At 35.9% G+C, this 72,089-nt stretch overlaps 1 protein-coding gene across 1 annotated transcript; it reads right to left on the bottom strand.

Moving 5' to 3' along the window:
* Positions 1-53,785: 53,785 nt before the first annotated feature.
* On the bottom strand, positions 53,786-59,402 carry LOC129265734 (uncharacterized). Its single transcript, XM_064102681.1, has one exon. It carries the CDS (start codon positions 59,263-59,265, stop codon positions 57,703-57,705), a length of 1,563 nt encoding a protein of 520 aa, XP_063958751.1. The 5' UTR covers positions 59,266-59,402; the 3' UTR covers positions 53,786-57,702.
* Positions 59,403-72,089: the final 12,687 nt, after the last annotated feature.

Raw genomic sequence — 72,089 nt, 5'->3', positions numbered from 1 at the left:
TGGTTAGTGTACAAATGAGGGAACTGATGACCAGATGATGTCATCTACTCAATATTTCTTTTGTATTTTATGATATGAAAAATGATATATTTTCATCTTCTCATAATTGTATATATGACAAACAAAGTTTAATTCCTCCTTGAACATGAGTAATAGCAATTTTTGTAATCTATTGTGATTTTTTGAAAAATGTCAAAAAAAATGAAATATTGCATAATTTAAACAATAAAATAAAATAAAAAATAGCGAGTGAGCGACATCATCATATCTCTCAGTTGAATATAACTGTGATGTGCATATAACTGTTTTGGGTAAAATGAGCAGAATTTTAAAATGTCATAACTTTCTTATTTTTCATCTGATTTTTATGAAAATTTCAGTGTTATGCGAGTTTGATTTTTCTCTTTTCATTCAAATCAACTTTTTGTTGGGGTGGACTCAAACTTTAATATGGGGCATTGTCTACATTGATAATACAACATAATTTAGGCAGCTGATTGCTGAGCACTGCATGATTTATAAAACATAAGTATGTATCTGGTAAAGTCTTGATTGATTGCGATAAAATAAAAGGCGGAAGAAAACCAATCCAATAATATGACACTAATAATGATAAGCTGAACACAATATATTTGAATGAACGTGTAAAAGAATGCAAAAAAAAATCTAAATCAGATATTATGCAATGCTGATACACATAGGTTTGAAATCCTCGTTAGCCACAACCAGAGGGGAATTCAGAAAAATATATCCTTTAGTTTGGTCTTTGATCAGAGCTGTGAGAGTCAGTGTCGGAGAGGGGTGACATCCCAAGCCTACTGATGAAGCCAATACACTTTCCCTTGGCTTATTACTCTCACACAGACAATGCCAAATAAATGTTATCTTCTACATCTCACAGACTGATTATTACTGACTGAATAATGGACAGTTTGTCACTTTTTTAAAACAAGATATACCGGTATAAAAATAGATGTTCTAAAAATAAGCAATGTAATCATGTCTAAAACAATTCAGTAGAGCAATTTTTTGAGGTGAGATAGGAAATACATGTTTCTGTACATGTAGCATCATGAGATTTAGGCTCAGAATTATTTTTTCACTACATGTAAAATTAACATTTGGAATTGTTTCAATAATTTTATATCAATTCATCTCAATACAAATATATGTAGGCTCATTGAAGTTATCATGAAACTCAGAAGTCAGTTAACCAATAAATGACAAAAAATATAGCTGCATTTGAATTGAAAATAGAAATATACAGGACAACTCTAACAACAACAAAGTCCTAGGGTATAAAGTTTCACCCTTTAATTTACAAAAAGATATTATTTGTTGTTTTTTTTTCGAGCTGATTTTAATTTTATTACAAATAAAGTGCATGTACTTCTATGCATAATTGAAGAAAGGGCGGGGGTACATGTAGATATTCCAACATTGAATGACACTGTCATCACTCATCATACATGTACACTTAATCTACATCACTCTCAATACTGCTCATGGTATACCGCATATCTATTATACATGTAAATAGCACAATTCACTGTAAACGTTTTGCCTCGGCAACTGTTGCTATGCATACCATCCACATTCTCTAACACACCTTGATGACCTCAGTGAGCTGATAACCACACTTCTGGGAGGTTTAATGAAACCACTGATGAGCATCACCAGGGAGAAAACAATCATTATGCTCCACTGGGCTTAGCGGCATGTTTATGCTTCCACTTTTCAGGCCAGAATCAGCGTTTTCATACGTGATTAGTCCAAAAATACAGTTAAGTCCATGCTTACTTGCATTTAAACAATGTTTCAGAACACTGTCCGATCGTAAACTTACAAAAAGGTGCGTTTCTACACGTCGTTTGACCAGACTCAGGGTTTTTGAGGAAGTATAAACAGAACCATGATAAAACACATTTCAAATACACATCTGGTGAGATAAAGATACGTAGGCAAAATGCAGTCCCATGGTAAAACAGGGACTTGGACACCATTCTCACTACCTTCCTATACCTAGTTTAGTGGAAACTAGTTGAACGTGAAATGAGAACGGTCGAAGCGATCTCCCGAACCGGTTAATAAAACCATCTCGCGATGTAGTTTTCAAGATCGCTTGCCTCGTTAAACTGGTTTTAGCGTGAGGACTGAACTGTTCTTTGGGAAGCTATCTTCGCACATTTTGAGCGCGCTACTCCACACACCGTGTGTAGAATGCCTACGCTGCGGTTTCAAATTTCACGCAAAACATATCACCCCACTGTGAGTGTTCCCGTAGCAACAAGACTGCTTTATTTGAAGTGATTTTGAAAACCACTTTCGAGTGATCATATGGGAACGCTAGCAGAGCGATCTTCCAAACTGGTTTCCTAAACCGGTTTCCAGTAAACTAGTTTTAGAAAGTGTAATGAGAATGGGGTCTATGATGGGATCAACTCTAATCTCCCAGGTTCTAACAATGACCAATGTACATTTGCATGTGTGATTATTAAAGGGATGGTCCAGGCTGGATATATTTATATCTCAATAAATAGAGTAAAATTCACAAAGCAAATGCTGAAAATTTGATCAAAATCGGATAACAAATAACAAAGTTATTAAAATTTTAAAGAATTGCATTATTGTGGTGAAACAATTCTAGGCATGTCTTTATGAATATTCATTAGGTTGGCTGATGATGTCATATCCCCACTTGTTCTTTTGTATTTTATTATATGAAATTAGGTAAATTCATTTATTTTCTACCAAGAACTAGAACAATTGGATTGACAACTGATTATTAAAGTGCATTATTATTGAAGTAAAATACACTCTAGACAGCCTAGCACAATCGCAAGATTATATGGCGTGATCCACTGTTGGACTGTAGGTCTAAACGGTCGTGGCGTAAATACAGCATAGAAAATGGAAGTCCTTTATCTGAGTGCATGGTCTTGATCGATGTGCAGCTCGCACTTTTTCCATTGACTGACATTGACAAAAGATGAATCAAGACATAATTATAAACAAATAAATACATAAGAAAATTGATTAAGAAGAGGAAAGAAGAAATGAAACAAAGAAATACATGAGAAATTATAAAAAAATAAAACGGAAGGAGAAAACAAAGAAAAACATAAGATTTTGTAGAAAAAAGGATTAAAACAGAATACAAAATAATTGATAGAACAAAGAAAAAAGAAAAATCGGAACTAAGAAATACATAAGAATTAATAGATCAGAAGATAAAGATATGTGGAGCGTTGTGACCCAGTGGATTAGTCTCCGGACTTTGAAACAGAGGGTCGTGGGTTCAAATCCCAGCCTTGACGTTTCAGCAAGAAATTCATCCACTGTGTGCTGCACTCAACCCAGGTGATGTAAATGGGTACCGGCAGGAAATAATTCCTCAAAAAGCTGTGTGCGCCTTAATCGGTTGACTAGCTTAGCCAGGGTAATAATAACGCAGTGCCTTTTTAAAGCACCTAGAGCACAAAAACGTGGACCTGTGCGCTATAATAGTAGCCACCATTATTATTATAAAAGAAGAACTAAAACAAGAAAATACATAACAATTGATAAAAGAAAATATGATGAAAGAAAAAATAAAACAAAGAAATACATAAGAATTGATAGAAGAAAAGATGAAAAAAAAAAATACATAATTGATAGAAGAATAAATGAAAGTAAATGAAAGAATTGATAGACAAAGATGCAAGAAAATTTAAACATAGAAATACATAAGAATTGGTCGAGGAAAATATGACAGAAAAATTAAAACAAAGAAACACAAAATAATTTATAGAATATGATAGAAAACACAAAACAATAAAATACATAATTGATTGAAATAAAGAGAAGAGAAGAATTGAAAAATAGAAATACATAAGATTTGATAGAAAAGAGAGTGAAAGAAGAATTAAAACATATTATAGAAATACATAAGAAATCATAAAGAAAACGGAAGGAGTGAACAAAATATACATAAGAATTAATAGAAGATGAAAATATTAAAACAAGGAGATACATAAAAATTCATTAAAAAAAAAAAGAAGATAAAAATAGGACCAGGAAAATACATAAGAGTTGTTTGCGCGCGTTTTTCCCCTCAGTGGAATAGGTACGATCACATCGCATCTCGCGATTACCGCAGATGTTTGTTCTAATCTAAATGGCCCTCGCACGTGTACCTCGTGTTTTGATAAGGAATTTCATGCAGTGTTCTTTCCGGACGATTGTTTAGTATGACACCAGAGAGAGACAGATCTAAACGAGGAATAAGTCGCCTTTAAATTATACAATCATTATACAATCACTAATCTAGCTTTTTGGATGTACAAGCAGGTTGGTGATTATTGTACAGAAAAAAGTAGATTTTATGCCTAGCATGCAATATTATCTTATTCACAAAACTGTGTATTCCACTCCCTTTCTTCTTCTACTTCTTCTTCTCCTTTCCCTCATTCTTCTTTTTCATCTTCTCCTCCTTCTTCTTCTTCTACTACTTATTCTTCCTCCTCCTCTTTTTCTTCTTATCCTCCTCCTCTTCCTCCTCCTTCTTTTTTCTTCTTTTTCTTCTTCCTCTTCTTCTTTTCTTCTTCCTCTTCTTCTCCTCCTGCTTCTTCTTCCGCTTCCTCTTTTTTTCATCTCACTCGTCATACTTTTCCTTCCTCCTTCATCTGGAAATTTATGCGATTTGACGTAATTCGCACCAGCTGGCGAATGGACCGAGAAGGGTTCGAGGTAATGTAGGTTTGCGTAATCTGCGAATCGGTGGACTGGGGCCGGCCCTGGGTTTCATCGAGAAAATCGGTGGCCGATTTTCTAGAGGTCTATTATTACTCCTCACCGTGAACGCTGGATGACAAAAGCTATTGATATGGGTCTTCCTCTATTAAAGTAAGGGTACAATTTATGACATAAAAGCATTTATATTTTGTAATTTTTATTTAGGAATAAATAAAGTATGCATAGAAAATCTGAGGTAATCAGCTACTTGACTTAACAAATAAATGTGCATAATTATATCAAATTTTGGTCAACCAAACTGCTATAATTTTACTATTAGGCATAGAATTTAATATGTGTGATGAACTGAGAACTGGCTTCAAATCACTGATTTTTAGACGTTTACAAGAAAGGGCAAGGAGTGAGTCTGTGTCCGATGGAAAGTTCACTGTAGAGTAAGCTTAATGTATTTTTTTTGTCATATGTTGCCTTTTTTACCATAAAGTGACAGTTTCTCACTGGTCACTGGTTTTTGAGAGATAATTTTTGTCCCCGATGTACATCTACATCTACCATCCAAATTCGGTTGAAAAGTGACTTACGTGATTAATGTTTGACAGATGGACAGACGACATTTGGATCCCTTAGTCTCGCCTTCACCTCTGGTGGGCGAGACAAATTGAAAAAGTAATGTCGCATGCACACAATTAAAGGATATCTGTCGCTGGCAAGTTAACTTAATTTCAAAAGTTAAGTTAATTAAGTTTGAATAACCTGTGTGGGTCACCCATGGGCTCATATCATCTCGCATGCGAAGGAATATTATTCATAATAACGCGACACACACGACACATCCATATACTACTGGGCTTTCGCCCACATAAAACATCACACATAATTAGGGATTTCACATTCTGCTATGACACTTACCCAATCATTTAGATCCTTCCGTGACTTCTCCTTGAAGTTTCTTCTAAAAGATATGTATATTTTCTTGATCTTTAGTGAAGATTTCACGGAGATAAAATTTGGTCAGCGCCGATATCAATTTTCGTCTAAAGAGGGCGCGCGATTTATATTCATATCAAAGACACGACAAGGGAAAGACTAGGCACCTACACTATTTTACACGCAAATTGACGCAGGTAATTACGCAAAGTCCGTGAAGTGTCCAATCTTTTCATTGTAAAGACTTTGGTATACCGTATTATTGATGTTCGTTAAAGCCTGTACTGCTGGTTTCGTTCCAGGCACGTATATTTTTTTCAATTTTTCTTTATTAGTCATCGTTTTAAATTAATTGCAGAAAAGTGTTATCATCGCCAATAATAATCTTGAATTATGTTTTTGACATGTTTGAAGGTATTTCATTTATTGGTGCCCATAATTAGTAAATTAATCATAAGAATTGCGCATTCAAAGAATTTAGACACAGTTATAAAATTACCGAGGAGCTGAATCAAGGTTGTGAAATTTATTAGCGCCACCAACGGGCCTCCTTGTATTTCCGTAGAAGAGACAAACGAAGTTACTTTCCAGGCCGAGGTAAGCAAAATTTGCTCTTTTTGACCGATTATTATATTCAAATTACATTTTTAATTTTTTAATGTATTGCTACTTACCGGAAAGAGCCCCGGTGAGTAGCGAGAAGGAGTTTCGGCAAATATTAGTATTACTTCAGCAATGAAGCGATGTTTGCCGACTACTTCGAAATCAAGGGTCAAACACGGTTCGGTGTACGAGGTTAGTATATACTAACCTCGTACTAGTGTGAGTGTGTGCAACGTTCTCGCTACCACGCGTCACGGTTGGCGGGCGCCGCCAAGCCTGAAAATTTTCAGGGCAAATCCGCCGACCCTGAACTTCACCGACAACCGTGGCCGACAACTGTAAAGCAGGCCTAGATCTACACAAAAACTGAATAATATATAAAAATAAATAATCTGCTTTTCAGATCCTAAAATAAACTTGTCGATTATTTCGTCCACGATTTCTTCCCGGGATTTCTTTGACTCACTCACTACTAGTGCGCTATATACGATACGACCTCGACTCGAGGCCCAATCTCTTTTGTGGGAAGCGCGAAGATGTTTACCTCGCATTTGCGTATCGCATTGCTCACATTATTTACGTCTTTAAAATGGTAGTAAATACGCTCAAAAACAAGTGAGGGGAGAGGGGTATCGTGGGTTACTGGCTTGGGCAATGTAATTTAGATTAATACGAATTTCAGTTGATATTGTCACTTATTATGTCAAAAATAAAGTGTGTTAAAATTACTATCAAAATTCGATCGAAATATAGTTTCATCTCGTCCCAGGCCCCAGCCTTTATAGCTACATCTACTTGAATTCATTGAATGCATTTCTGATGACACTGCCGTAGAGCGAATTGAGAAAAACTATTCAAAGATCACGTTAATAATGACAAAGCCAATGGAATGGATTGATATAATGTCCAACTCATTTACTTACATCAAAATGATTTATTCACATTTAAATTCCGATTTTATTCCATTATTTCCAAAGTCTTGATCTCTACGTCGATCTTTTGAAACTGTTGATTAATTTCGCGACGGCGTGTCTACCAAGTTCTGTGCCACTGCACTCGCGCTCGCAACGGTCACATTCATAATACAAATCGCACATGGCATCAAAATCCTTGATCCGGGGATCCGATAGTCTTCCAAGATTAGATGGGATCCAAAACTAATTTAATTTGATTTTTTTCATATATTCATTGAATCTGTTATAATTTTCATAATTAATAATCTTTATTAATATTATTCACATTTTTTATCATTACGACTCATTTTTTTTATGTGAGTTATACGTACAGTGTATTTTCATTTGTATTGTTCTTTATTACTCTTTGCCTGCCAATTAAATAATGAGCGCACCTGTCGCGGGCCTGATAAATGTTTTTAGTCATCACAGTGAATGCTTTATGAATTTGTTGTACAATTGCTTAACTACGATTTAAAACAAAATATCATTTGAAATTAATTTGTGTAAAGGAAAAAAAGAGAATGGGGGGTGGCCGTGGGCAATGTAGATGAAAATGATGGGATGTTTGTGACTTTGTGGGGAGGGGATTAAGTTCGTAGCGAATGAAATTAATATTCATTTATGGATGTGTCTACTGTGATTGTGGCTGCATAATCTTTATGGCGATTGGAAAATCCACCTTGGGTCGGGAGAGGTACGTGATTCAATAGATTTCGATAGAAGTACACATTCAACAAAGTGGAATTGGCAATTCATTCACAGATATTCGTTTCAAGTACGAATTATTGAAGTTGATATGTGTGAACGTTTTAGAGGATATCGGATATGTATATCGTTTTTTCACGCCCACAATGAGTTGCTAGTATAATTTTAATATCGTTGGATGAATTTTTCAAGTTCACTTATGTCTTTATGTTTTATATCGGAATTGTGCTTTTAATATATGAGTTATATCTTGGCAACGTCGTTAGCCTAATTATACTGCGAGTGGATGATATTTATGAAATGAGTTGGAATGTGAACGAGACGCCCCAAAGCCGATGGCACGTGATCTAATTAGTATTCACTTTCTGGGTTGAGCCAATCATTGTGCTTGAAAACGGGTTTCCCCGAATTCCCGCCCTTGGAATGTGTCCCACGTGTGTGACCTGTTAACCTGTTGTTTGAGTGCGAATCAGCTGATTTCGTGACCTCAAAAACTCTTCATGGTGTTTACGCTGGATGGGGGCTATAAAATTAAGAAGATCTTTCTCTTTTATTCATTTTTAATAAACTGTTCGTGATTTTCAAACTACACCTATGGTGATATTGTGATGCAATTTATTGAATCACGTACCTCGATCATCCCACTCATGGTGCAAGAAAATATTTTTTAAATTCACCAAAATATACATGTAAGAAAGATTATTCGGCCGTCATCATCGGTAGAAGTATAGACACGTCTATAAAAATGTATTCGCTTCGAATATTGACTTATTCACCAATCCCACACACACAATCTCAACATCCCCTTGTCATTGTCCACGCCACGACCCCTCCCCTATCGCTCTCTCCCTTCGACCATCCTACAACCCCACCCCTCTTCCTCTCTTTCACACACGCTGTATTTGTAGGCCTACATAATGTATTATGTAAAAATAGAAATCTTATTTCCTGTCAATTAACCTATACTTTCAAAACATTTTAAATCGCAGTTAAGAAAAACAAATTCGTAATATTAGAGTATAATGAATGACTAAAAATATTTCTCACGCTCGTGATGAGCACAGCACATTCATTATTTTATAGGTGAGTAACGAACAATACAAAGGAACACAGCAATAATTGACTGTGATAAAAGAATCTCGATTAGAAATTATTAGTATAAACATCATCAACAGAAGTCTTATGAGAGTTATAGTTTCAGTGAGTATCGAATAAACCAAACAAAAAACCATGAAAATTATATAAGTTGGGGACCCCGTCTCATGAATACCGATGCCCATTATTTGGAAGCCTCGGATTTCCAAATAATACCTCGGTCACATTTGCTCTACGGCGAGTCGAAAACAGCCGTTTTATTCATTTTCATTCAAACCACGGTAACCACCTATATTCAGCTGGTACAAAAAATGTTAAAACGGCTGTTTTCGACTCGCCGTACGGCCGCCGTAGAACAAATGTGACCGAGGTATAAAGTCGGAACAATCTTTGGATTTAGTAAGGGCGTGACGCAGCGCAAGCTCAAAGGGCTACGCATGCGGTCCGTAGATGCAGTCGGTCATTGACATAAGAAACAACACGCATTCACAAAATTAATTGCACTTTCTAAGGATGTAGCGATATCGATCTGAACATTGGAAAGTATGGAGTTAATTCATAGATGTAAATAGTCTATAAACTGTAAGTATAAAATGAGATTGACTTCAATTTTTAAGTTATCAGTAATTGCCTTTCTGCTTTAATCGCAATTCGCGCAACCGTTACGGCTGTGTGGCCGGAGAAGCATTAAATAGACATAAAATGTGGTGCATTTAGCAGCAATCTAAGCTCGTCGATATTGATATTTTCGATAGCTACCGCGCTTTGCGCGGGAGGGGGGACACCCCCCTCCCGAACCCTCCCCCCGTGCGTGCTTCGCACACGCACCGAGGCCGCTGCGCGGCTTGCGTCGCTTCGCGCCGCCAAGCCTCAGAGTGAACCTGGCGAGAACGTTGAGTGTGTGTGGGTAACTTTACAATACAATATGTCATAATCGATTATGAGAGCATGGATACTAACTGTAGTGTTAGAACGAGGCATCACACACACGATACATTATATCACATGGCATTGGATTCCAAAGCAAAGGTAAACCCCTGTGTGGTTGTGCCGTTGGAACACACGCTAGCACGTAAACATGATAACGTCCATCTACTTACGTACACAAAATATCGCACATAGCCATAGGTACCGGTACCGTACCGCCGAGAAGAGGTATCGAAGTCTGTGGCGCTGGCAATCACAACAATCAACATTCATTGATTCAACACTCAGCAACATAACATCACCGTATCGAGTATTGTTACATTTATTTCAACATACCTCGGTAATTCTCTCTTCCACACATAAAGACTTCCCACATAAGCAACAGCCAACAAAAGACAGCTTAGAACAGCTTTTACTTGAGTTAGACAGGGAAAGCCGATCATCATGCTCCGATACGGAGCCATGTTTCCAAACGATATGAGGGCTGAGCTGAGCTAGCTAGGCGATCGAGGGGCTGGGCATGCAACGCGGGGTTACCGGTTGAGGCCAAAAGTTTACATACATACCGGTACGGTATGTGATTAAGTGAAATTTGTTCCCTTGCTTGCCAAACATTGTAAAATTTTAAAATTTACTTCAAAATTTAATCTTCAGAAATATAAATACAACCATGACGAATTTAGTATCAAATGAAAAAGCGCATGATCGGAATGCCGTTGGAATTAAAGTATATTTCAGGTGGAATTTTCTTTGAAGAAAAAAGTAATATTCGTGCCAAATATTGTTTGTTATCATCGTTTCATAGAAATATATCAATGTCAAATCTATGATTTATATCACATTTTCTATCATGATATGTCACCACTGAACACAAAAGTGTAATCTGAAATGTTTGTGTTCAGAAGTAACTCGCACAATTATCAATGTTTTAGCCTAAGCTTTTATTTTTAATTTGTCTAGAATATGAAGATTTTTGGGGAAAAAATGACACCTAAATATTCAGTTTTTCGGCTCCTGATGACAAAGCAATGTGATGAAGGGGCATGACATACCCATTTGTTTGATATCAAATTCGTCATGATAGCACAAATATTTTTTAAGATACATTACATTTTATGATGTTTGGCAATTAAGTGTCAACTTTTCTTTGAATTTCCTGGGTGTAGGCCTACGTCCCTACTAAATTTTATTATTCACGTATGATCAATAAAAATCTATTTTTCATCCTGATTATTTGCAAAAAAAAATACTACGTTTGGGGTATTTCATATTTTAATTTCAGGGTTTTTTATTCACCTGCGTACAAAGTCCTGTTCAAAAGGGGTACGAAAAAAAAAACGCTTTGGAAAGGGCGCAATTTTAACACTAATATATCACACAGTTTTACTACAAAGATTGGTGAAACGAATATCACATAAATACATGTATATGTGAACTCATATATCATGTCTGTCGTTTGATGGCGACATTTCATGAAAGACGACAATACATTATTCGTGAGTATGATGGTGTGTGGCGGGTCTTTTGGGGCGGTTATAAGATATGGCGCCTATACTGTTAAAAGGGCATCCTTGCGAGATGTTGCGAGCGCGAATCGCAATCTCAAACTTTTTGACATTTCAATAAGAAATTAAAATTAAGCGTTCCGAGCAGTTTTTACAATCATGAAAAAAGATTTGCATCTAATCGCCGAATTAACGCGCGAAGCGCGAGCTGAATTTTTTAATATACTGACCAGAAAAGGAACCTGTTATAAGGACTGCATTTAGAGACTCATGAATAGGATGTTTATTTCACCAATGGAATAAAATTGTGATATTCCAACCTGAAAACTTGACATTCTAAGCATTTTTACAATGAGAAACAGGGTGAGTACCTTACTGTAAAAAAATTGATTTTTTTTTCTAACCTAAAATGTATTATGTTGTAGGCCTACTTCAAAAAGGGTATTTCATTTCGAAAAAGGCATATTTTTGAAAAAAAGAAGACATTTTCCATTTTGAAGAAAGGCATTTTTTTCCTACGGGAATTTTTTGGGGGAGGGGCAAGTGCCCCCTGCCCCCCGGTTCCGCCGCCCCTGTTGGAAGGGGGTGGTCTTTACCAGCGTTACCAGGGGCGTGTACGTACGCAGAATTTTATCAGGGTGGCGATCATATACTAGACTTATGAGGCTAGTTCTTATCTCTCATTGCCTGACCTGTCAATTTAGCTAGTCTTGATGCACTTTGACATTGTTTTGTCCAAGATCAAAATTTCTACTAAAAGATCCATTCTTGATTAAATGTTTACCACTTACAAACCTAAACAAAAAATGTTCTGCGAGGAGCAGTAGGGGGTGGGGATGTTTAGACCGGGATATATAGGAGCGATTAAGACTTTAAACAAGGGCATCGATCAACCTTTGTTGGCTGGGGGGGGGGCCGGGGGGGGGGGCGAAACAGCCACAAGATTTGCTCAACTTAATTACTACAAGACACACAATGACATAACGCAGATGATAATCTCATGGTTAAAATATTTATTTGCACCAAAATGCCAATTTTTACATATGAGTGCCCTTTTTGTCTTTGCGGCCCCCGAACCTAAATTTCGGTCAGTTCTCTGCGAGAAAAAACGGAACTGCATTGTGGATAATAATGATTAAAATGAAATACAAAAAAATCATTCTCGCCTCCCCAAACGCCCTTATTATGAAAGAGTATGAACATGACATTATTTATATCATTTATATTTTGATATACAAACATTTGTTTATTTCTAATGAATTATTTTAATCAATAAAGTCATGTGATCTTTATTCGCCCCTGTCCGGCATGCTTTGCGCGCGGATGAATTACTCTCATGTGCCCTTTGAGGCTTGCCATCGTTTTTTATGCAACTCACAAGCACTATTTATTTAAATGAATATTTTCCTATTGAGCCTCTTTCATTGCAATCGAATATAATTAAAATAGAGAGCTTGGCCCGGCTAAGTATATTTTCAAGTAAAATCGCAAAATACATCCACTCAAACATTTTTTTGAAAGATATTTTTATTGACCCCCCAATAATTGTCATTAAACTGTCAACAAAACCAATTCCATTTACATGTTTGTACAAAAAGCTGCATACAATGTAATTACAACATATCAACACAAATAACATTAATAATAATCAACATCAACGAAAAGGATTACACAGAAATCGAACAGAGCGGTAATAGTATATTCAAAACTTAGATTATAAACAGGATACACAATACATGTAGCAAACTAAATGAGAAGGATTTGGGAAATGAAACACAAGTTTACTAAACGATCAATATTCTCTCAAAATTTAGCCACTTTTATCAAATTTATCAGTTTTATTGGCAAGTACACTGACTTGCCTTTCATCTATGTAATTTTTCCTTATATGTTATTCAATCAGCTTAAAAGAAGGAATGGATTTCTTCATCCGAAATAGATATAATTGTTGTTTAGTCTGAATAATCTGCAACGAGTTACTATAACAAATCAGTTATAGACGTTACGTGGTCACGTTACATGTATGAAAGAAATGCACAATATTCTTATCTTCTATTCCAAAAAATGAATAATTTGTATTCAGAATTATACCAGATCCTTATTCATATAAATTATTATATTGAGAAGCCTGTACTAAATGTAACGAACTGTCGTATTCAGCTGAACACCGGAACATAACTCTGAAATAATTCTACTTGTCACCAAATGATAGGATAGACCATCAGCTAGCGCGCCATCTACGAGAAAGAGTGTATAATTGACCATTCTTGTCTTTAACATGACTTGATAATATACAGTCGTTATTATTATCATCGTCAAAATATCTATCCGAATGATTCCTATGTTGATTGTGTACATTTGTATATGCATTTATATATGTATATTGTGTATATATATATGTGTGTGTATGTATGTATGTATGTGTGTATGTATGTATAATTATGTGTAAGTATGTATGTATGTTTATATGTCACCTGCATGCTTATCAATCCCTTCTATTATTCATGTCATGAGGCATTTACTATTTATAAGTAGACATAAGTAGTTTCTCTTTTTGACGAAATACTATATGTTTGTTTATCTGCTTATATTCCTTGAATTGTATAATTATATTTGTTTTGTATTATTTTGTACTTCTTGTTTTGAACAAAATATTGAAGAATTGAATTGAATTGGCGAATGCCAGTGACGTTCTAATAAATTCAATTCAATTCGTGTATGTCTGCAATCCTTTTTATCTTTCAATAAGCTTAAAGCAAATCCAGGGCACAATGGTCCATCTAACTTTGTATTACAATTTTCTAGTTGTGATTTACATTTGCATTTAATAATTTGACAAAGTGCATAATAATGCAAAAATTGAATATGTATTGAATATCTTCTTTTTTTTTTAGTGTGTGATTTACATTTGCATTTATTGATTTGACAAAGTGCAGAAGTGCAGAAATTGAATATGTATTGAATATCTTTTTTTCACATTCTTCTCTACTCAAACATGGCTTTATTTCATATTCGCATCATAAGAGTTTTTAGGACCTGCAGATTCATTCAACATTTTCAAAATGTAGAAATGAACTGAGCAGGATTTAACCGAAGAGGGACGTTGACCTTGTCCAAGCTTCGAAACAAGGGCATGGCCTTTGAAATAGTGGCTCCTGCATAGGCCTTTTTTTTAATAAGAACACCCTGAGAAATTTATGGACTAATCTGATCAATCTGAGGTGTTGAATTATTGTTATAGTGGCCCAAACATGGAATAGAAGTGTCAGTTTGTATGCAGCGCTTTGTAACCAAAAAGGACAAGGCGCTAATAATATCAAATACTGGATCCAATGGTTATTGGATTGGATCGTGTCGTTGTTATCATGGAGAGAAAGAGGGGGGCGGGAGGGAGGCGGGGGGGGGGGAGATAAAATGCACACAGAAAGAATAACAAATCGAATTCGTGCAGATACTTTGATGAAATTATAATTTTGTTAAAGTAATAAGCAATGCCTTTAACTTTGTGTCACCCTACCACTGCATGTAAGATGGAACTATTCGACAGCGTCAACTCTCATCAAAAGTCATTAAGACTAATAATCACGGATATTCTATGCCATGCAAAATGGCAGCCACTTACGTCGGAATCTCAGCTATCTCTTATTTCAGACATATCGTGTGGTGCCGAGCTTGCATGGGGAATTACTCCGGCTATGAAAAGACATATTAAAATCTATAGCAATTGGTTAATGCAGTTAAGGGGATACGATACATCATTGAAAGAGAAGAGACTAGCAAATGAATTATCATGACTGATAACTATTGTCGGTCTACATATCGACAAATGGGCGAAAGAAGCCCATAAAAGTCCTCCCAATGGCTATTTTAAGACCCTTCTTAAAAAAAATTATGAAATTGATATTTGCCGTGGATTTCTTCGATCCAGGGAGGGGGGCACAACATTAAATTAGAATTGACCTTGCACTGGGAATAAGAGCTGCATGTACAGCGGCGGTTTTCTACCAATGGAAAGTAAATTACCAAAGATTAACTTGTTGTTTGCAAGCTCAATTAAGCACAGTCAAAGAAAAAAAAAGGAGGGTCTACAAATTTTATCATAACCAGTTTTACTTCTATTTTTTTTCTGTTTCATCTATTTTTAAATTGTATTTATTGATTGATTTATTTTCATTAATTTTTAATGCGCCAAATAACGCACCATATCACGCGCTGCATCACGCACTTTATCACGCGCCGTATACTAGTAACGCGCCGCGCTTTTTACACGAAGCCTATTTTTATGGGGGACCCGTCTACTTGCCACAGTGCCGAAACCATGGAAACGTTGATTGTCAAAGGTTTGGAGGGACTAACTCCCGGGGGGGGGGGGCACCACTTCCATTGACGAGTGGATACCATGCGTGACCATGGGGTTTCGAATAGCATCCGAAACAAGTATTTTCCATGTTCCGAAAATGCACCCCTTAAGTATTGGCGTGTGAAACCGATACAAGTATTGGAAACAAAACGGTACCCTTGACAAGTATTCTTCCCTGAATTGACCAACTAAACAAGTTTACAACGATATCTTAATTGTTATGTCACGGACGTGATCAGGGACGTCGGCTTTACCTTTACTTTCATTGGGTTCAATACCACCCCACAAATTATACCCTCGCAAAATGGACCGTAAACATGTAGTTTTCCTAGCGAAATATATATATATTTTTTAATTATTTAAGTGTTTTTGTCACCCTTATTACGTTACGTATATGTAACGTGCCCTATCTTGAAAAAGAGATCCGTTTTGACGTGTTTTTTTGGTCACGCATGGTATCCACTCGTCAATGGAAGTGCCTCCCCCGGGACAAACTACTCTATCTTTATTATCTATCTATCTATCTACCTACCTACCTATCTATTTATCTATCTATCTTTTTATCTATCTATCTGTCTATAATTTATCTATCTATCTATATATCTATCTTTCTATCTATCTATCTATCTATCTATCCGTCTATCTATCTCCATCTATCTATCTCTTCATATCTACGAATATTATTGATCAACCAATCGATCTATTAATCTATAGTGATCTTCCTTCCTCTATCCATCCATCTACCTCTTGATATGATAGGCATTCATGGGAGATTGTGATCAGGTGATGCCTATTGTTTGTTGCAGCTCATCTCATCACGGAGCACAACAGCCCACCGAGTATCCAGAACTAGAAGCTTGATGAGAAACTCAATATAATTTGATAACATCTAAACACGAGTGTTAAATTGGATCGCTCATTAAGTCATTCGATAAATGCAAGGAATGCTGAGGCCCACGAAAACAAGTTGAAACGAATCTACCAGCTTACACATCTGTATAGGTCACTTAATCCACTGCGTCGGCTGATGAATGCGACAGTATTTCTACCAAGACTAAAAGAACCATGGCGGCTAGAAATAAGAAGGGGGAAGGGGGGATTAATGACGGTGGCGAAGATGAAGAGACGCAGAAACCCCATGAGCATGATGAGTTGTTAGATGATAACCGAAAAGAGAAATAGGAATGAGGATAATGAAAGGTAGAAAGGATGCCAACAAAGGGATGATTCAAGTTTTTACCAGAATGGTACTGCACGCCTTTTTAATATATGTAATATCCAAAAAAGGGACATGGCAAATGAAAATAAAAATGCTGGATTTATACGGTATGTTGCACAGTGAGACTTTTAAGACAGATAAATTCTGCTCTTGATCATGAGATGACTATTGCCCGCAGGGTGGGTTGGTATATAGGGGCATGAGGCGGGGGGGGGGGGGGTGAGTTATCCCCCTGCTCATCCACACCACATTGGTACTGAGTGAAGAGGATGAGATGGAAATGAAGACGACACTGATGGTCGGTATGACCACGGTATACTGAAGGTCATGATCAGAATACCTTTAGAGGGTGGGCGATGAAGCATCGGGTAATGATGGATGACAAACTAAGGTCATTCATTTATCATGCATTACCATAAGAGATAGGGGCGAGACCATGCCCTCTCCCCAAACTCTCAACCTTTGGAACAAGTGGGCTTGTGTCGAAACAGAAAAATCAAAGAATAAGATCAAATAAAGTTTTATAAAAATCGGACAAATAATGAGAAAGTTATGAGCATTTGAATATTGCGATCGCTAATGCCATGGAGATCCTCTCATTGGCAATGCGACAAATATGTGTGATGTCACATGTGAACAACTTTCCCTTTGATGGACTATAAAATACCCCCAAAATGTCTCCTTTTTGCTCTTTCTTATGGTGATATAAACTCTTTATCCATAATATATTCTTTGAAAATCTGTATTACAAGCCCTCCTTTAGAAAGAATTCATGATCTACTGATAGATGTGATAAAAAGAGGCATTTTAAGTAAAATATATACAAAAGCAATGGGAAAGTTGTTCACATGTGACATCACACATCTTTGTCGCATTGCCAACGGGAGGATCTATATTACAAGAATGATCTAAACTTCAAATGCTCATAACTTTCTTATTATTCATTCAATTTTTCTCAAACTTTCGTTGATCTGTTTTTATGATTTTTCTGTTTTCACACAAGCCATCTTGTTCCAAAGGTTTCATTTTCCTTTAAGCAATCCTCTAGCAGTATTTGATAGCCATTAAGGAGATGATTTAAATTTGATATTGCTGATTGACAAAAATGAATGAATATGATTGACAATCTAATACTGATTCTAGGGAGGGTACCTACTAAACTTCCCTTTTCCAAATTGGGAAGATATATCACCATTTTGGAACTATATTTTTACTGGCGGAAGAATTAGGGCCATTTTGCTGTCTCAAATGATGAATTTGATCCTGTCAGGTGTAGTCTTCATAAATGCCGATTTATTTTGAAAATGAGCCGGTCGAGGTACCCTTTTCTGGTCAGATATGGAATGTGAGACATCCTATCCAAAGTAAACATTCAACCCTCGAATTTCATCCTTATTTTATATGATTTTTTTTTTAATGCCAGCTTAACACACGAGTCTATGGGGAATGATTGAGGCCTGTGATACCTTTAAAGTACAATCTATTCGACTGGTAAGACGTTATAGCCTTGTCATGTCGACATGGCAGCTTCGACAGATTAATAATAAGACGACTTGGCAAGATACTTTATGTCGTCATATCGACAAGATAAAACAACTAAGTCGACAAGGCGAGATCAAATATCTCCCCATCACATACAATGGCACTTCCGCAGCCTTCCCAACATTTTATAGTTACACTGCAAGCAAAAAATTCTACTGAAAATAAATAAATAGATTTTAAAAAATGACAAAAGGGACTATGCGCGACAACAAAACACGAACGATAAACGAACGATTGCCGCAGACTAAATAAGATATGGGATCAAACAGATGACCAACGATTTTCCAATTCGTCGGGAAATTTTAAACATGTTCAAAATTTACGCGCGAATTTGAGTAATCGCAGGTGTTAGTTCAGAAGGTGTACCCAAACACGAAGGGTTAAATATGATTTACTATCAGTTACCATTGAAAACGATTAAAAAAATGCCTTTCGCCAGCCATCGCAAGGCATATTTCAGGCAATTCGGTTAGGTGTGAGGGGCCTTTAGGGATTTGTCAGGGCCCAATTTTTGTAATCTGAACCGAGCTTCTTTAGAAAAAAAAATAGGCCAGTTGAAACACTTTGACTGCTTTTAATGAATCCACGCATTAATAGTAGTAATAACCGTTTTGGTGAATAAAAACAAAATATCGTTTATGTCTTGAAAAGTGGGGGATGATTGTACAAGCCATCCCCTCTTAAAATGTAGGGGATATATCCCAGATCCCTGGGATTTACGCATGTGAATAGGCCTATATGTCTTTTTGAACGAATCAATCGTATAAACTTGAAACTATTTCTTACGCTCCTTAGGGGGTCAAAAAAATTGACCTAAAACGAAATCGAAAATCCTAAATCAGTTACAAGAGCTTGTACCCACGGTATAATGTGTTAAGAATAACATCCGTCTACCAATTGGGCCATCGAAACTAAGGCGAGATCATCCCACTAGCAAAGATATAGGTCATGAACAGTCAAGTTCCGGGGCCTTCCTTTAAAAAAAAAATCTCTGTAAAATCGTCAACGAAACATGCAATATATCCATTCCCTCACAACACACAGTTTTGTTTTAAGTATTTTTTTTTATTTTTCCCTTTAAACAAGAAAATATAACAATAATCATTGAAAATTACCGATACGAATTATTGTCAAATTATACATGCAATATGTATTTGTGTTTTGTATGAGATATTAATATTTCTATGTAATATGGAATGATGACTGACGATATTTTGTTTTTGTCTTTTTCTTCATTTCACTCTCTTCATCCTCTTTCGCCTCCCCCCTCTCTCTCACTTACACACACTCTCGCTTTCTCCATGCTTATCTCTCTTTTCTATTATTCATGCCATGATATATTTACTAAAAGTAGACTTAAGTTTTGATGAAATACTGTTGTTATGTATTTGTTTATTTGCTAAAATTGCATATTCCTCAATGGTATATTTGTTTTGTTCTACTTTGTATTTTTGTTTCGAAAAAAATATTGGCACTTATGGCAGATGCCAGTGATGTTCTTGAAATCTGCGATCTTAGTGTGACGGAGGACATCAGTCCCGGGTTAATCTATATACCTTAACAAATTCATCCTGGATACCTGGATACAAATATATCCAAGTATTAAAGCAAGGGTTTGATTTCAGACAAAGTGAAGCGATAAGAGATCCTGTTGGAGGGGGTTATCTTGTTTCGAAAATAGGTGGAGAAGACCTTTAATCGATGAGAAATGAAAGCAGATCTGGGAAGCAGATCCATAGGTCACGTACTTTAGTCCAGGCGTAATAAGAAGGAGTGATCTACTCGTGTTACGTGTCTTACACGATTTCATATTCACGGAACCAACTACATATTTGGTATTTATTGAATTGATAAGAAAATACGAGCGATTCATAGTTTAGCGTGATTCCTTTTTTTTTCTCTGTTTTACAAACAAGATCGTTTCTTTCTACTGCCTTATTGGCCAAATTGTTTTTTATCATTCTTATTATTGGGCAAGTGTAAATACAGATTTTCCATTAAATGGCGGTGATCAGAAAGTATAAAGCAGTAAGCAGATCGTAATATAAAAATTGTTAATGGTAATGTAATGATTTGTGTTGAGAATTGTTTTACTTTTAAGACGCCCTGTCATCTGTGCTATTCAGTGAAAATATTTCAAGGTATCATCATCATCATAACGTCAAATTTCCATTATTTTAAGGTTGAGCATGAAGGTTTACTGATGCAAGAACGATTTCAGCCGTATGTTCAATGCGATAAATTTTCGATCTCCAATGCACCGAACAGATGAAAAGTCAGTATTCCATGAAAGTACGGTCGTATGGAAAGATGACGAACTGACTTGTCATTTTTGAAATCAAACTTCTTTCTTTGGGGAAAAGGAAATTCATTTCCAAAATCTTAGAAATTCCTGAGAGGGGATTTGCTGAGGTCAGGACAAGTGATAGGAGGTGAGAAGACGTGAAAGGGTTGAATTGCGTTCTGTCAACGCATTTCGTTTAGATCTCGAAGAAGAATTGCCATTCGAAAAGTGGAATTTTTAGATGAAGTTTCAGGAAGAACTATCACGATCACCTCTGTAAGAGGTGTTCCAATGAAAGTAAGGCGAAGTGGATGTCACCGCAAAAGGGACTTATATTTGTACAAAATAATTCACCAAGATGCCTTCACAAATCGAATTTCAAATAATATATACAGTTCAAATATAATAATGATAACAGTTGGATTTAAAAATCGCTTTTTGTTTGAGGAGGCAAAGCGCTGCTATTATTACCCCGGCTTTAGCTCGAGCTACCATCACCGGCGCTCAGTGCATGCAAGGAATTACTCCTGCCGGGTACCCATTCACCTCACCTGGGTCGAGTGCAGCACAGTGTGGATGAATTTCTTGCTGAAGGAAAACACGCCATGTCTGGGATTCGAACCCACAACCCTCTGTTTCAAAGGCGAGAGTCAGAACCACCAGACCACGACACACCCACTATAATTTATGTAGGACAATTCAGACCATGGATGTCCCCAAACGATCGTCATTATGACATGAAGATGATTTCAGCATTATGAATGTTGGCTGTTTAAATCAAAAATTTTTAATTTGTATTTAGCGTTGTAGTTGTTTTTTATTTCTTCACATATTGATCAAGCGAATTGGTCTTATTTAAGGTGCCCTAACCAGGGGGTGGGGGTTCCTTCAATGATATTAGAGAACTCTTTCCTCCCTTTCCTGGTACACTGCAAAAACTCCGGTGTTGATTTAACACCAGCCCGAAATCTATATACGTTCACACCAGAGAAGTATTGAAACAACACCAGTTTGGAATCAAACCGATGCTGTTTTAATACTAATTGGTGTTGTATAAACACCTTTCTGGTGTTAGACCAAAACGAAACTGGTGTTGTTTAACACTTCTCTGGTGTGGACATAAATAGATTCCGGGCTGGTGTTAGATCAACACCGGAGATTTTGCAGTGTACTGTCACCTTCCAAAAATTAGTCTTCCAAATCTGCGTTTAGAACTCAACAAAATAGTTTTTACAGTGTAATGCAATGCAATTATAGAAATATGAACGTCGGATCACAATGAGAAGTTTGTTACTATCCTAAAATTATCTTAATTGTTATATACCGGGAGCAATTACATATAACAAGATTGGCTTAAGCCAGGGATACCTCAGGCTGAAAATATTTATATCTAAATAAATTGAGTAAAATTCACAAAACAAAATGCTGAAAATTTCATCAAAATCTGATAACAAATAGCTACTAAAGTTAAGTTATTAAATTTTAAAGTTTAGCAATATTTCTGAGACAGTTATATGCACATCATCATGAATACTCCATAGATGGATTGATGATGTCACATCCCCATTTTCCTTTTTCTTATATTATCACATGAAATCATAATTGTATCATTTTTCATACATGTATGTCTCCCTTATAATAAAATAAGTTGCAGCAAAGAATATCTAGTACAATTAATCAGTTGTTTTTTCAATATTTTTGGTTCTTGAAAGGAAACATTTGAATAAACCTTATTTCATATAATATAATACAAAAGAATAATTGGGGATATGACATCATCAGCCCATCTAATGAATATTCATGAAGACATGCCTAGAGCTGTTTCACCGGAATATTGCAAATCTTTGAAATGCCATAACTTTGTTGTTCCTTGTCCAATTTTGATCGAATTGTCAGTGTTTTGTTTGTCTGACCTTTCTTTATCTGTTCTAATTATAATATTTTCAGCCTGGAGCATCCCTTTAAAACCGTTGCTTGGTGAACATATTGAAATGAACCAACACGCTATCCCGGGAGTCAGGTATGCTGTATAGAAACAGTCCACCAATATTTGGAATGTTTGGAGATAATGATATAATGAGTGCAGATTAGAGTGAAGTGAGCAGAATAAACTGCAAGTACACCGCCACGTGGGTACTATGAAGAACAGCTAACAGTTTATGTGCATAATTTCATTAATCTTTTTAACATTAATATTCATGGTTTGCTACAGATATATACTGGATCTTCCTATTTCACTCTAGATTTTTACGTTCATTCTTTTTACTTTCTACTATTCTCTCCCTTTCTACCATATATGATATTTATGAGATCATTTCCGATGTGAAATAATCATCACCTTTAGTTTTTAGTAGATGGGAAATCAATTACTTACGCAGTTTTTTTTTACTTAACTAATATTTTATCCATAGGGCTTCTTCAGAAGATGTAGGTTTGCTTGTTATGAAGTGAGTAATTTTACAAGTTACTTTATTCTTGAAAATGATCTAACAACCATTAATAGGAAATCAACTAAAATCGACAGAATCAAAAGTTAGCTTCTAGGAATTTTAAGTTACGAAATGAAGCGGAATTGCAATATATTGGGTGAAACAGCTTTGAACGTTTCATTTTTACAATGATATACATAAATATCAAGCTCTGATCCAATTAACGAGTATTACCCAGCACTCTGTATTTTTTCTGTGTAACCTTTATTACTTGATCATTAAAACATAAATTTCATCATGACAATGTCTCCTGTGAACTATGTAACTCAATCGTTTAAACATTGTTTTATTTCGGACAACCGCTCTTGCTGGTAAATATTGTCTTACCAGCTCTCAAATCAGAGGAGAGCAATGATGGTGGTATAGGAGAAGAATCGAAAGCATCTCGCTAATTCCCGGTCGTATTGTCATCGCAAATTCGGTGGAGGTTTTAAGTTACGATATATGTTTGGAACAGATGAACGCAGTCTTGTGGGAGGGATACCAAACGAATGAACGAAGACAGAAGAGGGATGTTGAAAACTGCCTCACCCCCCCCCCTCAAATACTTACTTCTAACCGGGATGTATTGGAAGAAAACGAAATAAAAAAATCGAAGACATAAAATGTTGATAAAAAACATATTTCGTGTGTGTATGTATTTCTATTGTACAATTTTAGTGAATTTTTCAAAATTTGTAATGGGTTCTGATGAAGGACCTTTGGCTCGAGAAACAATGAAATGGGAGGGGTGAAGCAGCCTTCCCTCCAGTAAGTGGTCTACGGTCATATTATCGATTTTGTTTATGTATTTTATAATTTTCATGGTAGACGGACTAAGCAAAATGCACATGTATCCACGAGCAATACAGCTCACAACTTGTCTATTTGGACTCCACTCTGTCAGGGTACAGACAAAAATGACCCGAAATAAGATTGGAAAGTGGCGCCTGGGCGCGTACTCATTCCCCTACTATCGGTGTGTGGGCTATATTACACCACTGAACCAGCTAAGGCTTCACACAAAAACAAGACACATCAAGAGGTTTTTGACAGACAGGGGGGGGGGGGGCATAAATAATTTTGCATTGAAAAGAAAAGAGGAAAGGAACACAATAAATACAAAATGCCGTATAATAAGGTGTCATTTGAAGGAAATTATCTTTTGCAGAAGAAGTAAATATTTTTTCAAAAGAAATTGAAATACAAATATAATGTAGTCTTGTAAGATCGAATATTTTGTTGTTAAGCTGTAAGGATTTCTCATTGTTTAGTTTTACGAATTTGATCCGAGTTTTGTCCATTCAGGAAAGAGTATTATTGCATACTGGTGATTGAGTGTGTTAAGCGACACAACCACAATCAGTGCCTAGTCTCTTTGATTTCAATGGCGAATGAAACAGTCTTGTTCGTTGTTATGGCAACTTAAAATGATTGGATTCCGCGTTAACAGTGTATATGAGATGGGTGCACTGAATCGTTATTTTGATCTTAAATTTTGAATGATACATTTTTTTTCATATGGAAAGGGAATTGTGATACCTGCCGTTGTTGTTATCAATAAAGCGATAACAATTAATGCCTATACATTTGTTAAGTTATTATAGTTCCATACATTTATTTTGTTTTGAACCATGTTCAATTTTCTTTATCTCGGCCATCATCATCATCACGACCACCATCATCACCATCACCATCATCATCATCATCATCACCACCACCACCTCCATCGTCATCACCGCCAGTCCCTCTCCTCCACCTTATTATCACGTTTGTTCTTCGTTTGTTCAGAATTCACTGAGCAAAATGCTGAAAATTCATCAAAATCGGATAACAAATAACAAAGTTATTGAATTTTAAAGTTTAGCAATATTTTGTGAAAACTTTCAGCCAGGACCATCCCTTTAATGAGAGAAAAAAAATCATTTAAAAATGAAACAGTTGAAAACAAAATTAAAAGAAAAACTGATGCGTAAAAAGCTGAAACTGACATTCAAATATGAGCAATGTTATTCTATTTGCACTTGGGTTAAATTTTCATTCATTCGAATCAAGTATTGAAAAAAATGTGCTTAACATTTGTTCTTATACCAAAGTCAGACATTAAAATAACTTGCATCGCGAGAAATGTCCAACGTGCTACAAATGATTTCTAACCCCATTTAAGTAATCGGTATATGTTTACAATCTCCTTTAAGTAATTTGTCATTTTAATCAAACAGACGATGTCTACATTCTAAGACTATATTTTTGTATCTATTATATTAGCTCTAATATACTTCATGTACTTTGACTTATGAATGAGACAGACAGAACTTTGACAAATGATGTCCAATTAAAATGTCTGTTAAATGAGCTATATGTCGACATACATCATCTGAAATATGCGAGTAACGAAGTCTGTCATACCACAATGTGGTAATGAGTTGTTTAAAAGTTTGTCCATATTATGGGCACAGGACAATAATGAATCATTACATGATGTATGAGGACGGAGATAAAGTGTACTGAATCTATAATTTCAAAAGAGATGATCTGAATAAAAACATCCCAGATTCCGTCTATCCTGTTATATCACCAACATTCGCAAGGCATTATTCAATTCATGCCATTTTCACATTGTCTTAGTTTTTAAAGATATAGTGTATACTGATAATAGTGTGCATTTTAATGTCAATTCACTTATTCAGATGCAGAGTTCTTAAAGTACAAGTCAATTATACTTAGTCAAAATTTGTTACGTTAACCTCCCAGAAAAAAAGGAAACCCTGATTCAGTGTAATAGCTTCTCAGTGCATTTTTTCCTATCATGATCATAAATTTGCTTCATGAAATGTAGCGCATGAATGGAAAAGATATGCTTCTCTTCTTTCACCTGAGTCCCGTCTGCACGTTTATAATGGTATAAATGGTGGTGATTCTTTACCTGATTCCTAAGGAAGCATGAATGCTTGTAAGCAAGCAACAAGAAGACCGACGGCTTAAGGTCCTCTCCGAGGGACCTGGTAATGAGGGATAATGCCTTACCAAAGGGCACTGTAGCGCACCAAGTGCATGGGAATCAAACCCGGGTCACCAGAATCGGAAACCCCGCTCTACCGACTGAGCTATCGCGCCTAAAACAATGGAAAGTGGTGCTACCAAATTTTCATTTGACGAGTTTTTCGGTCTTTTACTGCTATCTATTCGGAAAGCAAATTTCATAGCTTGAATATCAATCTTCACATCTTCCATATGAGACCTTATGCGTAAAATATGAAGAAACAAAGTGCAGAGAAACATGCTTCATTTATAAATATATCTGTATATTCGACGGATTGTTGAAAAAAAAACATTTCGTTCTTTTCAACAAAGCAGCAGGCAATATAGGCTAACGGTGAATGCTGTTTGGACCGGGGAAGGAACATTACGGATGCAAAGAGGATCTAAAACGGAAAAGAATCTTGGCATACGTTGGGAAACGTTATGTATCCGTTGTGTACTCTTTGCAGACGCGTGTTTCATACGCTCTATATCCATCGAGCATCCGTCCACTGTAATTTCATTGTTAGCCCATTTTGTTCATTGTCTGGAGCGGATGAAAACTGATGGAACCACCCCGAAATATTGCTTGTCCGCTGTATCCATTATGAATACGTTTTGTGTCCGTCGGCCAGTGGGACCGGGCCATTACATACGCTCTATCCATCGAGCATCCGACCACTGAGATTTCATCCGCGCAAAAACTTTTGAGCTGCATAAAAATTCTACGACGGATAAACTTTCTTCCGGTACGATGTAAATCCTCAACATAATTATGCGAGCAACAAACATTCCATGTCCGTTATCATCCGCTAAACGTCATCGTCTCTGCATCCTCTGGGCATCCTCGCAACTCAGATCCACTGAAGCTGAACGACGGAAAGAGGGGGGGGGGAAGATAAGGTACATGGAACCTCTATACATCGTTAGTAGCACGGAAATAGAGAGGATGTAAGCGTATGCAGCTCGTAAATAAAGTATTCGAAACCCCCGGTAACTCCTTCGGAGCTGTCATCCACTTCCATCCGTTTTTCATCCGCAAGCTTTCCGATAAACAACCGTTTAACATCCGCGCTATACCCACGTCCGTTCTTTTCCGTTATGTTTTCGCAATTTTTTCGCCAATTTTGTCAATTTCTGGAGCGGATGAAAACGGACGGAGTCACCCGCGAAATTCTACTCGTCCGCGCTGTCTCATTATTTTATGGATACGCTTTGTATCCGTCGGCAAGTGGGACCAGGCCCTCACGGTCTCGAGTCTATGGCTATATGGTAATTCAATGTTACAATGGTAATCAGGGGTGGCGGAACATGTTTGAAGGGCAGGGTGAAGTAGAAAAGTGGTATATGACTTTTTACAAGTGCAGAGGAGAAAGCCATTTTTGGCTCGGAAGGTTGTTTTTCTTTAAGTGGGTCACTCTCCTCCCCCCCCCCCCCATCCAACATTCTGCTGCCCCTGATCCGTCTAATCATTTCAAGCATTGAATCTGAAATACATTGATAATAAAATTAACAAAAAAGTATCAATACAATCCCTACTAATATATTGCTATGTTTTGTCTTGCCAAACAATTCCTGTTCCCAATTAAATGCACCTCGCTCGACACAGGCATGTTGTGTAAGATTAATTTGTTAAATACATGTATCAACGCTTAAACATTAAATTTTGTATTTATACTTGGTATTTCCCTTTCCTTATTGATTAACTTTGTCTCTTGCGGATCCCTTATGCCAGGTGCTATATCATAACTTCGGCGGTTAGTTAAAAGAGCTTAACCCTTGATGGTATCGGAATAGGGAAACCAGTTTGATTTTAAACCTGATCAGCTGGATATAAAATTAATGTTAAGCAATTTGTTATCTCCAATGTTCGTCATCATTTAAGACCTGGAGTTCATGACAAGATAACATCCCGTGGTGCCTTGTCGAACCGATGGTATTAAGGGGTACTCTCTTGTTAAACTGATATTCAATATACAGCCCCAATTCTCACTGATTCTGATAGAATCCTTTGAACATTGTTATATAACCATGGGATCGAGTGACAGGGTCAAAAAAAAATTTTGGTGGTCCCCCCTAAAATTGGGGTTGATAACCTTTTTTTCTTTTTTTTTTTGCTTGTCAATTTTGTTTCCTGCGTCCCCCCCCCTAAATTCAGGTGGACCCCCGTAAAATTTTTGTGCCCCCTCTAAAATTTTGGTTGATAACCTTTTTATATTTTTTGGGCTTGTCAGAATTTTTACCTGTGTCCATCCCAAAATTTAGGTGGACCCCCCTATTTTTTTTTGGCTTCCGCCGCCAATGGGGGGGGGGGGGGTGAGACAGGACCGAATAGGCTGTTATACGTGCATATGTATATCAAGTACATACACGTAAGGGGAACTATATTGGGGAACTCAAGTAACCAGAAAACGCGTAAATGTGTTATTTTGTCGTTCGAGGTGACGTTAATGGGGTATGTTTTTAAGAAAAAAACAAAAACAAAAATCATGAAACTGGTATATTTTTTTGTAGGGTTAATTCGTCCGTGTTTTTACCATGTCATCTAAAATTCCTTGATTTTAAGTTAATGTTTTTGTCAGTTTGTATGAATTTTTAGTGGGAATAAAATTTAAACAGAATAAAGCAGGTGGAAATACGGGGGGGGGGGTGCCATATCTAGGGGGTCTTTTCGAAGAGCTGTGTTCGCGACGTATACCCTACGTCAGTATTGCTGAGTCCTCCTCCATCTGTAAGTACACTCCCATACCGATATATGCCCCTGACTACCCTTCTAACCATCTGCCAAGATCATCACTAGTTTTCCAACCGATATTTACATTAGCCAGCTAAGCGTAGTGGTTCATACGTCACCGATACTTAATATTAATTTGCTCCTATAAGTACACACACACGGTGTGGACTTACCTTAATCTGGTAATATGCATTTACTGGTCCAACTTAGGCATATGCATCATATTTGGAGTACTTAATTGCTTCATTCAATGCAATGCAAAAATGAAAAAAAAAGGATAAAGAGAGATGACGATGAGGTTTTCACAAACCGGAAATGAAGTATTGTTCAAGAAATATTGAAGCATTTATACATGCATGTAAGTAGACGTACTTATCTATAAATACGTAAATAAATGTGCTGTAACTGCAAATACTAGAATTTAATGCTCTTTAGTTCTTTTTAATTATGCAATTACCAGATTATATGAATGCAAATTAGAGAAGTCATAACTTAATCGCAGTCGAACTTCGTCAATACCTATTTTGTCTTATGTTATTTTTATTTAGGGGGAGGGGGCATATCCCCATGTAGTAAAGGAAATAGGCGGGAGAGGAGAAGAGAAAGAAAAACTTAAAGGAAAGGGGTAAAATATTGAGCATAGTATAAAACTATAAAAAATAATGCACATTTACTGACACAAATAAATGTAGACCAGGCAATGACTTATAACTGCCCAAGAAGGACATACAAGACAACACATGACATAGAAGACATAAATATTTTAAATATATTATAATCGCCATGAAAGTAATTTCGTCTTTTCCATCTGAATAATATCGATAACACAAAACATTTCCTTTAAAGGAACTTAACCCATTATAATATAAATTTTCTTGGGATAAATATTTTAAATATATCATAATCGCCATGAAAGTAATCTCGTCTTTTCCATCTGAATAATATCGATAACAGGAACTCAACCCATTATAAGATAAATTTTCTTGGGATCACTCAAATATATCATCACCATTTTATTGTGTCACCTTGAAAAGTAGCAGTCATCTTCAGTAGACGGGAGTCGTCGTATCGACCGAGAGCCGCCGTGAATATGACGTTCCAACAGGCCCAGCCATCACCCCCAAAATTTATCTCCCGCCATAAAACGCCTTATTTATCATGATTGATCGTCTGCGCGTGGATAAGGGATTTCTTGTTATGTTAAGCTGCGACAAAAATGCTTTAGGTACACAATAATTGAAAAATTGGTCCCCAGGCCGGTGAATTGTGTGCGCGTGTGTGTGTGTGATATGATTGGGCCCCGTCGCATGTAAGTATGCTAGGAATTAGAGCATATTAATCATTATGGTGCTTATAGATGACGAAAGGTCAATAAGGAAGATGACAATTGACGACACATCACGGATTGGTATGTATTAAGATTGACGGCCGACATTCCGACCCCATCAGAGACCAAACACCGTTCTTAAAGCCGACATAAAATTAAGGGCGCAGTCTCCTCTTAAGGATAATTCCTCCAAACTAAGATTTCAAACAATGCGTATGGGCCAAACTTTAAACGACATTATCTACTCATATGATAACATATAGAAAAGAACATAACCATTATGACCATATAGGCCTATTTGAAAATAGTAATGATAAAACTTACAGTAGTACTTAGATTTTGCTACTTTAAGTAACAATCTCAGTTATCATCATGTTGATATAGCGATTTGGTATCAAGTTATTTCATATGACTTTGTGGGCAAAAACTATAAATTGTTGAAGCTTTTAACTTTCTATCGAAACACCTGTCTACGTTTGTTCTGGAATATTTACCATTTGCGTTATCATTTTGGATCCGTTCTAGAACTTCTAGATAAAAGATTACAGCAGACTTCTGATACTCCAATCGCAATGATAAGATGAACTGTTACACATAACAGGAATAGAATGTATAGCAAATTTTAAAAAGTACGAATTTGGTCTCGCGGTGCTCGAGGCGTTCTGTCAGTTTCGCTATAGTCAGATAGCAAGAGCAATACGGCAGTAACTAAGTATTCACGTGGTTGATTTTAAAGTCATTCATTTTTTGAATTCATGAAGTAACACAAAGGTACCTAGGGTGACTAGAACATCAGGTAAAATTAATGAAATGTTGTGCGTATACCATATATACATCAAAGACGTGACTCGACAGACAGTCAGTTTTGAGAATCGTCGCACATCATCTCTCATCGAAGCAAATTACCGTTGAAGCTTTTCACCGGATTTTCCCTCCTTTCCAAATCCCCTTTCGCATCTTTGAGCTAGCATCTTACTGGATTAAGGTGCGTCATTTTGTTCATCTTCTATCTCTCCTTCTTTTCCCTTTCGATATTTGTTGTCGGTATGTCAGGCATGTGAGCGGTGAGGTCGACTGGAAGCCAATGCTTATAATGCAATTAACATGATCCTGATGAGGGGTGGTGTATGAAAGAGGACGAGCGACCTGGGAAGAGAGATGATGAGATGAGTTGGGGTGGGGGAGAATGGATGAGTCCCTATCAAATGGAGTTTCTTCATGTTATACCCAATTTTATGGGAGACAGAGATTGCCAAGATGGCCAAATATTTTCAAATTTCATTTAATTCTATCCTCAAATCTGCATCGGACATTAGGAACTCTTGTGAATCAAAACGAAGTTGAGCATTTGATTTCAATCATTTTAACAGGAAGCTTTAAACATGTTACACAAAGATGATCATCATAAAACAAAAACCATGGTCTTGAAACAAAAGCACAAACTAGCTAAATGAACGTTTACAAACAAAACTGTCCATCTTTTTGATCGATCCCTTTGAAGTAGGACAGGACACCTAAGAGGCATACCCGTGCGTTTTCCAAGATGGCAGATGCATCATAGATTACCTAACATAAATAATCGCCTTCCCACATTAGTACGACAAAAATTTGTCGGCACGATGTCACTGTGCCTTGTCGGGCAGCTTAGATTTCTGACTCTCATGCCAATGAAGTTGGAATGCGTTCACCAGATTTTTTTAATTCCGTGATACCATGTCTGATCGAGTTTTATTGCGTTCGAATCGGCGCGAATTGGATTCCTAACATTCTGAACATCGTCTGCTCGCCATCCTTGGTACGACAGGTATGTTGCTGTTACCATGGTGACAATTCTTCACCAATGGATTTCTCATAAAAGTGGCCAATAGTCGCAGATAAAGAACAAGAAAGTATCGAGGTCATGCGAATATTCTCATTAGCCCGTTAACAGTTTGTTACAAATCTCATCTACCATGCCATTGTTAGTAATAACATCATGACGTGAGAACCATATCACTTTAATGCTCCTGGCATCAATATCATATTGATTTATGTCACGACGAAGGATCCTCGGTGTAAAAGTGGTGAAATAAGAAATAGAATTGATAGAAAAGAAACAAGTATATATAAATTTTGAAATCGCGATCACTCATATTCCTATTTTGCAACTGTGTAGCCTTACATTCGAGGCGTGATTAATAAATTTCAATACACGTGTCATGTTAACCTCATCAAAATCTTCGAGAATTCTTGACCTCTATCATGTCTGTATTGAAAACAAGTAAAAAAAACATCAAATAGGATTTGATTTTTATGAAATTTCAATATTATTTAAACATGCTTGCTTTTCTTATCGAGATGTATTTATATTTAGCTATTGAGAGAAGTCATTGCTGATGCAATTTCAAATTTGACAAAAAAGTTTGAAGTTCCATATGCAAAGTTTTATTCTAAAAAGTTTTTAATTCAAAGCAAACAGAAATTTCGACTTTAAAATTAGTATCCTTTGGCAGCCAATCTGGACTTGCTTCTCATTTAAATTTTGATCGATGATTTACATACATTTTCGGCAACAGAATGAAAATGAAACAAGGGATCTGCTATTTTCAGGGAATTAGGGTATGGAGTTTATTTGGCGCGTGTGAGTTGTCGAGTTGGATATGGTCACCACTTGTCAGTTTAGAACCTTTTACGAATTCTGAAATTGAACATTCTCCCTATTTTATCTTATTGTTATAATGCAATAATGCAATCCTCCTCGACGTTTAAGATCTTCTGATTCAAAATTGCTTACAGTTCCTAAATCCAAGAAATCATGGGGGGATCGGTCATTTGCACATGCTGGACCATCCTTGTGGAATCAGTTGCCATATTCCATTCGTAGTATTTCAAATATCGATAATTTCAAAATTGCTCGAAAAACCCATTCGTTTAAAATTGCCTTCCAGTAGTTTCCTTTCATTGTCATGACTGTGTTTCTTTATCTTTGTCCCTTCCTGCTGCATGTAATTTTTCTTATATTTCCTTTTCGCAGCGCCTTGAGCACATAATCAATGTGGATTTGGCGCTTTAGAAATACTCTATATTATTATCATTAATAGTTTATACTAGCATTTTACAATGTTTCAATGTTATCAACGGCATCAGCATGATACATGAATTTAAACCGAAACCCCTTTTTATATACAACATTGCTTCATTGTCGATCTGTTTTTTTAAATCTCAACAATGAATTTCTCTTTTGATTCATAAGAGGGTATTTAAAAAATATATAAAATATAGACTGCATTTTTTTACTGGTCAGATGTGAATAAAACTTTTCGTCTGAAATTTTAATTTATTCTTAATCTTTCTCATTTCAATAAGCATTAACATAAGGCGATGATCTCAATTCAGATCTTATTTAACCCAACATCATACACCATTAAACAGAATAAGCAATGGGAGGGTATAAGCCACCAAAAATGGTCTTCTTGATCGAGTTTGATGGTGTAATGGATTTCTCTTGCTGATATTTAATGTTCAGACATCTACGACTGATGAAGGCTGACTGAGATTAACGACTGCATATGGCCAGACTAGGGAGAGCCACTCCTCTCTTAGACCTTTAATCGTCAATACGTATTCATCACAATATTGAAATAACGAACAGGGTGGGAACAAAAGGGGTCAAAGATTTTACAGGCCTTCGATAATACAGCAAATAGCTCGCAAATACCATTTTACATTATACTTACCATAAATTTCAACGTGATCTAATATAAAAGGCCTACATCCCACATTTCTCCCACAAACCCCTTCCCTCGAATTTTCAGAAAGTTGTATATTCCAGTCACTCATCTTTCATTTCATTATATCAAATACGCATGCATCCTGTCTAACTTCATATCTTCAGAAGATGAACCTCGTCATATCATGGATTGAACATTTCTTTGGCTCAAGGTTTATTTGTGAATTCATATGCGAGCAGCTTCCCCATATATCATGTAGGACAAAAGTCAAAGAAATTTTGTCAACCCCCCCCCCCCCCAAAAAAAAAAATTGTTTTTAGTCTTCAGTATATCAACAAACAAATCATTTCACACCTGCTCCTAAAAAAAAAACACGAAAATACGTTTTCTTATTTATTCTGGTATTTTTGCAACTAACATTTCAGGATGAACTTCGCCTTGAATCACATGAATTATCAAAATTGTTAAATACGGTTCAAAAGTACAGGAGTATAGAAAAGGGAAATAAAAAATGAATATAGTGTAGTATGTAATTCCATTAGCATCACAAACATTACGTTTTAAAACAACAACAAATACCCAGTTTTTCTTTGTTTAATTACTGAATCAAAGACGAAAGAATGATTCCCTGCGAATAGTAAAGTAATCATTATTCAGAAAAAAAAACTCATGCAAACAGATAATAGGAAAGTCCTGGATTTTAATATGTATTACCATCTGTGTATCATAGCTCCATGGTATTACAATAGCGTCACTTTGAATCCCTTCTCATTAATTCTTGATCCGTGCGTCAAGCCGTCCTCTCGCTGCGTTCTGCCCGCTGTCTGACCGCAACCTGAAGCATTTCTTGCCGTTTATATCAATTCGGAGCGCCAGGTAGGGGCGTGTTTGTTCATCATCGTATCACAAGGCCAAATCGACCGGAGGAATATAAGACGTGCTAATATCATCAAAATTCATTGGATGCCCATGTCTAAAAACACTCCATGGAAAGTTCATCTCCTTTTCTAACTCGGTTCAAACGCCGATCCACCTGTTCGGCAGAGCGGTAGGGTACTGGGGCGATTACGTGAGTTGGAGAGATACCCCATGGCCTGTAATTAACACTTAGTTTAAAAGGAAACCATTTTGACTCGTGAAGACGAAGCTATTAACGAACGTGTCGTGTTTGTGAGCTTTCCTCCTGTCGTTGGTAGATGTGGCACCTTGGTTTTGATGTAAACATTATGACGATGTTGCTGGCGACGACGGTGATGATGGGGGTGACGATAATGACAATGATGACACTGGGTAATGCTTGATGATAATAATAATGACAACATGCAAACATTTCCTTGAAACAAAATACAATACAATTATATACTGCTCTCACATTGTATTTCCTTGAAATACAATGTGAGAGCAGTATTGGCAAACATTGACAGGCCTAATGATAAGTTACCTTGAGTACATCTTCAGTTAGATACATGAACTCTAGATAATTATTCAAATGTCATAAGCACTGTAAGACACTCACAGTAAGGATTATAATAATTGTTTAAATAATTATGTACAAAATAATTTGAATAAATCACCATATAACTCTTTTGACCCCGTTGTCAGTGTGGTTGTATGTCATATTAAACATATTAAAATATATAACTAATTTACAATAACGCAGCATAATGAGGATGACTTAAAGGGGTACTCCAGGCTGAGAATAATATGATTTAAACAGATATAGGGAAATCAGACAAACAAAACAATGAAAATTTCATCAAAAAGAACAATAAAGTTATGACATTGTAAATATTTGCATTAGTCTGGTAAAACAGAGCTTTGCCTGTCTTCATGAATATTCAGTGAGCAAACTGATGATGTCATCTCCACACTTGCTTTTTTTCAAATGTTTTCCTCCAAGAACTAAAAATATTGCATTAAATATTCATTTCTGCCACTTATTTAATATAAGGGAGACATATCATTCACACATGTATGAAAATATGAAATGATTATGATTTTATGTAATAATAAAAGAAGAATTAAAGTGGGGGTGTAACATCATCATCCCACCTAATGAATATTCATGATGAACTTTGCTAAACTAAATATTGCTAAAATTCAACTTTGTTATTTGTTGTCAGATTTTGATGAAATTTTCAGCATTTTGCACAGTTTACTTTACTATATTTTTTTTAGATATAATTATTTTAAGCCAGGAGTACCAGTTTAAGTACAACAGCTGTTGCATGCATGCTCTTCGTTTCAAGGAAAATATTCCTGCACGGTTAAGTGCAGAACTCATCAGGGAGAATTAAGCCCTATACCATGGAGCTATCTATGCCTATACCATGAAGGGTTTTTATAATATTTTATTTAATACCTTTTCAATGTGTATTTTTCTATTAAAAAAAAGTATGCAAAATATTTTTTAATACCAAAACGACCTCATTTAATGTGGATACGTAACAATCTGAGGCGCATGCATGTAAAATTTTCAAGTTTCCGTTTGATTTTTTTTTAAATAATGTCTGTTGTTACTAATCAATCCTCATGGAGAGAGCTCTGGTACAATTATTGAAATGACACAGTATGAGTCCTCCTAGGGGGTATACTAGTTAACTCCAACGACAAGGTCATCAGGTTTATTAGCCCTAGCTCCCTGACACTGCAGCACCGGTCCTTGTCATTCCAGTTAGACAGAGGAATCACTGTCAATTTTCTCTTTAATTATGCCAACTTTGTAGCCGTCATATTTTTTTATTGCAGCACATGCCCGGGAAATGTAACAGTGGAGAAAAATTGGTCCATACTCCCAGCTGGGAAGGGGGGCGTGATTAAAATGTGTGACATACCTTTTCGCGCGTTCGTCGCGCTACTGCTTGCAAGGGGGTAATGCTGCTGTTTCACCAAACGAACGTGACTGCAAACCGATCAAGACTCTTGTACCCCTTTCATAAACTCAATAAAACACAATTATGCGGCTAATAGCAGCATAATTTGGTCGTAAAATCAGAGGAGGACAAGAGTTATCCGCATTATTCTGATGCTGCTATTATCCGCATAATAGCGGCATCGGGACAAGATTTTGAGTTTATGAACGTATTTCCAAATAATGCGGATAATTGCCATGGTGCGGTCACAAGGTCACCCTTTTCCAACACAACCGCATTGGAGGGGGCGTGTCCAGTTGTCATGACGATTATCCGCCTTTTTCAGGACGGGCGCTCGTAAAAATAATTTATGGAGTTTGTGAACGCAATTTTTATTGAATTATCCGCATTACTCTTAGGCGGCTAATTGGAGGATATGTTTTATTGGGTTTATGAAAGGGGTATTACGCTATTTCGAATGGCGTTTCATCGGCCGGTTTCTTCGGTGTGACGGTAGGATCGTCAGAGATGTATGGATCCTTTATTGGATCATATCCTTTTATAGCAGTAATTCCAGTCTCTTTACACAGCATCTCTTACTTTCGCCAGCAATTGTTCGTTGGACATCAAGTTCGTAAAAATAAATTCTAGAAATTCCAAAGGGGGTAATGATCATTTGATATCATAAACCTGAACAAATTTAAAAGTGATGAAAATATACTGTGTTATTTCTGGTTCGATGAAGATGACATCTAGAGTAGATGGGAGGGGGGACGTTGGGGCACTGGATCCCTTCACGACCGTGGAAAAATTAGAAAAAATAATAAGAAAGGGGAGGAACCATTGAAAAGGGAAAATTTGATAGCAATTTATGAATATTATGTCAAAATCTATCACAAAATTGATTTTCTTTTTAAAAAGTTGAAAATTCTTGATCGCTCGTTAACTTTTAAGAACTGTGGCCCATCCGCAATGTTTCCCCTCTCTAAAATGTTTGGCATATTTTCGGAATTAAAATGAATTTATACCATCGTAGAATGTATACCTGTGATTAAAGTTTCTTACTTCTAAGTATACATAATTCTATCACCTGCACTGACCCACGTGCATGCACTTGCACTTCTTTTTACCAAAATCAATTTCATATTCTTCCCAACCGAGTTTCTAATTTTCAATTTTTTTTTTTTATTTCGTAACATCATTTTGTCAAAATATATTTAATGATGGTTTTCATGAAGCCCTCTCTCCTGGCTGCTATATAATTTCTAACATATTTTGTGATTAAAATTGCTGACCCCTGTATTTTACTGAACTTACCATATCACAATGTATTTTTTAAAAAAAAGTTGAAAATTCTTGATCGCTCGTTAACTTTTAAGAACTGTGGCCCATCCGCAATGTTTCCCCTCTCTAAAATGTTTGGCATATTTTCGGAATTAAAATGAATTTATACCATCGTAGAATGTATACCTGTAATTAAAGTTTCTTACTTCTAAGTATACATAATTCTATCACCTGCACTGACCCACGTGCATGCACTTGCACTTCTTTTTACCAAAATCAATTTCATATTCTTCCCAACCGAGTTTCTAATTTTCAATATTTTTTTTAAATTTCGTAACATCATTTTGTCAAAATATATTTAATGATGGTTTTCATGAAGCCCTCTCTCCTGGCTGCTATATAATTTCTAACATATTTTGTGATTAAAATTGCTGACCCCTGTATTTTACTGAACTTACCATATCACAATGTATTATGTATAATTTAATTATCAGTCTTTATCAGTATTATTTATCCCTTCGATAGTCACATTAAAAATGTATTCATTTATATCTGTGTTATTATGTGGACATGTTAATTCATTATTGATTTATATTTTTTTAAAATGCAGAAACACCTGCAGAAAAAATTGACAAACCATTGAAATAATTAAAAAAAATTATATTCAACTGTAATCTTTTCCTTTTAGGAAACTATGTAAACATATCAACATAGACACACCTAAATTGTGGTGTATGATAATAATAGATAATAATAATAATAATAATAAAGGCTTCAACTTACTTATGAGAAGTTATATATACGACGGAAGAATTTATAATATTCGAAGACTATCATTCTTTCGTTTCTTTCATGGTTTAATAACACCCTACTTTTCAAGGTTTATATCGTATGAATCCCTGGGCTCATTCCTGGGCCATTTTAATAGTTTAAAGGGAGGTATATTTTTGAACAGATAAAATATGTTTCAACACTATATGGGTTTAGTTTGAACTATTATGCAATCACTCAGGTCACGTGATCAAGTCATACAGTTATATTCATTTCGTGAAATTATGAATTATATGCACCAATGCGAATTCTTAAAGCTTTTGACAAAAGAGAGGAAAACAATTAATGCTAAGAGAAGCCATAAAACCATATGCTCAAATATATTCCAAATACTATGCATAGATCGACTAACTATGTGGTTTCATTTCGAACAATCATTAACGTCACGTGTTCAAGTTATGTAACATAATATACAAAGTTTCGAAAGGTTAATACAATTGTCAACTCTCCAAACCCTTAACAAAAACAGAGCAAATAATCAAATGAAAAATGCTAAGATGATGTGATCTACATCGACGTTAATACATATCATCACATGTCACTCCGAGCTAAGATTTTCGGATGATTTTTTTTTTCAAAATAAAATGAAGAAGAAATGAAGTATTGTGAACATCCTTATTATGTAATTGACGGATATCATAGCGTTTAGGGTCTATTACAGCGATCAGTAGCATAATTAGGGGCCAGGCACTGGCGTAGTGAGCAAAATTCATAAATTGCTAGCATTTTTTTTTTACACTTTCAATAATCTAATTTTTGACAAATTTTAACATGATATTCAGAGAATAATGTTATGTCTCACTGCTTTTCCTTCCCCTTTCTCCTTGTTTCATTGGTCGTGCACATTTTTGGGGGTTCACGGCCCCAAAGCTCCCATCTGTACGTCAGAGACAGAGATCACGTGGTTAACGCACCCGACAAAATCGGAGTGACAGTTTGGCGTGGGTTAATCCTATAGATTTTCTTTCTATCCCTGCTGAATGAAGAAGGACAATTGCAGAACTCGGTCAGCGAACCTGAAATCTTTTTGGGGAGAGCAAACATGAAGAATAAAGCACGATTACTCAATAAATATGCTCTTAGTCAAACATGATGAATTCCTGACACTACCTGAGAGGCTACTCCTGGTTACATTCGAGGGTTGAATAAAGAATTCTTTCACACCTAAGAGACTGGAAATGCAGAAAGCAACTGAACCAACCGACTTTCTTCTATAGAATTCAAATACATTTCGTCGCCTTGGTTGCTTTAGATCGCGTTGGCTGGATGGCAGATTCATGTGAATACCATTATTTCATTGTGTTTGATTGCACAGGCGGTGCTCCGGGGGGGGGGTGGCAGCAGGCGACCATCCATCCTATGATTTTTAATGGTAGTGGTAAGAAAAAAAAAGAGGGGGGGAGGAAAACATCGAAAAGAGAGGTAAAGGACGATACCCGCGATTCAATTGAGAAGAAAAAATAATTGGTCCTCGTCCCATCCCCTTTCACGCCCCTGCTTGATTGTACAAGTTATTCAAAGGTCAGGTCCATAAACTCAGCTAAAATTTCATTTCAACGAAATGGAGAAAATCAAACAACCACAATACTTACAATTTCATCATATCAGGTGTTAAATAAGAAGTCATGACATTTTAAAGTTTTGCTTATAAAAAAATCAGCTCTATGCCCATCAAAAATGATGAAAGAATGAGTAATGTGAAACACCTTTTTTTTTGCATTTCATCACATGAATACATAATATAGTATATTCTATTTTCAGAGTTGATATTAAGGAATTTTTCATTGAGTAACAATAAGTTACAACAATTGCGTTTTCACATGTTCAGGAAGGAACCAAACATTGTTTCCACGTTTAAATAAAGAAAAATTAAAATGACATATATCTTATAATCAAATACAAAAGAAAATAAATTGAGTGGATGGCAATTCAGATTCCTCATACCGACCAGTATATGCATAATAGCTGTTTTGTTAAAAGACAAGTCCAACCCAACAAAAAGTTTATTTGAATAACACTGAAAATTTTATCAAAATCTGATTCAAAATAAGAAGATTGTGACATTTCAAAGTTTCGCTTAATTTAACAAAATACTTTGCACATCCTTGTCGGCCGGGTATGCAAACGAGGGTACCGATGATATCACCAATCACTCTTTCTTTTGTATTTTATCACATGGAATATCTTCATTCTCTCCTCACTGCCATGCGAATATAATTTTTTTCCTCTCTGAACATATGGAAATATTTGTTTTAACATTTCGCGGTTCAATCAATAAAATCTTTGTTGTCAAATCTGTAAAAATTGAAATATTCTATAAATTCAAACAATAAAAAAAAAAGCAATTGAAAAGTGTATAACATTGACTCTCTCATTTGAATACAACTCAGCTGTGCATATTTTGTGAAAAAGAAGGAAAACTATGAAATGTCATAACTTTTGTATTTTACTTACATCCGATTTTTTTATGGAATTTTCAGCGTGATCCATGTTTGATTTTTCTCTATTGACTCAAGTCAACCTTTTGGGGGTGGGCTTGACTTTTAAAGTAAGTGAAGCTAAAAAATGTCATTACTTTTTTTATTTTACATCCTATTTTAATGATATTTTTAATGTGTTTGTTTGATTCTCCTTTATTTATTCTAAGCTATTTTGCTTGGGTTACTTCACCTTAAATGGACCAAATTAAATGCAAAAGTACAAACCCGTTAATGTTTTAGCCTTCATCTCCGGGACTAATGACTATTTCAACGATGTTTGATTTTTCCCACGGATAACTGAAATAAACATGGGGAGAAACATTTTATTTTGGTTTACAAGGAAATGTACTAAATAGCGAAAATGGTGATATAAATAGATTTATAATCTTATAATCGTCTTAGAAGGTTTAAAAATGGTGTTGTGTCTAGGCGGCTTAAAGTACAAAAAGGTGTGTGATTATAAAGCCTTTTGCATTCGTGCCTCCGACACGAAACGTTTCCGAGTCAGAGATTACAGTAAACTCGATCTCTTTTAATATGGTAAATGGTGGCCACACCAAGGGGGCGAAGTTCCCCCAATTTGGAACTTTGTTTTTCTTTTGTAAATAAAAAAAATAGGACATGTGGAAATATGTGGATGAATTCATGTCAAAGACACACACATTTATAAGAAATTAATCCTTCTCCATTCTATTCGTGTTTTATTCTTCTTTATAATTTATTTTCAGTGTCTTTACTTTAACAAATAAATCACAATCTGACTTACATATTAAACTCAAGGCGTTTTCCAAGATTCATTTAAGATAGCAAAAGTCAATCAAATGCTTTTAAAAAGATGATCTTCACGAAATCAGTAATTATCGTCCCATCTCTTTATTTCAAAGCATATCTAAAATTCTTGAATTTTTTTACATAAGACTTTTAATTTATCAACAATTACAACATTCTTAACTGCAGTCAATATAGCTTCAGGAAAAATAACTCAACAGACTTGGCATCACTTCCAATGACAAACTTACAGATGTTTAGCTGAGAATACTTAATTGGTATTTTCTGTAACCTAAAGCATTTGACACCCTTAACCACGTTATTTTACTTTCCAAACTCAACCATCACAAAATACGAGGTCAAGCTCTTTCATGGTTTAAAGCTCATTTAAATATAATAACTTTTAACAATAATGATTCTAATTCTCTTTTTGTTCGCTGCGGTGTTCCTCAAGGTTCCATTATAGGCCCACTTTCATTTTTACTCTATGTTGATGACATTATCCAAACTTCCACTGTTTGGCGTTATTTTTCTTATTTGCTGACGACGCAAACACATTTAATTCTCACATAGACCTTAATTCATTAAACAAATAATTAATCGCGTATCAGCAACGTATCAAAAACGTTTAAAGCCAATAATCTTTCTATAAATACAAAAAAGACAATTTTATGTACACTGTATTTTAGAAACATCATTCCCATAAAAATAACACCGATTTACATGTAACATTGACGGAAAAAGTACAGAAAATAACTCAAAACTCGTAGGTGAAATCATAGATTAATTTTGGACCTGGAATCAATATACATACATCATGTTACAATCTGCGTTTTAAAAAATATTGAGATTATTTTCAGTATGAATTTCTTCTTCCTCATGAAACATTGTACAATTCTTTAGTCTTCCCTTATAATAACATTCTGTTATGCCCGGCCGTTTGGGCTATTTGTGTGTTTGTTTTTTTAACTCAATTATATCTTCAAACTACAAATGAGAGCTGTTCATATGTATACAGGATCACATTACTTAGAACACCCTGACCCCCAGTTTCATGAACTTAAAACATTAACAATTTTTTTTATATGAATACGATTCAAATAGCAATCTTTATGTTTAAGTATATCAATAATCAACTTACTCCATCTTTTGATAATATGTTCAGATTTAATAGGTCTGTCCACTCCTATCCAACCCGTATATCTGGAAACATCCATCTCACTAACCCCAAGTTATTAATAACCCATAAATCCATTCGACATTATGGTCCCGATATTTTGAATAATTGCCCAAACAATATTAAGTGAAGGTCAACAATAAATATACCCTTTGAAAGGTAATCTTAACACCATTCAACCTTATGCATCACACTCTTTAAGTTAAAACACCAACTCCACCTGCAAATGCATTGCACCCACTTGATGATGAATGAAGAAATACATGTATCTTTTTTTACAAGGCCACCATCGATATCAAGTTTAATTGCTCACTATGGCGGTCTCCTGCATTCTTTTAAACTGTCACTTTGTGTAATGAGTAATACATTTTAAACAAACATAATTGATATAATGCTTATACTACAACTATTTTATCAAGTTGTTATATGTACACGTATATTTGTACATATTACCTTGTAAACTTATATCCGATACATTGAATGCAGAAATAAAAGCAATCAATCAATCTCTTGAAACGTAGAATAAATCTGTTCCTTAGTATTAAATGTTGCAGTCGCATTTCCCCTACTATGCCAACGGCGGTCGTACGTCGAGTCGAAAACAGCCGTTTTGTTAAATTTTCATTCAAACAACCTATTATGAACCCGATACAAAACACATTAAAACGACTGTTTTCGACTCGCCGTGCGGCCGCCGTAGGGTAAATGTGACTGCGCCATTACTGGAAACACACAATACATGCATGTAAACCAAATATATTCAGCTACTTTGAGCACCAAAAGAATGGACTTTCAATCAACCACTATGCATTTTACCCGTTTTTGTTAATGCAGGGTAATAGGCATAACACTGAACAGGTTAAATACGATTATCATGATTACAGTCATACTTCTATTGACATGGGACGAAACAATCTTATTCCTTCGCTTGTATTTTGTAAAACAACAAGCCGCGTATATAAATATTAAAGGTTATAACTTTAAAACATCGTTTTGTCGCCATCCCTGCAACCCAGGACTTTGACAGGCATAGGGTTGTTTTTCGTACTATTCGTGTATGTTGACATTGATGGTATAGTTTTCGGTGGATGGCCTTAGACCGGGAAACATTAAACGAGGTGTCACCGTTTTACATCAACATTCACGAATATCTGACATGGTTGTGCGCCTTATGTGAGATGGTGTCATAGGATATGAGGAGACAACATGGCGTGTTTTTGGTGGCATCATGAAAGGGTATCATTGCCCATTCCTGACGCCATACTGCAAAATCGTCTGGAGATGAAACTATTTCAAGATCAACCTTTCAAATTTAAATCAATATTACCTGCGTGCCACGTCTCATGCAGGTATTCGCCAAAAATTTTTGCGGTCTTGCAATAAAGTCTTTCAGAATTCAAGCAGATTTCATTCAGGTGTTTCTGAGTTCGGATACATGTTACGTACAACAGTTTAGTATTTCCATACAAGGACCTGAGATTAGTATTAATTTCGCATTTTACCCCAATCAATCGAGAAATTATAATGAATTTATACTTTTTTCTGGAGATTTGTAATAACTAGAAAATACTAATCAAATAATTATACTTATGTATAATCATTAGCTCCTCGAATAATATATGCTATATTTTTTAATTAGGCATATTCCTATTTTGATGCCAAGGAAGTCATTATCAATACATTATTTTGTTATTGTTGTTGTAAGATTTCTGATATGAAAAATTAATTCGATTGTCAAAATATTATGATATCTAAGCCTATAGAAAAAATGGCTGTATGTCGAATATGCTTTTTTCCTTCATGACTTTTCTTCATTTTATTATTCACCCCCTTTTTATGGATCATTGCACATTGCACCATTATTCATGTGTATTTATTTATATGTATTGAATTTTAGTTAACATTGCTATCGTTTCTCCTTATCTCATTATCGGCATGATCGGGAAGGGTTATAACATCCTGCAATTTGACGGGGGTATAATCTTCTCTTCGTAATTTCATCGTCTTTTCGTTAAGATTTTATTTTCTTCATTCATGTTTCATATTTTTTCTTCATGCAGTTCTTTTCTCCTTCTTTCGTCCTATCCTCCTTCCGTTCTTCTTTTTGTCTTTTAACCTCTTGACCTCCACCCTTCTGGGATCATCTCTGTGAGTGGAATCTAGTAAGGGGAAAATGTCAGTAGCTGGTTGATGGTATTCAGTCTATGCTCGGAACGGACACAGAACACTAGTACCACCAATAAAACACGACAGATGATGAGGAGGACGAGAGAGAAATAGAGAGACAGTGGGTGTGAGCGTGTGAGACGGATAGATAGAAACAGAGAGATAGTGGATGAGAGTGTGTGAGATGGATGGATAGAAACAGAGAGATAGTGGGTGTGAGCGTGTGAGATGGATAGATAGAAGCAGGGAGATAGTGGGTGTGAGCGAGTGAGATAGATAGATAGAAACAGAGAGATAGTGGATGAGAGTGTGTGAGATGGATGGATAGAAACAGAGAGATAGTGGGTGTGAGCGTGTGAGATGGATAGATAGAAGCAGGGAGATAGTGGGTGTGAGCGAGTGAGATAGATATATAGAAACAGAGAGATAGTGGATGTGAGCGTATGAGATGGATAGATAGAAACAGAGAGATAGTGGGTGTGAGCGTGTGAGATGGATAGATAGAAGCAGAGAGATAGTGGGTGTGAGCGTGTGAGATTGATAGATAGAAACAGAGAGATAGTGGGTGTGAGCGTGTGAGATTGATAGATAGAAACAGAGAGATAGTGGGTGTGAGCGTGTGAGATGGATAGATAGAAGCAGAGAGATAGTGGGTGTGAGCGTGTGAGATGGATAGATAGAAACAGAGAGATAGTGGATGTGAGCGTGTGAGATTGATAGATAGAAATAGAGAGATAGTGGGTGTGAGCGTGTGAGATGGATAGATAGAAACAGAGAGATAGTGGGTGTGAGCGTGTGAGATGGATAGATAGAAACAGAGAGATAGTGGGTGTGAGCGTGTGAGATGGATAGATAGAAACAGAGAGATAGTGGGTGTGAGCGTGTGAGATGGATAGATAGAAGCAGAGAGATAGTGGGTGTGAGCGTGTGAGATGGATAGATAGAAACAGAGAGATAGTGGGTGTGAGCGTGTGAGATGGATAGATAGAAACGGAGAGATAGTGGTTGTGAGCGTGTGAGATGGATAGATAGAAGCAGAGAGATAGTGGGTGTGAGATAGATAGATAGAAACAGAGAGATAGTGGATGTGAGCGTGTGAGATGGATAGATAAAAACAGAGAGATAGTGGGTGTGAGCGTGTGAGATGGATAGATAGAAACAGAGAGATAGTGGGTGTGAGCGTGTGAGATGGATAGATAAAAACAGAGAGATAGTGGATGTGAGCGTGTGAGATGGATAGATAGAAACAGAGAGATAGTGGGTGTGAGCGTGTGAGATGGATAGATAGAAGCAGAGAGATAGTGGGTGTGAGCGTGTGAGATGGATAGATAGAAACAGAGAGATAGTGGGTGTGAGCGTGTGAGATGGATAGATAGAAACAGAGAGATAGTGGATGTGAGCGTGTGAGATGGATAGATAGAAGCAGAGAGATAGTGGGTGTGAGCGTGTGAGATAGATAGATAGAAACAGAGAGATAGTGGATGTGAGCGTGTGAGATGGATAGATAGAAACAGAGAGATAGTGGGTGTGAGCGTGTGAGATGGATAGATAGAAACAGAGAGATAGTGGATGTGAGCGTGTGAGATGGATAGATAAAAACAGAGAGATAGTGGATGTGAGCGTGTGAGATGGATATAGATAGAAACAGAGAGATAGTGGGTGTGAGATGGATAGATAGAAACAGAGAGATAGTGGGTGTGAGCGTGTGAGATGGATAGATAGAAACAGAGAGGTAGTGGGTGTGAGCGTGTGAGATGGATAGATAGAAACAGAGAGATAGTGGGTGTGAGCGTGTGAGATGGATAGATAGAAGCAGAGAGATAGTGGGTGTGAGCGTCTGAGATGGATAGATAAAAACAGAGAGATAGTGGATGTGAGCGTGTGAGATGGATATAGATAGAAACAGAGAGATAGTGGGTGTGAGATGGATAGATAGAAACAGAGAGATAGTGGGTGTGAGCGTGTGAGATGGATAGATAGAAACAGAGAGGTAGTGGGTGTGAGCGTGTGAGATGGATAGATAGAAACAGAGAGATAGTGGGTGTGAGCGTGTGAGATGGATAGATAGAAGCAGAGAGATAGTGGGTGTGAGCGTCTGAGATGGATAGATAAAAACAGAGAGATAGTGGGTGTGAGCGTGTGAGATGGATAGATAAAAACAGAGAGATAGTGGGTGTGAGCGTGTGAGATGGATAGATAAAAACAGAGAGATAGTGGGTGTGAGCGTGTGAGATGGATAGATAGAAACAGAGAGATAGTGGGTGTGAGCGTGTGAGATGGATAGATAGAAACAGAGAGATAGTGGATGTGAGCGTGTGAGATGGATATAGATAGAAACAGAGAGATAGTGGGTGTGAGATGGATAGATAGAAACAGAGAGATAGTGGGTGTGAGCGTGTGAGATGGATAGATAGAAACAGAGAGGTAGTGGGTGTGAGCGTGTGAGATGGATAGATAGAAACAGAGAGATAGTGGGTGTGAGCGTGTGAGATGGATAGATAGAAGCAGAGAGATAGTGGGTGTGAGCGTCTGAGATGGATAGATAAAAACAGAGAGATAGTGGGTGTGAGCGTGTGAGATGGATAGATAGAAACAGAGAGATAGTGGTGTGAGCGTGTGAGATGGATAGATAGAAACAGAGAGATAGTGGGTGTGAGTGTGTGAGATGGATAGATAGAAACAGAGAGATAGTGGGTGTGAGCGTGTGAGATGGATAGATAAAAACAGAGAGATAGTGGGTGTGAGCGTGTGAGATGGATAGATAGAAACAGAGAGATAGTGGGTGTGAGATGGATAGATAGAAACAGAGAGATAGTGGGTGTGAGTGTGTGAGATGGATAGATAGAAACAGAGAGATAGTGGGTGTGAGCGTGTGAGATGGATAGAAAGAAACAGAGAGATAGTGGGTGTGAGATGGATAGATAGAAACAGGGAGATAGTGGGTGTGAGATGGATAGATAGAAACAGAGAGATAGTGGGTGTGAGCGTGTGAGATGGATATAGATAGATAAATAAATAAATAAATAGATAGATAGATAGATAGATAGATAGATAGATAGATAGATAGATAGATAGATAGATAGATAGATAGATAGACAGACAGACATACATATATATTATTGATAGATAGATAGATAGATAGATAGATAGATAGATAGATAGATAGATAGATAGATAGATAGATAGAGTGAGAAAGAGAGAGAGAGAGAGAATTAGACGATGAAAATGGTTGATCTATAGATGTGAGTTGTTGAAGTGTGGATCCTGTAAAAACGGGAGGATCCGGGGAGAGGGACCTTACCCCCACAGCGACTTTTTGGGGGCTTGGAATTATTATTTTATTTATATTATTATTTTTTTTTTGGGGGGGGGGGGTGGGAACAACGTATAAAACATATGATACGAGAAGGACAAGGGTGTACACTGGCTAAAGTTGAATTTACTACATGTATTTGGCAAAATATTGAAAGTTATGAGTCACCATTAAAAGAGAACTCCACCCTTAGATCAAGTTTAGAATGAACAAAATAATATAGAGTAAGAATTATTTTTAAATCGGGTGAAAATATGGACTTTACATCATTTTGCATTTTTTTAAATAGAGAGAACGAGGCTGTATTAACGCCATAACATATAACATCATTGTGGGGTGATAGTGTCACATCCTTTTCGTACTTTTTTGTTCAAATCAAATTACAAATATTTCAATTTTCAACTCCAAAAACTTTCTTATAATTTGTTCGATTTGAAATAACACTTTTTTTTTTATTACTCTAATTCAATCCCATTATAAAATGTCGGATTTATTAATCATATAAACTGTTTGATGAATTATGGGAACAAAATAAAAATCAGATTTCAATTTTCATTTTTATTTTTATTTTTAAAGATGAACTAAATAACGGAGTCGCTAATATACAGTGCGTCCAAAAAGATGTCCTTCTGACATACGACTCACTTTATTAAATGTTTTTTTTTTAAGTACAGGCTAGAAAGTTTATTTCATTATTAAACTTCTATGAAAATTTTATTGCTCTCGCTTCAGCGGTATTGAATACAGAACTATTTAGTGGTGCATTTCAGCCCATTAAAAATTTGTAGCACTGCTGTATTTCTGCGCTGTCTCTAGCATTCTCTGATCCATCCAGGCTCATCAAATCATAAACATGGTTAAATTCAGAAGGGCAAGAAAATAATAATAACAATAATATAATACTCGCCAGGGGCGGATCCAGGATTTTCCAAAGGAAAACTCGACAATAAAAAATAAAAAAAAGGTTTATACCAAAAATTGAAGGTCATTTCGTCCACGAAAAAAAATTGACAAGCAAAACGAATCACTTGTGTCTCATCAAAAAATTGCAATTAAAAATATATGCTGTAACATTCAAGGGGGCACACTTATCTGTGTAAGAACGGCATATTTACATTAAAAATATTGACTATGGCTCTCGAAAGGGCGGGGCACGGGCCGGATGTGCCCCCCCCCCCCCGTGGATCTTCGACTGATACTCGGTTCTTTTATAGTGTGTCACACATAGCAGATTGCATGTCCCTTTGTATGCATTTTTTTAATCTTTGATGGGGGAATCAGTGAACTCATCTGAAAGAAAATAGACGAGCATTTATAAGCTGGATAGTGGACAAACAACAAGTGTCTGAAGAAGCCAGAAGAAACGAGTAAAGCTCACATGGGTAGAAAAAAAAATTGATTGTGAAACATGAAAATTTGTTTTATACAAGTGTATCACACTTAGGGAAAGGGAACTTTGCAAGTGGAAATGAACTTTTTAAAATCAACTAGGTAAATCAACTTCATCTCCGTAACTTAATAAAAGAAAAACAGAAATGAATACAATAATACAGTTATTACTGGGCTTTCCCCCATTAAATAAGATCACATTGATCGATATGAATTTGTCATCTACTGATTGCCGGTCAGCGACTCTACCACTAGGCATAATAATGATAAAATATGAACAATTCCCTCAGTACATGTGATCGATCAATGCGATCTTATTTACTAAGTGAAAGCAAAAAAATTGTATTTTTAATATTATGAAACTTCCCCAGCAAGCCTTTACCAATCCAATAATCCAGTTGTTGAAGAGAAACATTGATTCAGGTAGGAAACTGGCATGGCCTGTTCAACCCATCCGTGTGCATTTTACATGAGCAAACTTGGAACGGACTATCAAACGCTGATGTAACTTTCTCAATGTTATGATTTGATGAGCTTGGTTAGGTCATGGAGATTTTACTGGTCAGATCAGGGAATTCTCTGTTCAGATTCTGGATGATTAAAGACTCTTATTTTAAATGCTAGACAGTGCAGAGCACACAGAAGTACTGCATACAAACTTGTCAGAGGTGCAATTTTTTGGGGGATGGGGGCACCCTGAAATTCGGGCCTGAAATGACGTATCATTTAATGATGACTGCATTATGATTTGTCTTTTTTATTTCTTTTATTCAGGCCTTGTTCCTCATTATGATATACTTTATTAGAATATAAATTGGTTAACACCCACTTCATATACTCTACTCATGGTCTCATCCCACATGGTCTAATCCCAGTTCGTCTAATAACCATTTGGTCTAATTGCCATTTACTTGTTTGTCTAATTTCCAGTTATGCTATGCTATACTCATTTTATCCAATATCTACTTGGTCTAACACCACTAATTATCTATGGTTAAATTATCTGTGAACCAAATTTTCAATTGACAAATAACAGGCATCCGAAGTGAAAATTAGACCAACTGGGCATTAGACTAAATGATTATTAGACTAAATGAATATTAGACTAAGCGTGTATTAAACCAAGTGTAGCATACACCAAACGGCAATTAGAAGAGAGGTCTGAAAGGTAGACCAACAGCTTGTAGACCAATCGAATACATTTAGGAGAAAAGGTCGTTAGGGGTATTGGAAAAACAACAATGACGATGTAAAACCTTGTTCTTAACCTATGGATTAGGATCAGATTATCCCTGACAACCAATATTGTGGAAGGTAATATCACAGTTTCACATGAACGGAACACCTCAATTTGGTAGCTGACTTTATTTTGATTGACGTGTATATTAATTTTGGCGGACAAGGCGTAGCAAATTCCAAAATTAACCGATGGATTGAAGGAGATTTGGATTAAAATGAGGTGGGTATCGTTGTTCATTATACAAACTGTTGATAGGGGAAGGTCCATTGGGCAAATGACAGTGGTCAAGATTCTGGCTCTGTGTTTTGAAGTTGTCAGGCGTTCCTCACCCTTCTCGAAGCCGCTCTTTTGATTCATCCCTTAATCTGAGGATATGTTAGCCACAAATCCAGGGATGGCTCGCCTTCAGTGCGATGTGTGTACGAAGGAACAGAAGATAAATTAATTAAAATTGTCATCCCCTTAGCTACTGGATGTCTGTATTTAGATTATACGTGCTAGAAATTATTTCCCGTTAATGTTGCCTCGTTGTAGATTTGGGAGGGAACAGGGGGGGGGGGGTGATCTCCCCATCTCAATCTACGTAGGGACACAAGAAAATCCCCATCACCTATCATTTCTTCATCATCATAATTACCAGTATAATGTATTGTACATCGAAGACTATAATAAGACAGGAAATCAGGATCATTCTACATTTATAGTTGTCTAATTGTGAATAAAATGTTTTACCTAATAATCTCTAATGAGCTTCAAACCGGATATCTGCAGTGTAATGTCTCTTTCCAACCGGTTGGTAAGCTATTATTACTTGATAGCAGCTGCCTGTGTGTCATGCTACGAGCGCCCCTACTTCACAAAACATAGCCTGCTGTTTGCTGTTTTGAAATAATGTTTGTCGGCATGTGTATGAATCCCACCTCTAAAGTGATATTATGGCAATGGCATGGTGATCGATGTAAGCTAGTACTGGCTCTCGCTGGCTTCATTTTACGGGGGATGGGTGATCAACCTTCTTTCAAGATATTGATAGGTTAGTCAAATTCCAATTATCTTTGAAACTGGAGAAAACAAAATTGTATTAATGGTAAATGTATATATGAATACATGTAAATATTTTAACTTGCCATTGAAAGCTATGGTATGCAAGGAAAGATTGATAACATGTAGGAAACCCTTTCACGTCCATTTGAGGTTAAGAAAATATATTACATATAGTTGTGCTGTTCCTTGTTTGTCCCTTGCTTACACTCGATAAACGAGTACAACAAATTTGAAGCTACTCATTTTGTTTTCGATCGATTAGATCACAGTTCTTTTAGCGAGTCTGCATAATAAAGATGTTTAAAACATTCGATACGCTAGAATAATATAACTCCTTCAACACTGCATCCCCCCCCCCCCTCTTGGGGGGGGGAATTGTCGGGGTGGGGATATCTGCTAAATGTTCAAGAATACTCACGTGACTGAGAAGCGAAAGAGATTGATGCAAGAGCGTTTTCGTATTCCTATATTTAAATTAAAGAATCGAATGGTCCACATTTTGATAGAAAATTTTATTTTTATATTAATAAAGAGTATTTTCTTTTCGTTTTTTCAGCCCCCCCCCCCTGCCTCACTCTCGCTTTAACCAGAACATACCTCATACACAGTCACACTTTGTTCAACTACGGAAAAATGTGGAAATATAATCCTTCTACTTAAATATGTTCTAATGATTAGGTAGTACATCATTTTGATATTTTTAGTACACTTCAATATATGATACATGACAATAGTCATGTTATTTTATTAAGTAATTAAAATGTATGATATGAATGCAGATGAGATCAATAAAATGAAATAGTTCCTCATTTTTATCTAGTTTTTAAGGTATAGCTACTTAGTTTATTGACATTTATTAGATTATAGTGGTCTCACTACAATAAAATGATTAAGATGTTTAACAAGCATTAATGTTAAGAATGTTAATGTATAATTGAGATAATATGATTATCAAAAAACATTGGTCAAATTAAATCTAACAGGGCCGGAAATTTGATTTTACATGAACTCAATTTGTGTGTAAGTTAGTACATCCTGAAATTCCACTACCGAAGTGCCCGAAGAAAGTCACTAAAATTTTCATTGGACCCACATACATATTTTTTTCCTTTTTTCTTGATTTACTTGAATTGAACTATCATAGATTTTAATGAGCCATTCTTAAATTCACATACTCAATTGTATAAAAGAACTACCTTGTTTTCTGACATGCCTTCATGATCAGGTACATATACTATTGTGGTGGTGGTATTATATTCCCTGATGGAAAGAAGTGTCACACAGGGTGCTTACACAGGGTGCTTACACAGTGTGTTTACATAGTGTGCTCACACAGTGTGTTCACAGATTGTGTTCATATAGTGTGCTCACACAGTGTGTTCACATAGTGTGCTCACACAGTGTGTTCACAAAGTGTGCTCACACAGTGTGTTCACATACTGTGCTCACACAGTGTGTTCACATAGTGTGCTCACACAGTGTGTTCACATAGTGTACTCACACAGTGTGTTCACATAGTGTGCTCACACAATGTGCTCACACAGTGTATTCACATAGTGTGCTCACACAGTGTGTTCACACAGTGTGCTCACACAGTATGTTCACACATTGTGCTCACACAGTGTGTTCACACAGTGTGCTCACACAGTGTATTCACACAATGTGCTCACACAGTGTATTCACATAGTGTGCTCACACAGTGTGTTCACACAGTGTGCTCACACAGAGCGTTCACATAGTGGACTGTGTGAAAATATGCATTCTGTTGAAATGTTCATATTTAACTGTATGGAGGTGATTTCAAATTGTGTTCCACACAGTGAACAGACTGTGTTCTTTCCATTAGAGTTACTGGAACAGCATTGGATCGAAATGGCAATTTTTTTAAATTTTTTTATTTCCCATTCACGGTATCTCGATTCACCATCCAACGGTTGCAATACACGAAAATATCCAATGAATTACAACCATTAAAGGTGCACATTCGGATATTACACCCTTCAGATTGAAAACAGAGAAAATAAATGTAATCAATTCTTTCAGTTTATTTCCATTCATTTCCTCTTCATTCATAATTTGCGTTAATTGATCAGAATCATACTGACAGCAAAATTATCAACGTCACACACTATGATTATAGATATAAATAACAACCCAAACTTCCGTAGCATTGCAAATGCATATATACATATAGAATGTCAAAACCAAATGAAAGCATTACGATTATTATACCGGAGTCTGAAAAAGAAGAAAAATAAAACATCAAAGTCTGTCATAATCCAATATCATATTATATTTGAAAGCATTGTTAAAACTGCTTCACATCAATGTCAAACACGTAAGATGGCAAGTCAAGTGAAATTGCGTCGATCATTTTTTTAATGGGAAAAAAAATCAGCGCCGAAAAAAGGAAAGTAGAAGAAATCTATCAATATTCACTTTCGTTTCAGATCATTGCTGAAGTGTCAGTTTCAAATTAACCATGGAAGCATATTCGAGAAAACCTCGATGAACTTATGTTACAATATTTTAAATATATATTTACATACATACAATACGAACATAGTGATCATCCCAGCATGAGATAAACCTATATGTTCTCGTTCATCCACAATATTCTCTCTAATAAATTCCGAAAGACGATAGAAATTCAGAATTCTAAGAAGTTTAAGATTATACGTTATAATCTTCGGGTGTATTTTGTACAATCGTAAATAGATAATGCGCGTTATCAATATCTGAAGCAATGTACAAAATTGTAGAAGAAAATATGATTAGAGATGAAGCTTTGCTTGACCGAACCCGTTCTAACACAACAATCAGCATCCGATTGTTACTAAAGAAAAAAAATATTGCACTCGTTACTCAAGCATCGCTAAAACTCCGTCTACCGTAACAGATTCATCTCTGTCTATTTCGACAAGTCCTTAATTACTGTTGATAATGAAATATTCATCTCGTTCATATAATAAATATGTAATTGAACACAACGTAATCTTATATCATAATGAACCAAAGTGACAAAGTGATGAAGAAAACCCTTTAAGAAGTGTTGATATTTTTATCGTTTATTTGAGATAATCTTCAGAACCAATGAGGCAATGAAACTATCGATATTTGAAAACCTACATTATGCTTGATCAGAGTTTTGATTGAGGAACCCGAGTTGATATCAATCATGTCAATATTATACACCACACATGAACAGCCATTGGGGTACCCACTCCAAGTCATTTTCCTAAACGAGTATAACTATCAACCCTCTTATCCATATGAGTAAACATATATCGTTGTAAGAAATATTAGTATTCTTGGCACATTGAAATTGAGATATCTCATCAATGTTGTCTATAGATTTATGCTCCATTCTAATTTTGAAAGAGAGAGAAAATTTTCAAGTGCATTTTCTAACATTATAAAGTTAAAACGATATGATAGAAATGTATTTTAGTATCATTGATAATAAAAAGAGGTAAAACCAAAGTGTGGAAATAATGCAGCACTGAAAACTCAATTAAATATCTACAACTGAGTTCGATTAGTATGGATTTATATTATCACATTTTATCCAAACACATCGAAAGTCTTGACAAAATTATATTGGCAGCAAAAAAAATGTAAGTTGGCAATAAAGTTTCATGAGATAACTTTTCAATGACTTTCTTTTTTTTTAATCACCTGATAGTTATTTCAGAAACTCTACATTTCCACACGCTTTGTTAATGAACCTACTTTGTTCGACTAGTAATCCTCGTACTTTGATATTTTACTGATATAAACTAAGGCATCATCTTGTTTAAAATTGTTGATATCATACGGTAAAATTAAATCAGCGGTTGAAACAAATAAACCGAAGAAAATACTAATCAAAAGAACATCGAAATTTGTGAATAAGATCAATGTATATCAATTATGTCTGTAAAGTTAGACGAGAAATCATTGCTATATTTGCACAGGCTATTTTAAAATCATAACACTTAAAAAGAACAATCTGTGATAGATTTCCAATATTCAAGAAATATATGTTAAAAATCAATTTCATTCTTATGTATTCTAAAGCAAGACCGTAATATCAACAATATAATGAAAATACAGAAGTGAATCGATGGCCCCTCAAAAAATCACCAAGAATACGATTTTTTTCCCGCTAAATTTTGTGCGATTCTTTTTCTCGCGAGCATTTTGTTGAAGCAAAAAGTATTGGTATTTAAAAAATGATAAAAATCATGGTAGTATGTCAGAAACCATATTAACAAACTACACTCTTATTAAAATAAAATGTTGTAAGCCTATGCAGCTTCTTCTCGAAAATAGAAAGAGGTTGTATTTTCCTGATGAAAACTTGGTTACAAGAACTGGTTACAAAAATGTGATGGTCAAAACTTAAAAAAGTTATCATCCATGTGAAATAGTCAGTGCAGCCTATCAATAAGCCCAAAGGGGCAAACAAAGTGGATGTATACGCATCTCTCGCAATACTTGTGACAATTTAAATTTCTCTCTATTTGACTATAAATCTGGATTGAAGAGAATAATTTACACTATTTTAAAGTCGATTTAAATCGCAGGTTTTAGGCGTGACTATACGCACCAAAATACAGGATCAAAAGAAGTTAATGCTTAAAAATTCTAATGAGAAGCAACTTTCACGGACAGAAGTATTACGAAATAAAGAACGATAATGAGATTTCTAGCCCGAGTATTATCAGGATTAAATCGTAACGTGTCCCGTTGTGGATGCCACTTTCTTGAATGCGTTCTCTACAAAATGACGTTTCCCATACAAGTGTATTCCATCCAGAGAGATGGGTTTGTCGTGAAATCCGATTTGGAGCTTAGAGATTGATGACAAGGAATCCTTTCTCGAACACCAAAATGCTTTCATTGATTAGGAAAGAAATACGGAAATGGGGGAAGGGATGGGGGTCTGTTGTGGCTTTTACTTTGCGTCCTTGTCACCGTCATTTCCGTCATCCGATGTATACTTCATGTACTTGCATAGCACTTTTTGCCAAAATTGGAAAATAAGTCAGCATCAATATCAAGTAAAAATAGGATGAAAGCGCGATGGGTATGATGTCAGTGATTTAGTTGGGATGGGTTTGAGAACTCGAGGCATAGTATACCCACCCAAGAGATCAGGTGGTGTATCAATAGATTGCATGGCACTCCACCGGCTTAACGCCAGGGATGATGACGGGGTATTATCCATCGGAGATACCGGTGGAATAGTCGGGTTCCTCCCAAACATCCCTGATGATGTGTTTTGAGAAGGCGGTTCACAAACGTTGGAAGAGAATGCTGCTAGGTTCTGAAGATGGCACATACACAGGTTATTACCACACGGTACATGAAGTCCATGACGATGACGTTCATCGACGCCGTGATGCACGCCCATTGGGAGGTGTGGACGATAAGACATGTTAAGATTCAAGAACGGTGATGGGGCTGAGGTAGACGGGTACACGAATGGATTCTTGTCGCCACAAAAATGGCGCCCAAGACCGAATTCGAAATCGAGATGACCGGGCGATAAAGGACTTGGGACGGGTAGTTTGAGCTGTCCGAATAAACTCAGACCAGGATGGTGGACGAATGACCGAGGCTGTCCATCGAGACAATGGTCAGCTGGTCGAGTGATGATCTTATGATTGTCACTTTTGCCTTTTGGTTCTTGCCAGAATGACGCTGGTAATCGTCGTTTTCTTAACGGCACGGCGTTGATCTTATTGCTCTTGTCGATGTCATCCACCGATAACGCTTTCTTTTCCGATATATTTGCTCGTATTGACATTGTCTCACAGTCATTGCCGTTATCGCTCTCAGAATGATCATCATCATTAGATTGTTTATGACTGTTTTCTCGTAAGAGATCAACATAGCTGAAGAGATCCATCGTGTCATTATCACTCTTTGGCCGATTTTGAAACGTCTCCCCTTTGTCCCGAGTATTACCACTTAATTTGCAATCGTCGATGTCTTTTCTGGACAAAACGATATGTTCATTGTCAATACTTTTTGAATGCTCGTTATCCTGATCATCGAAAGGAAATGCTAAGTCATGTCGCTTTTGGAATATATCCCTCGAGTTACCGGGATGTGCATCGTCTCTTCCGGGGGTCAATTCGTCTCCAGCTATACCATCTCTTTCTCGAACAAGCGGTTGTTGTTGTTGACGATGATGGTGAAGTGGCAGAGAAGAGGGATGATTATGATGATTATGACGTGACATCATGTCGTCCGAAGAAAACCGACGAACTGGTGAATGGTCTTTCTTTAAACTTTCACCCCTGTTATGAGGATAAGAGCTGGTTGATTGTTGTGGGAATTGTTTGTAGTTACCCTGATCGAGTGCGGCTTTTATGTCACACGAAGCATGATGGACAAACTGGAGTAGATTCTTGGCATCCTCGCCACCGTGGGATGGTGGATTCGTTGTCGAACGATGAAGGCACGATGGCAGTAACATCTCCTCTACCGAGTGTATATTGGAAGTTCCATTGCGAGTTAGTGAATTGTTCGTATCAGTGAGATGTGATAAGTCTAAATTACGTTGAAATTCTCCTACGGTCGCCCCATGCCGCTGGTCCTCCCCCTGAGTCATTATCAAAAAATTGCAAAGAAACTTTGAAGCTCTTATTGTTTATGGGACAAATTACAACTATATCTGCGACGTCAGCAATGCATCAATCTATACACGACACTAAATCCTGCTGCACTTCCATCAGCTATTGAACAAGATAATACAGGATAACTGACAAGGCTCCTGTACTTTATAACTTCACCGACAGTGCGAAGAAGATCCCGTCATAACCATTGTGACGACAGCAGTTAGATGGATTCTCATTGGTTAAAAGGTGCACATAAAAACTACCGCACTGCACAGACAGTGAGATCAGGCCGTGTGGGCCTCCTTCTTTATCTACTATAAAGGGAGTTCCCGCTTCCCTGCACTGTCGATGGGAATATGTTTGGCAAAATGAGGTAAATATTATATCTAATATAGATCAAAATTACTTTTACGTGGCGTAGATAAACAACACAAAGAGGAATGAGAAATAAAGGATGATGATAATGATGATAAAAATGAAAATAACAATAATGACAATATAGTAATAGTAATAGCAGTAATAATAATAATGATAATAATATGATAATAATTATAATAATCACGATGATGATTATGATTATGATAACAAAAGTAAATCTATCATTATTAAATAAAAGTATAAAAATAAGAGTTTCGCGATATAGACATTAAGCATGGGATTGACCTCATAATTATGTTGGTTCGTCATGAAAATATTACCACCCCCCCCCCTCATTCTTTTTATCTTTTCTACCCCCTTCTCCATCTTTGTAATGCACACGAGCGAACGATCAATCGGCCGAATATTCTCCACATTCGTCATGTCTGTACGGATATCTCGTTGCGGGCATAGCCGTCAACAAGCATTACAGCCAACACTACAACACACTGGCGTATATCCGGTCCGAGCAGTTGCGGGGGGGGGGGGTGATAGCAATATATCGACCTGAAAATTTTTGGGACACCCCACACCAAGGGCTATGTACGGGGGCATATAACCATGCACACATACTACCATCACATTCACATCTTAAAACAAAAGAAGTGACGGAAAGTCCACTTTCTAAGTAAAAAAAAGTCAGAATACACTCTAAACGTTTAGGTACCTCGCTCTTTGAAGTAGCCCCCCCCCCCCCCTCTTAGGGATAATACCTTTTCAAGTAAAAAGTGAAATTAATAAAGAATAATTGCTTACTATTGAAAAGAGCAACAGTTTTCACCACTCCTATACATGGGCTATCTTGATGACTTTTCTATACTGATACATCAGTATTACAACCCCCATGCAAATATTTTCGGGTGCAAAGAATTGTTGAATATAAAAAATGGCTATCGGGTCATCAGGGAGGGGAGGGTGGGGGTGTCCAGCAGAATAAGAGAACAGAAAATCATTTCGATCAGCTTTCCATGAATATTACCCTTTTAAATCCAAGGGGTGTCGACATGGTGTTTCGATTCGATAGAGGGGGGGGGGTGCAAAACAATCTAAAGGTGACGTCATATCTTCTCAAGAAAGGGTGTGGTTTATTGAACAACTCAAAACACTCATTTTATGCTCTACACAGGAAAACGTTGTTGACATTTTATAAAACGTTATTAACTATAACAGATTTACAGTAGTTTTTTTTAAACAGTTTAAACAACAAAGTTTAATTATTAATATTTATTCTTCAATAAATCAAACATGGTTGTTTCAAATTTCGAGCACTTGCCTATACTGTTAAAAAACTACTGTAAAGTGCTGTTAAGTTCATGTAGTAAACAACATTGCATAAACATTTTAAACAGCGTTTGGCTGTGTACTTTCTTCCTTTTCTCACTTTTCCCGCTTAAATATCATAGGAGGCGCTGGCCCTCGTAATCTACTTGGGCGTCGCCCCTTATTGAATTGATAATGATTTAAATAAGGGGAAATAATGTCATGACTTAAACGCTCTTTCGTTTAAAAACTAGTACCTATATCAAGTCATCGCAATACGATCTTAATGATGTAAGAATAATGTGTTACATAAATGTGAATCATCAATATTGAGGGGCTGGTGAAAAGCCAAGGATGAAATCTTCGAATAATGTCTGCTGATACACGAGAGCAAAGTGTCAAAGAACTTAGGATTTAGTTCAACGGCCAATACAGTATAATACTGAATGTCATTCGCATGAACTCGTGTATAACCACAGATAGCAGTGCCTGTATAATTGCACATAGCACCAGGATTTCAGTCGACGGGGGGGGGGGGGGGGGCAAAGACCACATTCCCCCTTCCCCTCGGTACCACTGCTCGAACAGGCGTACATACCAAACAAATAACCAAAACCTGTTTTAAGACAACTATCAATCCAAATACAAAGACAAAAGAGCGGAATTATTAAAATTACTTACGTTGACCCCAACATAATTGTATATATACAGCTACCCCCTAAAAAACAAAAAGAGAAGAAATTCAATACGATATATAATAAAAGGTATAAGCGTTAATTAATCTGTTGATCATCTATCTGTAACTTGGAAGTACGCTCTTAGCATTTGGTATGACAAAATCTTTAGCTTGTTTGATATATACTTGCCATACCATATACTGACTATGTCTTTGCTACCATGGAAGCATGATTTTTAGAATTGGTGACTTTATAGCTTTTATTTAATACAAAGTCTTTACTGTCACTTATAATCACCTTTCTTTCGAGAATGTTATACATAATAATAATTATGAATGATAATAATCATCATGGAAATGCTGATAATAACGATAATGATGATGATGATAATGATAATAATAATAATAATAATAATGATGATGATAATAACAATGATAATAATAACAATAATGATGATAATAAATAATAATGATAAGATAATAATATTGATAATAATAAAAATGATAATACAAGAAAAAAAAATGGTAATCTATACAAGAATATTGAATTTCTTCACAAACATGATATAATTTTTTACTTTCAAGTTGTTCCGATGAAAAATCTGCACGTTAAGCAAAACATAAAATCTAACTTCCAAAATTAAATAAACCCTTATCCTTATCTTCACATTATTCTCAACAATCCTAACTCTAACTCTATGCCCTCTGAGATATTAAGACCGGAGCAAATGTATATACACATCTTACCTAGATATAATATTGTTTTTACAGAAGAAGGCGTTGGTAAACTCTAAAGCCTAGACTCTTAAAATTTAGGTTTAAAGGTCAAGTCCACCCCATAAAAATGTTTATTTGAATAAAAAGAGAAAAATCAAACTAGCAAAACGCTGAAAATTTCATAAAAATCGGATGTAAAATAAGAAAGTTATATGACATTTTAAACTTTTGCTTATTTTTCACAAAACAGTGATATGCACAACTCAAATGAGACAGTCGATGATGTCCCTCACTCACTATTTATTATGTTTTTTATTGTTTGAATTATACAATATTTCATTTTTTATATATTTGACAATAAGGACCAACTTAATCATAAAATCCAACTTGACTGAACCATATAGCATTAAACAATGCCCATTCCATATGTTCAGGGAGGAATTAATCGTTGTTTCACTTGACAATGAGGAGAAAAATAGAATATTCCATATTTCATATAATAAAATACAAAAGAAATAGTGAGTGGAAGATGTCATCAGTCTCCTCATTGCATACCAACCAGGATGTGCATATAACTGTTTTGTGAAATTAAGAAAAAAATACGTTAAAAGATGGCCGGAGTTGCTGCTAACCTGTTTGGCGATAGAGCCTCGTCGATCTGGCGCTGCACAGCGGCTGTCGGGCCCTCGATCAATTGGGCAAAGCAAATGTTCATATTCATGTCTTTTTCGAAGTATAAAATATGGATTTTCATCTTTTCTTTTCTTTCATCATCATCTTAATTGGTTTAACTCCTCACCATTCAAACACTCATAATTTTGGATATAGCATGGATAGCCTTACGTACACTTATGCATGCTCTCTTTATCCTGTTCATCAGTGAGATTCGTTGCGAGTACCAGGCAAGATTCTGGAGACTTTCAATCTCTCTTTTCTCATTTCTCTTCCTTGTTTTCATCTTTTCCCTAAATATACATTTAACTTATGCTCAAGTTGTTGTTAAACTTGTCGGTTTTGGGGGGTAAGTGTTTTTATATGAATATTATTAATATGGGGCAGCACCCTACCTGTTTGTATGATAATCTTGGCTATATAAGTTTGTACGCAGAACATATAGAATACTTCTCTGGTGTAGACATATATAAATTCCGGGCTGGTGTTAAATCAACACCTGAGTTTTTGCAGGGCAAATTACACTGTAAACGTTGGAAATGGAAATAAACCAAATGTAATGAAATAACAACAGTAATAGTAATAATAATAATAATGATAATAATAACAATAATAATAATCATAATATTAATAACGATTGTTAAAAAAGCATATACTCAACAGCGCATTATTAATCATGCTATTTAGCAGCAAAACGTCACTTTCTTGATATAAAATTATCCTCGGGTCTCAAGAAATGAGTATAACAGCTACTTGTGGAATGACGTCATATCATGGAAATCCAACTAATACAGGAAACGGGATAATGCCAAATTAGAAGTGTTCAATGCTAGATGATTCAGTCATATCATGGACCTACTACAGTTGACTCCATGGTCACTCAAGAGGATAAGCAAAGACTGACAGAAATATACCTGACCCGGGGCCGTTTCATAAAGCTGTTCGTAAGTTAAAGGGATGGTCCAGGCTGGAACTATTCATATCTCAATAAATGAAGTAAAATTCACAAAGCAAAATGCTGAAAATTTGATCAAAATCGGATAAAAAATAACAAAGTTATTGAATTTTAAAGATTTGCATTATTCCGGTGAAACAGTTTGAGGCATGTCTTTATGAATATTCATTAGGTGAGATGATGATGTCATATCCCCACTTGTTCTTTTATATTTTATTATATGAAATTAGGTTTATTCAAAAATTTTCTACCAAGAACTAAAACAATTGGATTGACAACTGATTAATTGCATTAGTTATCTATTGCCGCAACTTATTTCATCATAATGGAGACACATCATTTACACATATATGAAATAATGAAACATTTATGATTTCATGTAATAACCTAAGAAATAGGAAAGTGGGGATCTGACATCATCAGCCCACCTAATGAATATTCATGACGACGTGCATATATAATTGCATGTTTTCATAAAATATTGATAAACTTTAAAATTCAATAACTTCGGTATTTGTTATCCGATTTTGATCAAATTTTCAGCATTTTGCTCTGTGAATTTTACTATATTTATTTAGATATAAATATTTTCAGCCCGAACTATATCTTTAAGAGTGACTTTAAGGACGACTGATGACCCTTTCTTCCGCGCTTAACCATCATTCGCCAATATGAATATACCATTTTCCACAAGAAAGTATCACCGGTCGTTCTTAAACATGTAAAGTCGCTCTTGACTTACGAACAGCTTTATGAAACACCCACCGGGTTTCTATTCTACAGTCACACAAACTAAACAGACTCTAGACCCATCTAAATTTAATTTATTACGATATCGGTCGGTTTGAAATCTATGTAGTTACCATGGTTAGTGTAACATTAATATAAAGGTATAATATAATATAAAATATAATATATCTTATATATCCACACGCAGTATAGGGGGGGGGGTAATCATTTCATAATTTGCCTGTACCAAAACATTTGAAATGAAACGAAATTCCTTGAAATTTCATGAAAAGACTTGAATTTGTTAAAAAGCACACAATAAAGTAAGAAAACAGAAAAAAAAGATAAATAACCCCTGAAGCATAAGACTATACCCAAACGTGCGGTATAACAGTCCACATTCGATAAAGTTGAAAAAGCTGTTTTAAGATTATGAAAGTTCCATACAAAGTAGGATTAAACAGAATCATAATGATAAAAGTCTACCGGGGAGTTTATGTCTATACTTATATTCATCTCATTACCACCATTATCTTCTCCACCAACGTCCAACACAGACACAACTATATAACCATATACCTTCAATCGTAGTCATCATCACAATCGTCGTCGCTGTCGCTAGCATCGATGTCATGCAGTTCAGCTACTATACATTTATACAATTAACACTTGATTATTGATAAAGAATTTATTTCACTTTCGACTCTCAATAATTCAATTACAATGTATGGCAAAAATATGACAAAAACTCAATGGAATGAAAAGGTAACTCTCCTGAAAAGCGTAGGTTCTTTATGTAGATTCTCGCGGGTTGACACACGATATAATGCCAAATGAATGATATACTCTTTGCCAAAAGAGTGCTCATAGTTTAATAAGTGTTATTTGTATGGTATAAGACATACCCTTGTTTAAAAGTCACACCAGATTACTTTATCTTTAGGACTATACGTGCTCGGAGAGGTTGTGAAATAATGATTATCGATGATGTGCTTTACATGTCGGGGACGTGCCGTGGACGAGTGGTCTAAAGGCGACCGCACACCTTACGATTGGTCTGCGACCCAATTTTAGAATAAATTGTAGTAGAATTTGATGCTAACATTGAGACTTGGAATATCTTACTGTGTAATGTTCGAAATCATCATACGAATACATATCTTCAAATATGTGACTATACTATCATCCTTCTTCGAATAAAAGCGAATTTAATATCTAGTCGTAATGACGTCATAGCAGTCGTACGAGTGGCTACGATTAGAAACTAATTTGGCCTTTACTCCGAAATAAAGGCTTACAATCTTTCAAAATTGCTATATTAGTATTCTTTCAATTAATTTAAAAATCAAATAAAATGATATGTTCCATTCACATTTTCAGAAAATGAGCAAAATGCAATTTGTTCCAAAATCGGATCGCGAACAGTCGTAAGGTGTGCGGTGGCCTTAAGGCGCCTGGCTATATATGGAAAGTCTGGGGTTCGATCCCCGGCTGCGGCACCTATGACCGTGAGCATGGCATTTAATCGACATTGCTCTTTTGTCCTACATTCAAATAAATGGAAATGCTATATGGATTATTGGTAACTCGGTGTACACCTAAAAAAGTAGTAGTAGTAGTAGTAGTAGTAGTAATAGTAGTAGTAGTAGTAGTAATATAGATACTCTGTAACTTATGACCGCCATAGCTGGGGGGATGGGGCTTCCAATCCAATCCAATGGACATTTTGATACAGAGCCTTTTCCTTTTGGTTGCAAAGCGCTGCGCGCACACTTCTCCATGCTTGGGCCACTAAAACAATCATTCAACACATCAGAATAATCAGCTGAGTCCATGCTATCCATTGAACAAAAATGGACATTCAATGGATGATGCAATGAGCCAGGTGTGGTGCATAATTTGTATTTTGTTAGCATACTTCAACCTTGAAGCCCCCCCCCCCGTTAGACATTACCATTAAAACAACATCCAAACCAAATTGGTATATAGAAAAAGTAGAAATATATTTCGTTGTTTTCATTTTGCTCCTGAAGATGAAGAATTAGAATGGCCCTTATTTCCTCAACAGTCTCTTTGTTATTATAACATCAAGCTTCTCTCATTGTGTCTATAATTATATCATCGTTTTACAACGTAACGATTTTGAATAGGAATTTCTGAGTACTTTCTCTTAGTTCTTATAACATCAAGCTTCACAAATTGTGTCTATAATTATATCATCGTTTTACAACGTAACGATTTTGAAGAGGAATTTCTGAGTTCTTTCTCTTTGTTCGTATAACATCAAGCTTCTCAAATTGTGTCTATAATTATATCATCGTTTTACAACGTAACGATTTTGAAGAGGAATTTCTGAGTTCTCTCTCTTTGTTCTTATAACATCAAGCTTCTCTCATTGTGTCTTTAATTATATCATCGTTTTACAACGTAACGATTTTGAAGAGGAATTTCTGAGTCGGTCCTCCGATAGACTCCTGTTTGATTAGTTCGAAATACCTTCTATCATGCCTTGGCAACACATGGTATGCACGTGCTGTAGGATCGACATCTTCTTGATCAGGTGTATTGGTTACCATGGCAACTACTTATGAAGAGATTACGAAGTCTTCAATCGTTTCATAAGATCAAGAAGTGACTTTGTTGAAACATACATGAAATCGCCACGTTTACCAACTTGTAACGAAACTTTTTTTTCAATCTTTTGAGTTTGTTTGACCATATAAGACATCTTGAGATTTCAGGTTGCCTTACATATTTTGTACAAGAACTCAATCATTAGTGACCATCTGAAGGCTAGATGAGTCATATCATGTACCTCATTTTTTCTTCGTTTTGTTCTTTTAAGTATTTTCTCTTCTTTCAATTCAATTTCAAATTCAACCAATTATTATTTTCTTTTTCATTGCCAATACACCAATCATATTCGCTCTTTATATATCATCATGTCACGTTACCGTTCTACCCGTCTTTTTTGCATTTTTTTCTTCCCAATGCTGTTGTTTCTCTGTTTTCGTGGATGAGTTTTCAGTTTTATTTTGTGTGTGCCAACGAGTGGCTCTTGTAAATCTATTTCATACAATAGGATATTTATTTTAGGCATTGATTTTCTGCAAAAGTACCACGTTGATACGCTTTTACATGCTTTTGCTTTCGGTGGTGTGAAATAGTTCTAGTTGATTATGATAGTTTTCTATTTTCTTCATATCTGCCATTTCCTTTGCTAATGTGCAGGAATGCTAATGCTAATGTTCTAGTCCTGCTTTTTATCCCTGTTGTTGGTGATGTTGTTGTAGTTGTTGTTGAAAATTTTCTCTTTGGTAATCGGTATTAATTTCCTTTGTGAACATGCGCTTTAACTTTTAAATGAGTAGTCTTATAAATTCACCAAACCTGTAATAAAACTAATTTAATGAATTACATACTATATGTATTTGAATTTCGCTAGACATGCATAAGGAGTAACTTCTGTGATATCTATCATAAAATCAGAGCTCTTGTACAGGTAACTTCGCTCCCGTTTGTGGTTTCATATTTTGTTGTCAGAGCAGTAAAACCACGTAGAAAATTTGAAGTATTTGAACAAGACACACCAAACATGCGGCTCTCTCATAAGAGTCACGTTACGGCTTACAGTCTGTCCAGAAATCTCTCAGCAGACTAGTTACCATGGCTATCACTCACTATTCAACAAAAAATGCAAAATGTCGCTTACATCCGGGGGGGGGAGTAAATAATTGTATCGCTGTACACATGCGTGACCAAATTATTTCCAAACACCCCCTTAACGAGCTTTTCTCTGTGTGCAAAATAACCCCCTAAACAAGTTTTTCGCGGGCTTCATTTACACATTTTGGCCCCTAAACTAGTTGCCGCCAGAATATGACCCCTAAACAAGTTTTGTCAACTTGCTAACAGTAAACTTAAAGACTAAACTTTATTCATGGGTAATGCATGCCCCCCCCCCCCCCCCCCCCAGTGCAGTTAGGGTTAAAATACCGAACACTTTTCAGAAACGAGGAGGAAAAAGTCCCGGGGAAAAACATACCCTAAACACGTTGGCTAGTCTTTAAAAAAAGTTTGGAAAAAATACCCTAAATACGTTTGACCACGCGATTGACCAGTCTTTCAAAACAATCCCTTAAAAAAAGTGTGTGTGTGTGGGGGGGGGGTTACATCATTTTTTAAATACTCGTTTTACTGCTTAGTAAGGGAAACATGCCTTGTTGAATAATTCAAATATTACAGACTTGTACTGTTAAAATATAAATTCCCACAGGTATTTGTTTATATATACATAAGCAGGACCATCCCCGCCCGCCCCACGCGGAAGAGATAAAAACGAGAATAAAGAAATAGGAAAGGATAAAACGAAGAAAAGGAGGAGAGCAAAGTCGAGTCTTGTGGTAGAAAAGGAATAATGAAAGGGAAAATTATTTCAAGTGGCATGACACTATACACTGTAAAAAACGAAGTGCTAATTTAGCACTTACAGTGCTTGTATAGTGACTGCACTACGAGTGCTGATTTTTTTAGTTCAAATTTGAACTAGACAGTCAGCACGCGTAGTGCAGTCACTATACAAGCACTGTAAGTGCTAAATTAGCACTTCACTGTTTACAACAAATATTCTTTACCCCTCCAATTCTGGCTTTGAGGGCAGGGGGAAGAAACCTCAATATGATTCTACTACTACTTGTATTATAATGCAGGATGTCGTTAAGCACACTACCATAATATGATATATGTTCATGATCTTTGTATACTCAGGTTGATATCATACAATAAAGGAAGTATTCCTAATACTTTTATACCGGCGTCGCCATAGCGTCCTTGAACTGATTTGAACGATCCCTCTCTTCAAGATAATCAATCTACTTTGCTGATTATGGTTCTAAATATTACTGAACAAGTGTTAAAAAAGGAGCATCAAGCAGTGCTAGGGATGTATAAATAGAAAATCATATTTCCTTGTAAATACAAGAAAATGCAAAACAAGAAAACAAAAACACATCACAATAATTAGAATTCCTGTAAATGAAGAGTATTATGACGATAATAGCAATGATGAGTCGAGTCTTGCAAGGAGACATAGTGTAAAGACATATTTTAATAGATTAGTTACAGTTTCCTTTTTTTAAATAGGATTTTGAAATCAGAGGAAGAAATAATTTACAAAATGAAAATGTTAATTTCAGGGCAATACTGGACATTTTACATAGCATTTTATTAAATCGTTTAACTTGTGAATTGTAAAAGTATTTTACACCCAAATTTTATATCATACATTAATTATTTAACAAACAATACCCATTATTCACAAGTAATGATTGTATATTATGCACGTTTATATATAACTCTTCATCAAATTTCGTTATGAAAATATAATTGTAATCCATTCTTCATGAAAAGTGTATCATAATCATTTCCAACAAAGTATGAATTATTATATTTCTAAGTAAAGAATGGGAATTTGAGAAGAACTGTGCATCTACTTTCATTAAGATAGGTAATGTTTGTTAAATAATGATTATGTACTCAACAAAAAAGTAAGTTCCCCTAAATCAAAATGCTGTAACTTTTGAACGGAATCATTTTGAGATATAATATGTTGAAGGTGGTTTTCTACACCCATTAAGCAACTCCTGAGAAAAAAAACGAGATTGATCGGTTGAGTCATGCATGACTCTTGTGTCACAAGAGTTTTTTTTCAGATTGCGTAAATACAAAGTTGGGCGAACGTTGTTTTTGGTTAATTTTATGGTTCTAATGCTGTTATACTGTTGAAGATACTCTTGCCAAAAATAAATGTCATCACATTCGATCATTTTTATCGATAGAAATGTGTAAAACATCCAATTATAGCAAATTTTGACCTCTGTTTATTCAACCATGAAATTTAGCAAAAATTTCAAGTTGTTTCTGTATCGTCTTTTAGAAAGTACCTTTTACGAGCCTTCTGGACATTTTTTCATGATGATAATGTGGAATCATTCCGATAAATGGAATTAAAATCATGATATCAGGCTTTTTATTTTAAAAGGGACAATTTTGCCTTCTGTCGGTGCATACCGGAGGATGACATAAAATATGTCGTTAACATTCACTCAGAGGGTAGCTTATAAAATTACGTACACGCCCATGTAAAAAGATTTTCAAAACTACTCCTGGTTCAGAAATTATGGATATTTGTTTAAGGGGAGACTTACCTTTTTGTTGTGTATATAATTAACAATTTTATAAATAATAATTCTTCATAGGTCGCCTTGATCATACTGAATATGATCCCTTAGCTGATGAGAATGAGTCCTAGCATGAGACTTGCAGATAATATGGCTATTATTCACAATAAATCCTTAGAAGTTCACAGTAAATCGTTAGAAGAACGACTTCTTTTAATATGATACAATATCGGGTAAATACAAATTTTTACATTACTTTATATTAATTTTTATCCATCAGAGCAAAATGTATATCAATATCAAACCGGAAAATACAGACTTGAAAGTCTATATTTCAAACAATTTTAAAAAAAATAGTGAATGAGGGACATCATCGACTCTCTCATTTGCATGTCATTGAGTTGTGCTTATAACTGTTTTGTGAAAAATAAGCGAAACTTTAAAATGTCATAACTTCTTTATTTTACATCCGATTTTGATGAAATTTTCAGCATTATGCTAGTTTGATTTTTTTCTATTTATTAAAATCAACATTTTTCTGAGGTGGACTTGAACTGTAACTAACATAGTAGATGAGATAATAATATAATAATTAGTTCTCAAGTAAAACATGGAATTACTTAATTTGCCAAGTTTAAATTAAAACAAAGCAACAAACAACACCATAACAATGGATTTATACACCTAAAAAATATAACCATAACAGATCAGTATTAAATTTTGCAAAAAAGCAATAAAGCTTATTTTCACTGGGGTTCTCGACATGTTGGAAAAAAGTTACAATAATAAGTCGAAATTTGTACTCATTTTGGGAGTTTTAGAAAAAAATATGTTGATTTTTGTTTGTTTCTTTGAAGGGTTTGTCCCAGTGGCGTAATGAGCCAACAATCATTTCTGATGTTTATCCATTGAAAATTACAACAAGAAAAAAAAGGATAGTTTGTCATCTTTTCTAAGGACGGTGACTTTCCGATATCTAATTTCAAAAGGAGCTAAATCCAAAAATATTCATAAAAATGCTAAAATTCTGTTATTTTCATCAAAATTTGCACTGATGTTGTGAACTTGTATTCACAACATGTACCTAAAAATGAATGCATCCATTTGGAACAAAACTGTTTGGGATTTAGCTCAAATCTGAAATCAATTTTTACCAACCTTTCATAAAAAATGAAACGCGATATGTTGCATTCAATTTTGATTCCCACGTCT

This window comes from Lytechinus pictus, chromosome 7 (genome assembly GCF_037042905.1).
Source record: "Lytechinus pictus isolate F3 Inbred chromosome 7, Lp3.0, whole genome shotgun sequence".
Lineage (NCBI taxonomy): Eukaryota > Metazoa > Echinodermata > Echinoidea > Temnopleuroida > Toxopneustidae > Lytechinus > Lytechinus pictus.
Note: the sequence above shows the minus strand (reverse complement) of the source record. Positions and strands in the feature narration are given on the sequence as shown.

Excerpts from the sequence above, each read along its gene's own strand:
- LOC129265734 (XM_064102681.1), bottom strand. The coding sequence starts at position 59,265 with ATGACTCAGGGGGAGGACCAGCGGCATGGGGCGACCGTAGGAGAATTT.